This window comes from Crocodylus siamensis, chromosome 5, assembly GCF_052110815.1.
Source record: "Crocodylus siamensis isolate JL-2025a chromosome 5, ASM5211081v1, whole genome shotgun sequence".
In the NCBI taxonomy this organism is placed as follows: domain Eukaryota; kingdom Metazoa; phylum Chordata; order Crocodylia; family Crocodylidae; genus Crocodylus; species Crocodylus siamensis.
In genome coordinates, this window is record NC_143399.1 from 158,154,580 (window position 1) to 158,226,668 (window position 72,089).

Below are 72,089 nucleotides of genomic sequence, written 5' to 3' on the forward strand. Positions count from 1 at the left end.
TCACCCATTATCAAGATGAATTACCTAATTATTATGCAAATGTTAATAATGACATTGATAGCTATGCGGTTATTTCAGTGATCTACCTCTCTCATTTTTTAAATTAGGCACAGCAATCAGTTCTAAAAGTTCTGTATCATAACTTACTACCAGCACATTTGAAACCACAGTAACAGTGTATAGTTGCATGCAAAATTCAAGGTTCTACCTACAGTCAGTTGAAAGATATTATTTAATTGGTGGTAAATATGAATGCTTATGGGCTGTTGTTAGAAAGAAACAATCCATAGTTACATGCCTCATGTTTAATAATATTCTCTAGATTATTCCTAAAAGACAAAACTGATAAAGACTTACAGAGCGTCATTTCAAACTTGGCTTTATTTATTCTTGTTGTCAATTACGCATGTAGAAATAGGTTGTTTAGACAATAAAGATTTCAGAAGATGTGTCATGTGTTTGTGGTTAAATATGTTAAATGTCATATTAAAGCTGACATGGTTAATGCCCAAGGGGGAAACACTGTCAAGCTGCCTCTGACCCAGATGTTGCACATGTCATCAAAGTGATTGTTTCTGTTTGATTGCAGTTTATAGTTCATAATACTGCATATCAAATATCCTGTGAAAGCTGTTTGCAATGAAAGAGTTTTTCTCCTTCCCTTAAATATTATATTATAGTTAATGCTTGCCCCAGCTGCTCATAGCCCAGAAGAATAGGTAATTTCCCTTAGTGTTATAAGATTTCTATTTTCGTAGAGAACTAGATTTTAAAATATATCACTCAAAATGTGAAATAAAGGTAATAAAGTTGCAATTATTATGGTTCATGCTATTAGTTTTACTATTAAAATCTAAAAAAAGAAACCAATATACACTACAGAATGGTGGATTGAGAGCATCTGGAGATCTTTTAGATGTGTAGGAAGTTTTAAAAAGACTACTATTTTCTTACCTATACACTGTTCTATCTGTTGTTTCTGGTCTGGCCAAAATTATCTCCTGATTCTCATACAGATTCTCAGGCACTTTTCATTCTCCAGCTTTTCTTTCTTCTTGGCTCGGAAGATAAAAATATTTTAGAAACAGTCCTAGAGAAAATGATTCTTCTTAAAAATAATGGATTGCTTTTAAATTTCTTTTAATTTTGGCCTCCTGCTTTTCTCACAAACAGGCAGACTTCAGTAGCAGTTGACTGAGGATTACGACTGATGTAAACCACTTTCACTGGTGATTTATAATATTTTAATTATATTTAATATACTGAATTTTTAACACAGCTGGACTAGCATTGCTGCTACACTGGGAATAAGTATATACTGGCAGTTAACTGACGACTTGCAGCCAGACAGAATTTTATCAGCAATGAGGACCTTTTTTCCATTAAGTGGGATAGCATTTATAAACACCATTTCAAGCATGCATTTTCTCATATAATTTATTCACAAATAAATCCTCCAGGAGCCCCTGTAATTTGTCACACAACATCGATATTTTGTGAATGGTCATTATTGTATGTTGGAAAAGTATCTCTAGGAATAATTAAGGACAAATATAATTTGAAAGCTCAATTTGGCCTAACATGAGCTTTGAGTATGTTTGTGACACTGTAGGTAATCTTAATAAAAAGTAGAACACTGTGTCATACAATTCCTTGCTTCCTTGTGAAGACAATAAAAGATTTGCTCAAAGCTGATTTAAAAAAATATATACATACTGCATCATATAGGGTTGTAAGTTACAATTGACACTAACAGAAAGCTGCAAGAGAATTGTGAAACTAACTTTGTTTTCATGCAGGTTTTCAGTGATTGAAAAGCAGGGGCGAGGTTTTGCATGAAACAGAATTTGCTTTTTATGACAAAACTGAGGAAATTTTTGCATGAAAGCAGAAAAGCATCCAAAGGCCATAGCCCAAGGGTGTCAAACTCATTTGGCCCAATGGGCCAAATGATGAGTGGTGCAGGACCAGTCCATGGGCTGTATGAATGGCATGGTGCCAGCCCCATGGCCCAAATTAGGCCCACACCCTTTCCCTCCCCCCACCCCATGCCAGATAAAACACGTGGCACCCATTCTGGCCGGTCTGAGAGTGCGCCACAGGCAAATGCCAGACAGTGCCACATGTGGTGTCTGCTCCAACTAGTCAAGGACCTAGTGGGAAGAAGCCAAGCATCCCAGACCCTTAGCTGCAGTCACAGGAACAAGTAATGGTTTCCCAGCTTCTTCCCACAATGCTGCTGGGACTCTAGCACCACTGGTTAAGCCTCAGTGCTTGGCAGCCAAGCAGGCAAGATCCTCATTGCTGGAGCACCAGCAGCACAACAGGAATAAGCTCAGCATTGTGAGTATGTGGCAGCAACAAGTTGTGGTGGTAGGCATGTTCCCGTGGTGCTGCTGGGGCTCCAGCATTGCAGCCCTCACACAGGTGCTTGGCTGCTTCCATGGAAATATTCCCCACTGCAATCGGAGCTGGGGCAAAGTCTCTGGGCTTTGACTCAAGCTGTGCAGACCGGATTCAGACCATGGGCTCATTTGACTCCCCTGCCATAGAGTATATCAGGGATATAGATCCAGCCCACAGAGGTGGGTCATACAGCCCACAGGGCTGTTGGAGCCCTGCAGCAGTGGAAGTAATCCCTGCGGCTGCTGGAGCTGCTTTTCCAGAGCAGCTAAGGGAGCCAGGGAGTTAACAGTGCTTGCCCACCCTCCTTCCCACTCTACCCCACCCCAATTACACAGACCTTACCTACTGCTAAGCACCCGCTATGCATCACCAATGTCCAGCAGCTGCAGGGATTAATGCCAATGCCACTGCTCCTGGGTTGGTTGGCTCACAGGAAGTCCCGTGGTCTGGATCCAGCCTGTGGGAAGCCCCAGGTTTGGCCTGTGGAACCAAATGAGTGTCACGCTCTTGATCTAAATTAATGTATGACATGTCCATCTAAAAATACTCATGGGATTAGCAGCAGGGATTGTGATTATGGGAGTTCTTAAAAGAAAGAAGAAAAAAGGAAAAAGAAAGTATAGTTACAGAACAATGAATAAATAAATAACCAAGAACCAGCAAGACCAAGTAAGTGGCAAATGAATACTTCCAGGCTCTGCACAACAGTTGTCTGGTGAGATTACTGATGCCAAAACTACATAAAATGTAGACACAAGCTGTGCAGAGGCCATTATTATCAATTATCTAAATTACTGGAATGTCTTCAATCTTTCCTGTTGGCACTGTTTCACATTGTAAAAGTAATTACATTTTTGTTGGGCCAGAAAGAGAGCCAATTGTGTGTACCAGCAATTGGAATTTTCTCTTGGGATATGGAAGACCTAGATTGAAGTCCTCGACCTTCCAGTTTCATAACCTAGGTGAACACCCTAACCATTCTGCATAGACTGTTCCAGGAGTGGCCTCCCTCCCCTACCTCCTATTTTCTGCTATTGGGTATTCTATCTCTCTCTCTTTTTTCCAGGAAAATTTTTTTAAAAGTTTAAATCATTTTGAAATTTCATGTCTTGGGAAAGCAATTTCCAGCTGAGCTCTAGTCAAGAATGGCTCCTCCAGAAGGACTTCCAAAGAATTATACATAACTTAAATCCAGGCAACTACAACCCATTTTGGACCCAGTTATTTGCAAGTACTATACTTATACCTCCTACTACTCTACTCCTACTAATTAGTCAAAACATTATAAAAACATTAACGGCGGGGAATGGAGGGAGGGCAGTTTCCCAAAACATCAATGGCACACTCAGCTTTCAAATGGTTTTCCTCTGATATTTGATTCTTCTTTCAAGAGCTCCCATCATCTCCTATATGTAGTTTGATGAGATGAGACTGTGATAGTGCTGTGCTGTGCAGAATATTTATCTATGGAGATTTCAAACCAAATTCTTGCCCTTTATGCTATTTTTTACAGTTAATTATTTTATTGATGAGGACATCATGGCACCTAAAAGATCCCTAAAGATTTGAATAATGTATTAACCACATGTATATTTTCTGTCATTCAGAGACCACTCACATGTTAATGTGATTTTGTCATATTGGGTTGACTGGGCAAGTTGACTTAGTAATATTTCCTAGTTTAAGGAAACTGCACTAAGAAATAAAAGCTAAGTGAACTATGGCATCGGTCAAGTAAATAACAACTGGATTTTCCATATATATATTCCATCTTTTTTTAAAGGTGTTCCTTGGCAATTTGGTGTGATTGGTTTATATTATATATATAGTATATATTATATATATAATAGTATATATATGTATATATATACACACACACACACACATATATACAGAGAGAGAGAGAGAGAGAGAGAGAGAGAGAAATAAAAGCTAAGTGAATTATGGCATCGGTCAAGTAAATAAATATTCCATATATATATGAAAAATCCAGCCATTATTTACTTGATCGATGCCATAATTCACTTGGCTTGTGTGTGTGTGTGTGTGTGTGTGTGTGTGTGTAAAACTAATCACACCAAATTGCCAAGGAACACCTTTAAAAAAAGATCCAGAAAAAAAATGAGAACATAAAGTTCAGGTTACTTGTGTTGACCTAGACTGATAGTTTTCACAATGAGGTCCTGATCATGCCAGTCTGGTCAAGCAGATTTTTGTATCCTGTGGAGTAGCTTGCAGGATAAGGGCTTAATACAGTAAGATGACAATGGAAGTACTTTAACAACAAATATTAAACTTCACTGATAGCCCTATAGGTTCAAGCCAACAGTTCACAGGACAGGGCCAGCATGGGTATAAACTAAATTAGTTTTCCTATAAGTGGTCTTTAACTTAAAAATTATCTCCAAAGCAGTTTTTTTTCCAGACCCTATTCAGCCTTTGATCTATCTGATCATGCTTACAGCAAGAGTGAGAGTGTACGTGATATCAGAAGCTGTGAAAAAGATGAGGTGGCAATTGACACTCTTTGCAGTACTACATTGATTAGACCATACTTGGGATCCAAAGATGAAAGAAGCCTGACATGAGCAGCTGTTTTCACACCACAGAGGCATTAGATAAAACTTCACTGTGATCTAAAATCTCAAGTTAGGAAATTCTAAGTTAAGGCCGAAGTCACTGATTCCTGTTATTCCACTCATATATATAAATGCTGCCTTTGCACTTCACAGTGTTTGCTGGGGTTTCTTAAAAACACAGTTGTTTTTAGATTAACATTTTCCAGAGAAGTCATCCGATACATACCACAGCTAACTGAATAAAACCCTCATGGTAAAGCTGTTTCTTCAGAAATGCTCGTAACCTTAGACCACATGATACGGTATGCGAATGATTATTTTGAACTGTAGCTATTTGCCAGCCTTTGGCCAGCTTTAAACAGAAATGAGTAACCCTCTAAACTACGCAAACAAAGTCTTGCTCACAAAGCTGCAACTGGCACTCACTCATTCCTGCCTATATCCTGGTGTGCATCCTGGACTGCAGCTTGTTTCTTTTGGTTTCTTCCTTTCTGGAAAGCATGCCATTGCTCTCAGGTACATATATGTCAGCATCTCCCAATGATTGCTATTCACTGGTCAGAATACATAACCTAAGTTTTTGTATACTCCATATAGCCGATATAAAATGTAAGGTTTAGAATACTGATTAGTCTCATCACTGGTGAGCAATTCAGACGTCTGCTGAATCTCCTTGTCCATCTTCCCTGTGGGAATTTTTCCAAGAGATAATACGGGGTGGCTGCCCCTTCAAGCACAGTACAGCCCAAGCTCTCTAACAACCCATTTTAAATTGCATCAAAGTAGATTTAGGTTAGATATCAGGAAAAATGCTCTGACATTCAGAACAGCATGGGATTAGAACAGACTGAGATAGTTAGTCATGTTAGTATGAAATCAGGCAGAAGGCAGGTTAGATACGCATCTTATAGACTAACTAACTGTGAGATATATGTAGTGAACTTGAGCTTTTGTGAACTCAGGTTCACTTCATCAGTGGAACAGACTAAGCAGGGAATTTACAGGATGTCCTTTACTGGGGATTTTCTTAGAGGAGGCTGCATAAGCACTGCATGGGTGTGATTTAGAAATAGCATTCCTGTGTTTGTGCAGAGGGTTAAGGTCCTTTCCAACCCTATGATTCCATGAGTCATTTGCCTCCCAGCAGCAGAGATCAGGTAAAGAGTTAGCAAAAAGCTCAGCTGGGATACAGAGTCAGGTGGGAAGCACAGGAACTGCTAAGCAATGTAATTATAAAAGGGAAGAGGAAGATTCCTGTGTGACAGCAAGTGATATGTACCCCTAATTTCAACACAGTTAATCTTACCAGGGTAGTGACTGTTGTGAATAACACAAAATACAAAGGATCAGTGTGCAATACTGCACCCTTTATCAAAGTTCCTGTATCATACACTGAACCTTTGTATTTCACAAATGAGGGTATTTTGACTAACTGTTTCAGCTTTGCTCTTGGCAGCAGTTTGATATGTAGAACCAACCTCACACATATCAATTTCAATAGCACTAGCACAAGGAAGAGGATTTTATTTTCCCCCATCCTGCTTTTTTAGCTATTCTATAAGCCTTCATGGATTAGGCAGGATGACAGGGTTGAAAACAAAGGTGTCTGAAACCTGCAGCCAGGAACCCCTCTGATTTTAGGGAGTAGCATGAAGGCTGATTTCACAATCTATTGGGAACCATTGATCCACTACCCCACTCCAATATGAAGTTAGTCTGTAAAGCTATAAGTTGTTCGGCAATTTTTCTGCAACCATCTATAACCCTCCAGCCTGCTGTTATGTCCCTCTGCCCCTGTGGTTCTGTCAGTTTTTCCAAGAACCACGACCAGTTCTTAACTACAATGGATCTAGCTGCCCATTCTGCTATTGAGGGCACTCAGGTCATCACAAATTCTCTCTGGGTTGCCAACCAGGTACCTATAGCTGAGCAGCTTCTCATGCCACAGTCCACAGTCCAAGTTTGCAACACAGAACAACAACAAAAACTTTACTGCAATAAGCAATTTAAGAAACGCTTGTTCTGCAGCTTCTATAACCTTAATTTTATACCAATGTGTGACATTTCTTTCTCCTTCATTTCTCTTTAGAAAAACAGAATAAAAATTCAGAACAGTGAGTTATAGCAATAGAGAACAACAACACAATAATAAAATAGTTTCTGATGTATGGACATGTCAGACATGCCTGTCTCAAATGACTCCTTCTTTCCAAGCACACTAAACACCCAAAAGACACTTGAACTTTCAGGCCTTGAAAGAAAAAACAAGTACAAACGTACTTACTTTTTCTTGTGGCAACAATGATCATGGTTACAAAGACCTTACAAACCATGAAACCAGAGTTTCTTTCTCTCTTCTCTCTGCTTTTGTATGTCAGGGAGCTGAGAAGTTAACAAATGAGTTCTGGTACCAGTTTGAGACACATTTACGTGCCAATTTTCATTAGGAGTTTTGGGTGCTCTGCTTTGGGCCTAATTCTACTTACAGGTTTTTGATTAGTGTCTGAGAGAGAAAAAAAAAGAGAGCGAGAGAGAAAGACACATATATACAGGTCTGAAGAAGATGTAGCAGCTTAAATATTGTGGGTGCAGAATCTTCCGTGTACTTCGCAAACAATGACAGGTGGCATGCAAATAACCGAGAAAAGTAGACCAAACAGCGGATGTTTGCTTATATCATAACTCAGTCATTCAGAAACCTTACGAGGCCTTCCCCAAAATTCTAAGCATTATCATCTAAATGCTTGGTCTTGACAGTACTTCCTGCTTCACAGCATTTCCTAGCCAGTCTCATTAAAAAATATATAATATCATTGTAATATAATAAAAAGTACCATATATGATGTGTTTTATCCCTTATGAAAAAAATCCTTCTTCAGGAAACTCTGAAATAGATACATTATCCCAATACATGCCAATCTGACCATAAAACCAAATTGGACAGACCTCGCTTTATTTAGTTTTTCTTCATTCTGGAACAGTGAACTAGCCTCATCCTTGGATATTGCAATGCACCTTTCAGATTCTCAGTGTTTTCCTATTCACCACTCCAAACATACTCTCCAATGGAACCAAAGATAACTTGTATAATGGGCCACCCTAGTTCCCCTGCTGAGGGAAATCCATGAAGAAAGGCTGTTGATCAGATATTCAGGAGATATTTGCTCTTCAAATGCTTTAATGGATAGTTTTGTAGGACTGGATAATTCATTATCCATCCACTCACCTCTGGAAACAAAAAGATTAGTGTAGCCGATTTGCCATACCTGCTACTACATTCAAATCAGTAAGATCCCCTAAAAATAGAATAGCTGTGCTACAGTGAGTATTAGCATTACAACCACCTAAAGCTGAACAAAAAGAAAAGGGGGTGTTTGAAAAGAAACATGTATTTTAATAATTGATAAATAACTATGATGGGCTAGGACAGTCTCTAGATGAATTTAGGATGAAATAAAAGTCTCTAAGATAAGTTCCTACAAGTTCTTCTTTTTTGATTCACACTAATAAGCATACGCAAAATATTTGCCTAGTAGATTTTTATCTGGTATACATGAACTCAAACAAAGGTTATAACCGTATTGTTAGGCTGTCACTGACATGTTTACACAGCTAAGGTCAAACCTCCTCCTAATCTGCTTGGGCACGCAGGGTTCAAGCAGCAGCACAACCACAGAGCTCTATTATTTACGGAAGTAGCTTTTCTGTGGTGGTTCTCACTTCAAAGCTGCAACAAAGGTGGGGACATAGTAGTGTGTGGCTGGTGATCTTGTGATTCAGTGGACTAGGCAGCCCAAACACACATCATTTGGGGTACATACAGACATTTGGGGAGGTTGTGGGGGGTTAGATTGTCTTAAAAATGGCCACCTAATCTAACTTAGTTTGCCTAGGTACAGACCTAACACTTAGATTGACATAACTAGTCAACAGTGAACAGTACAGAAGTTCAGGAAGTTTAGATTGGACTAAAACTGGTTGACTCAGTCTAAGTTAACTGTACCTTTAAGGCACACTAATCTAGATCAGGTCCAGCCAGATCAATCTAACTGAATTTCTGCACAGTTCCCAGCACAGCTGCAGGGCTGGGAAAGCCCAGCTGCTGGCTCCCGCTCTGGGGCTGCACTCCCCCTGGCACCAAGCTATTTTTAGCCCCCTTCCCCTCCCCCAATGGACAATCCAATCCCCACCACCCCGGACCACACAGTGCCCCCGTCCCAAGCCTGCCTTACCCCACATCCTGAAAGCCACTCCAAGTGCTGGTTTTTTCAGTGTTGGCCAGTGCCAGGAGTTAAAGACGTAAGTCAGGATGGAGGCGGGGGAGGATTGGGCACGTTGGAAGGTGTAGGATTGCTGGGAGGAGTTGTTTATGTGAAGATGGGGGGCTAAAAATAGCCATTGTTCCTGGGGGGTGCAGGAGAGAGTATCTAATTTCCTGCCCCTCCCCCCCTGCAGACACCACTTGCCCCCCATATCCCACCAGACCCTCCCAGGCCCCAACAAATCCTTGGGGATCCCACTTGCTCCCAATCCCCCCAGCAGACTCTGCTAACTCCCCTGATCCTATTATGGACCCTACTAGCCTGCCCGATCCTTCCAATCCTCCTCATGGATCCTGCTAGCCCCCTGATCCTTCCTGCAAACTCTGCTTGCCCCCCAGTTTCCCCATATGAACCATGCTTGACCCCCACAATCATCATGATCCCCCCATGAACCCTGCTTGCCCCCTCAATCTCAACTGCAGACCCACGCTACCCCTTCCATGAACTCCACGTTTCTCCCTGATCCCTCCTGTGGGCCCCACCTATCCCCTGACCCCCCACAGACACCACTATCTCCACAGATAGTTAAGAATTCACCCCAATTCTCCACACAGACCCTGATCCCACCAATGCCCTGTGGATCCCACTTACCCCCTGATCCTCCCTGGAGCCTGCTTGATCTTCCAATCTCTCCAAACCTATCCCCGCTACTAGCTCCCCCATCCCAACTTACCTTAGATTGGGTGGCTGTTCTTAACTCCAGCTAACCTCCCCCTAACCTCCTTGAATGTCTGTATGTACCCTGTGGGATCAGAAGATGAATAGCCTGTATGATAAACACAACCCTGGTACCCAATAATCTGCAAGGGGAAGGGAGAGGGGGCAGAATTCCAGCTGATACGAACTAGAAAGTAAACACCCCTTCAGAAGAAAATGGCAGAAGGAACACAAATCATGTGCAACCTCTACTCCAGCTGCTGGCATTGGTATAGCCCACAAAGTTTGATGTTACAGGACATGTCTATATGGCCTCCCAGCCAACCCCAGGACCACTGGCAAGAAAATAAGCCTTTCCTACTCACTCTGGTCAGGCACAAAAGAAGCCAGCCATTAAGTTGTATAAACGTGTTGGGAATAGTCCTGAATGTGTGTTACAGGGCTACGCTCTGGCTCTGTGTCTCAGGTGACCTGGAGCATTGCCCTCGGGTGCCTACTCAGGGTTGCTCTAAGGTGCTCAGGCCCAAGCCTTGTGTGCACCCTAATTGTCAGCTTCTGATATGCCTGAGTGGGAATAGTTGGACAGGGTTCAGTAGCCATCTGGCTGAGCTCCAGCCATGCATTTCTAGCAGTGATATTGATCAAATACTGGAAGAACTTGGAGAGTCAAATCATTGGAGATTCACCTGGACTTTTTACATTAGAGTGGCTCTCTCCTTACTTAAATGATACATTTTAGGACTTGATGCAGTAATCACTGGATGAAATTCTAAGGCCTACATTGTACAGGAAGTCAGACTGAATGACAATCACAATCTAGTAACCCATGGCCAAAATTTCTGGTTACTCAATGCTACAAAATAAAACAGAGTCTGGAAATGGAATCAGCAGATCACCAGGCACTGGCAGAAGTGAAGTGGGGAAGCTCCATGCGCAGGGCAGCTGCTGATACTGCCCAGGGCAGCTTAGCTCCTTCCATGCCAGTCATGGTAGCATGGTCAGCTGTACTGCAGCAGTGGCTGATTTTGTGCCCTTCTCAATAGGTGTTGCCCGGGGCTGCCACTCTGGTCACCTCCTGTACCAGGGTGCACCTCCAGGTGTGGTCATAGCACCCCTCTTGTGACTATGTGGCACCTATCTACTTATCCCAGCTCCTTAATCTGGCCCTTCTCTCCATCCTGCCCCACCTTGATGTTATAAATTCATATGTTGTTTAGAGAGCTGCCTTTGGGTAATCAAAGTCTAGCCATGGGTGCCATGCTTCCCCCTCCTCCTTCTCTGGCTACTAGTCCAACTGGGCTGTTCAGGAGTCCACCCTTCTCTCCCACACTCTCACCCTCTCCCTCTGTCTTGGCTGGGACTTCACTGATGTTGTTCTCCAGCCTACATTAATTTACCTGGGGCCCTTGGCCTGTCTGGGCTTCAGCCCACTCCCTGGCCTCCTCCTGGTAGACTGCTGCCTACTTCCCCTCCAAAACCAACAAGGAAAATAGGAAGGGGTAAACAAAACAAAACAAAAAACACACAAGGAAAAATCCACAGGGTGCTAGAGATAAAGTTCTGAAGCCTCCATGCTTCTCCCCAGAGCCACTCTGGTCCACCAGGTGTTACTAACTTGAGCAGAAACAAGAAAAAGAAAAGTAGACTCCAGGTTTACCTAAATGGTCCTTAGGGGAACCCACTCCCCCAGGTCCCTCCTGAACCAACATAAATGGTTCCCAGTTTCCAGTCTCCTGGGCCTACTTGCCCCTGACGGAGGTCAATAAGAAACTTGGTCGGCACGTTCCACATGATTTAAAAGGATGACAAATAGACCTGGGGGTGCTTGCTCCCCAGGGCACCTCCTGTGTTGACATAACCAGCCCTGAGTCTTCTGGGTGCCCTCACTTAATCAGGATCCTTCCTGAGTTCACATAAAGAGTTCACCAATGCTTCCCAGACTCCAAACTCTCTCTCTCTCTCTCTCTCTCTCTCTCTCTTGGTCAGCAGGCCAGGCTTCCTGTTCACCTGGCCCAGGTAAAGCTAATCTCCCCTTGCTTCTCAGTGCTAGGCTCTGAGTCCTTAGCCCAGTGTCAGTCAGCTCACTTCAGGAGTTTTCTGCTCTCACCTGCAGCAGGCTGCTTGCCTGCTTCTGCTCAGCTAGGTATCTCTCCTGGCAGCTGGGACCTCTATCCTGGCTGCGCTGGCAGGGCTTTTCCTGCTGTAGGTGATTCCCCTCCCTTTTGGGCTACAAAAGTTCTAACAAGGTTAGGGATCCTTGTTATACCTCCCCTCAGTTACCCTTCCAGACATTGCTACAAGATGCCTTTTCTTTTTGTTCTAGTCCTTTTATGAGAAGTATAGACAATGAGTTTATTAAGAATGAGCCTTTATTTTTATTTTCCCCACACTTCCCAAAAGAAACACAGACATACAGGTCCTGAAAGGCAAGTCTTTAGGGTGACCCAGTAATGATCTGTCCTTTATTATAAGGATATAGCAATATAAAATGGAGTCAAGTACAGGTACCTATAAGTTAGCTTTAAATATTACAGCATACTAACATTGCTAACCGTAACAACTTAAGGCAAAGAGATTCTAGTCAAATAAAAAGCTGGTTTGCATATTGCTGACACAATAAGAGGTGAATCAGGAATTCTGCAGGCAAACATTAACTTGGCATGGTCTAAAACATGTCTAAATTAATGCAACTGATATTTAGTGCAGGATGTATCTGCTTCTCTCAGACTTGAGTTAGGGAATTTTAGCCTTCAAGTTTTGCCCAGCTTTCTCAACTATAAAGTTGATTTAATACAAGTGATTACTTCATATAAAAAATATTGCTTTAAGCATATTCCCTGGATCATCATAAATACCATATCCTTCTAAAAGAAATTATTCAAGGATAAATAGAGGTGCAGATTTGCATCTCTTGAATTTGAGTGCCAGAGCATGGCATACAAAGGCATTTTGCTTGGCATGTGCACCTTGTGGCAAACAGTGGGGAAGGGGCTGAGGCAGCACAGCCACAACAAGGATCAGGCCCCTTACAGCTCCCCCACAATCTGCCTCTGTACAGTACTGGAGCAGCATTTACAAGGTCAGAAGGAACACAATCTAGCAATACTATCCAAGGCCCTGATCCAGCAAAGAACATACATTGATGTATGATGTATGAACATACACTAACTCAATTTTATATGACCGCTCTCATTTTTACATGTAAGCAAGTGCATAATTGCCTCACTGGATTGGGGTCCAAGGGAGCAGAATCACTCTGTAGGTTACAACAAAACACACCAAGCCCAAGCAAGCATATCAAAAAATAGAAACTTTTTATGCAAAATCATCTGTGCCCATGTGTTTCACAACCAGCCTAACAGAAAACTACGACAACAACAGGAAATGACAACTGAGTCTCTGTCATTTGCCCATATTGTTATTCCAACATGGAGCTATTGGTAGTTCCTTCTGCTTTGTTCGAGATGCCAACTAGCAAGCTCCAATAAGGTGAAGCATTTTCAGTGCATATGTAATGCTGCTTAATTTGCTCTTCAAAATAAAGACGACATTGCAGAGGCAAATAATACATAGTGCAGAATTTAAATATCACCATGAAGTACAGCAAAAAAAAAAATGTGACCAGAATGACTCTATCTCAGATTCCAATCAATGTCAGCACTGGCAGTTTCCTGGATACACAGATACATACCTTCCTCTTTTTTTGTTCTTTGGCAACAGCAACAGTAGCAATATAGCTACTGATCCTCATTTGCATCTTTGGTCCTATCATCCTTAGCAGCACATCCCTGCAAGAGAGGGTACAAAAGTTCATGAAGGTTTAAAAATGGAGTGATCTAAAAACTCATGAAACCTATTAACAACAACAAGCATTGGGTCGGTCCTTTCTAGAGCCAAAGTAACATAGTGATGGCTTGCATTCCCATAATGCAAAGCATATAGGAGATACTATGTCATTTTTACTTCCTTGCTTTTCTTGTGGACAGGGACTGACCTGCATGCCAAAGGTCCCTGTATGTGTAGAAGCTCCTATATTACCACACTAACTGTGAAGATAAGATTTTGACCAGCATGAAAGACTGCACATTTTGCATGCTTTCACACCAGGATTTGTTATATTATATAAAAAGGGATGATTTATATATTCCTGTCCAAAATAAAAAGAGCATAGCAGTCTAAATTCTAGTGTGTATTTCTGTGAATATTATTTTCAGCTTTTTTCTGAATTCTTGATATCAGAGTTAGAAATGTTAACCCTTTATATTTTATTCTGCTGTGTGCTCAACTTCTAAAGAGTACCATTTTGACCTTGAGATACACAAGAAAATTTCAAGAAAATCCTAAGCAGGCGCAGATTGCTTCTGACTATCAGCACTACTTTGTTGAAGTCAATTTATAACAGCTGAGGAGTGGTCAATGCTTTGCTTACTTGGATTTTCTCACCCAGACTGTACACAAATTGCTATATAAATTGTATAAACATTTAGAATTCATATTTCAAGAAGTTTTTTTAAAATATATTTTAAATTTAAGAAATGTGTAATCATAGAATCAAAGAACTGGAAGGGACCAGTAAGTTCATCAAGCCCAATCCCCTGCCATACCCAGGAAGTTATCAGGGTCAAAAGAGCTCAATAAGTTGCTTATCCAGCCTCCTCTTCAACTCCTCCAAGGATGGAAACTGCACGACCTGTACTGGGAATGTACTCCAGATTTTAGTTACCCTTACGGAAAATAAGATTTTCCTTATGTCCAGCCTAAATTTTTCCTCAATTAGCTTGTGCCCATTGGTCCTCATTCTCCCAAGTGGTGCCTGCCTTTACAGTTGCTCCCCTAGATCTTGGTGTTCAACCCTGACATACTTGTAGGTGACAGTCAAGTTACCCCTCAGTCTTCTCTTACTCAGACTGAACAGACACAGTTCCCGGAGTCTCTCCTCATAGGGCCTATCTTCCAGACCCCTAATCATATGGGTGGCCCTTCCCTGTACCCTCTCAAGCTTATCCATATCCTTCCCAAAGTGCAGTTCCCAGAACTGGACACAATACTGCAGCTGTGGCCTCACCAACACCAAATAGAGGGGGAGGAGCACCTCTCTGGATCTATTGGCAACACATTGGCTGATACACACCAGAGTTCTGTTTGCCCTGCTAGCAACTTCATCGCACTGTTGGTTCATGTTCATCTTCTGGTCAATTGTCACCCCCACATCCCATTCAGATGCAGTGCCAGCCAGTGGACCACCACCCATCATATAGTTATGGTGAAGGTTTTTCCTACCCAGATGAAGGACCCAGCACTTCTCCCTATTGAACCTCATCTAATTCCATTCAGCCCATTGAACCAGTCTGTCACTGTCATCCTTGGGAGGAAAAACCTGCAACGTCCTTATAGGCTCAGCAGTGCTATGCTGGCTAGCACTACTGAAGAACGAGACTTGGGGGTCATCATTGACCACGAGATGAACATGAGCCTGGAATGTGATGCTGCGCCTAGTAGAACAACCAAATTCTGGCTTGCATCCATAGATGCTTCTCAAGTGTGGCAGGACACGACCTAGGGGTGCCGTGAACTCCCCTAGCACCCTGCTACCATGCCAAATCAGTCCCAAATGCACCCTCTTTATCTCGCCTGCCACGTCTTTGATGTTGATATAGTAAAAGGGAGGCTGCCTTTCTACCCTCTTTGGCATGGTGCCTTGATGTTTCTTGGCTCGGTCTAGTCGCCCAGTGCACTCCAACCTCTGGGGCTAGACGTGAGTCCTACAGTCACCCATATCCTCATGGGTCCCTGGACTCATCTCTGTTGCCTGCCTGCGCCCTTGCGGGCACCTTCTGGCTTCTCCTGCAGCTCCTGCCCCCACCAAGGCCTGTCTCCCGCACTCTTGCCCCCACCGGGGCCTGTCTCCCCGCGGCTCTTGTGGCCCGCACTGGGACCTTGCCTCGCGATCCCCGCCCGCACCGGGACCTTGCCTCGCGATCCCCTGCAATCAAGGCTCAGGTAGCCACAGCCATGCCTGGCCTCCAGACCCCCTTTCCGGGTCTTGCACCCCACCGGAGCTTCTCGCCTGCACCCACACTGGGCTCCTCCCAATACTGCCCACTCTGGGGCCGGGGTCGGGACACCCCCCAAATGCAGCATCCTCTCTGGTGCCAGGAACCCCCACACTACTGGGGAGCTCCTATGAGGCCTCGTCCAACCCGTTATAGCCTCACCCAGTCCTCTGGTGTAACAACAAACAATCAACATAATAACCCAAGCCAATTGGCTGTAACTCAAACATAAGCCTCCTGGCTAGAACCTAACTCTAAACAAACTTTCTCTAACACACACCATATTGCACATGTAACAAATGACTTATACCTCCTGGCCTTTCTCCTTTCCTTCCTTTCAGGGTCAAGCTCTTTTCCTCAGCCTAACCATGCCCCTTCAACCCAGCCACCAGTCAAGAGAGGGAGGGAGAGACAGAGAGAGAGCTCCCTCAGCCTCCTGTCTCTGTTTTATGGTGGTCAGCCCTGCCCCTTCTGGTCAGCTGACCCACCAGGTGCCAGCCCTTAGCTCCTCCTGGTTGCTCCTAACAACCAGCAGCTGAGCCCATACTGCTGTTTTTCAGTAGCAGGCACCTTAGTACCCTACTACATCAAGCAAATCCCGGGGCGTCATTCTCCCCTAGTACTTGGCCTTGGTGAGGCCACAGCTGGAGTACTGTGTCCAGTTCTGGGCTCCACTATTCAAAAAGGATGTGGAGAAGCTTGAGAAAGTCCAGAGAAGAGCCATGTGCATGATCAGATGTCAGGAAAACAGATCTTACGATGACAGGCTGGTAGCCATGGGCCTCTTTAGCCTGGAAAAGCGCAGGCCCAGGGGTGATCTGATGGCCACCTGTAAGTTTATCGGGATGACCACCAGGATCTGGGGGAACATTTGTTCACCAGAGCACCCCAAGGGATGATGAGGTCGAATGGTTATAAAGTACAGCAAGACTGTTTCAGGTGGGACATAAGGAAGAATTTCTTTACTGTCCAAGCCCCCAAGGTCTGGAACAGCCTGCCATCGGAGGTGGTACAAGCACCTACATTGAATACCTTCAAGAGTAAACTGGATGCTTATTTTGCTGGGATCCTATGACCCCAGCTGACTTCCTGCCCTTTGGGCAGGGGGCTTGACTTGATGATCTTCTGAGGTCCTTTCCAGCCCTAATGTCTATGAAATCTATGAAATTCTGGATTCTTACCCTATCCTTTGATGTGCCTACATTTCCCCACAGCTTGGTGTCATCTGCAAATGTGATCAATGTGCTTTCCACTCCTCCATCCAAGTCATTGAGAAAGATGTTAAAGAGAACAGGCCCATGCATTGATCCCTGGGGGACACCACTGCAGATGGCCCTCTGGGATGAGGCCATCCCATCAATTACAATGCTCTGGGGTTGGCCCCTGAGACAGTCGTCTAACCAGTTCACTGTAAACTGGTCTAGGCCAGTACCCTCCAGTTTAATTGAGAGAATCTCATAGAAAACAGAACCAAAAGCATTAATAAAATCTAAGTAAATGATGTCAACCTCATGTCCCTTGTCCAGCTGGTTAGTTACTTGCTCATAAAAGGCCACCAGGTTTGTTAGGAATGACCTACTCTCAACAAAGCCATGCTCATTGCTTTTTAATACCCTACCAGTTATGAGCTTTTAATTGATGGTCTCCTTACCAATTTTTTCAAAGATTTTTCCCAGGACTGAAATCAGACTGACTGGTCTATAGTTTGCAGGGTCATCCCTCTTTTGTAAATGTCTGTGTCACTTTGGCAGGAAGCCTACTTCTTGAGGGGTTTTCTTCAGTGCACCCACCCTTGGGACCTGACAATTTGACTTCCGATGCCCCTTGTTACTGGTGCAATCCCTCTTTTAGCCTGCCACGCTTTGATATAATATAATAAAGAAAGGGGAGGTTCCTATGTTTTCTACAGATAATTAATTAGTCAAACAACGTTCTTCAGGGCTCTGCCTCCCCTGGCACCCTGTCCAAATGCCAACCTGATAGAATTGTTTACTTTTCAGTTATTACAGTTACTAAGGTACCAGAAAGTCCCCAAATACATAGCTCAATGATAACGTAAGTATGAAAAACCTGTAATCAAAATTAGACCTGTAATCAGACTTTCTGGCTGCTTGTATTCACAGCCTTACCCGTGAGACAGGGTTTATCCCTCAGCACACTAATAAGGGCTTTACACCCACTATGCTGTTTTAGGCTCTCAAGAGAATTCTTCCTCTGCACCCAAAACCATTCATGATTAGTAGTCTTCTTTATTCCTACAGGACAACGTGTGCTGGTCGCCACTCCACACTCCCAGGACAGGTCCAACTCTTGCTTCCATCATCTTCCAGGTGAGTAGTAAGGCTCCCCTGAGTCTTCAGGGGTAGGAACCAGCATCAATTCCTTCCCTATGCCCCTGCTGTGGCCAGCTCTACTGGAAGCCAGCTCTTCTGCTGCCCGGCTTCCAGTTCCCCACTCTCCCTCCACCAGGGGCAGGAGCATCTTTATGACACGATGAAGCATGAGCCCAGCCAACCAGAGACAGCACACGCTGACAAAGCACAGTGGCAATGGTGTTGGCGTTTCTCCAGCACACACTGCTGGCATGTCTGGAGGTAAGGCTTGGGGTCATGAGCCCCCCAGTGCTTCTGGGTCATCCCTGGTCTTGGCAGCTCATGCCTTGCCACCACTGTAAAGATAAGTACCATGATAGCCCTCTTCCAGTCAGTTGGAACCATTCCAGAGTTCCATGACTCTTTAAATAGCTTCACCTGCTATGAGCTCAGCCAGTTTTTTCAGGACCCTCAGATTCAGGTCATCTGGCCCAGAAGACTTGAAAATGTCCAAATGTTCTAAGAGTACCCTCACCTGTTCGGGGCTGATTTCATGTGATCTAATGCCTTCCCCATAATCCCTGGGCCTCTGGACAGGTGAAGACCTCCTATCTGATTTCAGGAATACTGATGTGAAGCGATGTGAAGGAATGTGATGTGATCTGATATTTAGGAGCTCTGCCTTTTCATGGGAATCAACTGTGGGCTGCCCCTCCATATTCAGTAGGGGTCCCACAGTGGAGCTTGATTTTTTCTTGCTCCCTATGTACCTATAGAAGGAATTCATCTCGCCAGATGACAAAGCTAACCTATTTAACAATTTCTTTGCCTCCATTTTTCTGAGCAGGGACCAGGTCACCGCCCCCACCGGGATCCCCAATGGTCCCAGGGGAGGCACAGCCAGGCCCAGGGTCAGAGAGGACTTAGTCAGGGAACTTCTGGTGGGACTGGACATGTTCAGATCAGCAGGTCCTGATGATCTCCACCCCAGAGTGTTGTGGGAAATAGCAGAGGTCATTGCAGGACCTCTGCACAGTTTACAATTACTCGTGATGCTCTGGTGAGGTGCCAGAGGACTGGAGAAGGGCCAATGTGGTCCTCATTTTCAAAAAAGGGAGGAAGGAAGACCCAGGAAATTATAGGCCTGGTAGTCTTAACTTGGTCCTGGGAAAGCTCTTTGAGAAAATTATCCAGGTGCACACTGTGAGGGGCAAGCAGGGGAGTGTATGCTTAGGGGCAACCAACATGGGTTCATTAGAGGCAGGTCCTGTCAGACCAACCTGGTGGCCTTCTATGACCAGGTCACAAAAGCCTTGGATGCAGGTGTTGTGGTGGACATAGACTTTTTAGACTTTAGGAAGGCCTTTGACACTGTCTCTCACCCCATTCTCATTAAAAAATTAGGTGATTGTGGTGTTGATGCCTACACAGTCAGATGGGTCACCAATTGGCTGGAGGGCAGCACCCAGAGAGTGGTGGTGGATGGGTTATTTTCAGCATGGAGAGATGTGGGCAGTGGGGTCCCCCAGGACTTGGTCCTCGGGTCTGCACTGTTCAACATCTTCATCAGCGACTTGGACGAGGGCGTGAAAAGCACATTGTTCAAATTTGCAGATGACAATAAGATGTGGGGAGAAGTAGGCACACTAGAAGGGAGGGACAGGCTGCAATTGGATCTGGACAGGTTACAGGGGTGGGAGGATGAAAATAAGATGGGATTCAATACTGACAAGTGCAGGGTACTGCACCTGGGGAGGAAGAACCAGCAGCATACCTACATGCTGGGGAACTCCCTTCTCGTCAGTGCAGAGGCAGAAGAGGATCTTGGAGTCATTATAAACTTCAAGATATACATGGGCCACCAATGTGGGGATGCAGTCAGGAAGGCTAACTGTACCTTGTCATGCATCCACAGATGCATCACGAGCAGGTCCAAGGAGGTGATCCTATATGACATTGGTTAGGCTGCAGCTGGAGTACTGCATCCGGTTCTGGGTGCCGCACTTCAGGAAGGATGTGGACAACATGGAGAGGGTCCAGAGGAGGGCCACTTTCATGAACAGGGGACAGCAGGGCAGGCTGTGAGACCAGAACCTGTTCAGCCTCCACAAGAGAAAGCTGAGAGGAGATCTGGTGGCCATCTATAAACTGGCCAAGGTGGACCAGCAGGCAATGGGAGAGTCCCTGTTCCCCCGAGCACTACTGGGAGTAACAAGGAATAACGGCCATAAATTGACAGAGAGAAGATTCACCTAGATATCAGGAGGCGCTATTTCACAGTCAGGGCGACTAGGATCTGGAACCAACTTCCAAGGGAAGTGGTGCTCACTTCTACCCTGGGGGTCTTTAAAAGGAAGCTAGATAGACCCCTTGCCAGGGTCATTTGACCCCAGCATTCTTTCCTGCCCATGGCAGGGGGTTGGATTTGATGATCTGCTTGGGTACCTTCCAACCCTACCAACTATAAAACTATGAATTTTTGATGTCCTTAATTTTGCTTGCTAGCTTGATCTGCATGCCTGCCTTGGCTTTCTGTGTGTCATACCCACAGACCCTGGCCATATAAGTGTACTCCTCTTTGGTTCCTGAACCACTTTTGCATTGCTTATATGCTTCTTTTTTCTTTTTCAATAGTTCCCTAATATCCCTGTTGAGCCAAGCATGTCTCTTGGCCCCTTTCCCACTTTTTGACCATGTGGGGGTGACCTCTTTTTGGGCAGTCAGAATTGCCCCATTAAGGAAGCACCACCATTCCTGAACTTCCAAATGGTCCAGTTGCTGGTTGCAGAGGGCCTCTCTAACTAGCCTCCTGAGTTTGCCAAATCTGCCCTTCTGAAGTCTAGGACTTCTGTTCTACTGACTGAATTCCCAGACTTTTGGTGGATGGCGAACCTAATCAGATTGTGATTACTGTCGCCCAGAGTACCTCCAATCCTCAGGTCGCCTTTGGTCAGCACTAAGTCCAGAGTGGGTGGACTTCATATTTAAATTCTTCTTTCAGTGAGTTTTTTAAATCATAGAAGCATAGAAAAGTAGGTCATCTAGTCCAACCCGCCTGAGGCAGGATCATCCCTATCCAACCATCCTATACAAATCCACTGTCTGACCTATTAGCAAAACTAACACATGGTTAGCATCCTGCTGCTGCAAATATTGTTAAAAGAAGCTTGAGATATCTAAGGAAGAGGGCCACACACCCTACTACAGATAAAAGCAACCCCCCCCCCCCAGTCCATACCAATCTGACCATAGGGTAAAATTCCTTCCTGACCTCAAATACAAAAATCAGTCTGACCCTGAGTGGAGGGACAAGACCTCCTAGCCAGGAATCTCTGGGTTTAAGTCCCAGCAGAAGCATTGGTACACCCCAGTCAAAATGTCCAGCCTTCGCTGCAATGCTTCTGAGAAGGGTAAAAAACAAACAAACAAAAAACCCTGATACATGAAGCAGCAGAAGGGGGAAAAAATTCCTTCCCAATCCCATGTGGCAATAAGCAAAGTGCTGAAGCATGGGAAATGCCCAGTAGAACACAGGCATAGCTACTCCTAGATTATTCCTGGCCTTCCCTATCCAACCTCTCCTTGAGTGGGCGCACAACTTCCTTAGGTAGTCTATTCATCTACCTCATTGTTATAACAGTGAAGACATTTTTCCTGAAAGCCACGTTAAACCTACTTTGCTTCAAATTTAAGCCATTGGTTCACATCTGACTCTCTTCTTTGTGGCAGCCCTTCAGGTATTTAAAGACTGCTGCCATGTCCCTTCTTAAGTACCTTTTCCACAAGCTAAGCATGCCTAGCTTCTCCAGCTTGTCCTCCATATGACTTATAGTAGTTTAGTCTAGCCTGCATTTTTCCAATTTGTTATGAAAAGGTCATGTGGGATTTTGTCAATCTTTCTAGATCCTGAATTTCACTTTTGTCCCATCCACCATGTTCACAATCCTTCCCATTTTTATGTCATCTGCGAATTTGCTCAAGTTCTCAATTCCAAATCATTAATAAATACATTGAACATCATAGGACCCAGGGCAGACCCCTTTGGGATGCCATTCAAAACCTTCTGTCATTCTGACACAGATCCTTTTACTTCCAGTTGTATCTATCTTACAGTAGTTTTCTCTAGCCCACATTTTTCCAATTTATTTATGAGAAGGTCATGCAGAATTTTGTCAAAAGCCTTGCTGAACTACACTGTATGCACCATATTCCTTCATCCACCCAAATAATTAATTTGTGAAAGAAGATCAAGTTTAGCCAATTTAGTCTTAATAAATCTGTCCCGGGTTGGGGAACCAAACCCCAGAGTCACGGTGGGCCGGGGTGGCAATTAGACACGGTAACAGGCCGAGTTCTATTGGCTATGGAGAACTGAGGCACGGGAAGCGTAGCGGTTTCTTAAACAAGTTGGAAATTTATTTGACTTACGCTTAGGTGCGTAGGAAAACGATGTCTTCAGTTACAGTTTGCAAACTTACGAATAACAAGAACAACAAAGGGGTCTGTTGGCCCACGAGGTTCAGTCCGGAGACTTAGTCCCAGGGCTGGTCAACAGCTCATTGAGTGGATAACACGAACAGCAAACTAACTGTAACGCGGTGAACAATGAAAACGAGACGTGACGCCAGTCCAATATTGGTGGACGATCGAGTAGTCGTAGAGTAATGCCGAGGTCGGGATGCCAGAATGTTGAGGTGAAGTCGTAGTGGGATGGTCCAAAATCGTAGTCAGCAATCGGTCAAATTTGATCGGGAACCAGGAGATGAAAAACCGCAATCGCTCTAACCAGCACAGAGTGCCAATTTGGGGAAGGAGACCAGTAGGCCCAAGAGCCTGACTGCCAGACAGTCCCTGGAAACACCAGCCTCTATCTCCAGTGACGCGATCTTCTCCCCCCCCGAGGGAGGGGCCCTCAGACCTTTTATAGCAGCCCTATATCCAATCAGGCTGCTTGGCTAAGAGAAATTTCTAGAGGTATTACCTCATTCCAGTCGTACACTGGGCATGCTCTGCAATAAGATCTGCATAGCAACTGAGTCTGCTCAGAGCTGAAAGTGGGTCAGGGCTGATTGACAGCTCCTGAGGTCATAGAAAGGGTAGTCCAGGCCCTGTATGGAATTTTCCACTCTCAGTCAAACTGAGTTCATGCATTGGCAGCACCTATACTTAAAATTTTGCTCCAACAAAATCTATGATGGCTGGTTTCTGCCCAGCCTTTCCTCCTCTAGATGCTTGCAAATGCACTTCCTTGCAAATGCACTGATATGCTCCAGTAAGTTCTTGGTGAGACTAACCAGTCTGCAGTTCCCCAGCTCTTCCATTTTGCTTTTTTAGAAGAGGGGAAATATGATGGCCCTTTTCCATTCCTCTGGTACCTTGCCTATCTTCCACAATTTCATATATATTATTGCCAAGAGTTCCCAGATCTCCTCTGCCATCTTTCAGTCCCCTGGAATGAAGTTCATCAGGGATTGCTGACTTGTATTCATTAGGGCCCACCAAAGTTCCCTGACTGTTTCGGTTTCTTTTGTTATTTGTTATTGCATTGCCAGGGATCCTGGTTTTCTCTGTTTAAAAATCTCAAATTTTCTTATTAACCTCCCCCCCCCATCTGCTTCTTTCCACAATTAAAATGAAATGCCACTATATGTATAGCTATCAGTTGAACACAATGTTGTATTGATATATTTACAATTTTAAAGCAGTTTGGAAGCCTACCAATGCCTCAATCATTATAATAAAATACATTCTAAATACCCATATTTTGCTGTTTGATTAGGGGTTGTTTTTATCATAGAAAATCAGAGCTGCCTCTACTCCCTTCACTCACCAGGATGCAGGTCCAGCTGTGGCTGTCCCTCCTGGTGCTTTGTGGCACTGAGAAGCCCTGACTGCTAGTGCTGTGCCCCTGCCCATGCCATTGCCCTTCAGTCACAACCCACAACCCCTTGGCCCTGGCACTGCTTCTCACTCACAATCCACAGTCCCCCATCCCCACTGGTGCCTCTCACTCCTGATTCACAGTCCCCTGCTAACCCCAGCCCTGTTGGTGCCCTTTACGCCCAACCTGCAGCCCCCTGGCCTTGCCAGTACCCCTCACTCCTGACCCACAGCCCTCCACCCCCCAGCCCTGCTGGTGCCCCTCACTCCCAATGTGCAGCCCCCCCCAACCCCAGGCTTCAGCCCCGCAATGTATAAGGAAAGGGGTGGGTATGCAGGAAGGATGAGATGTGAGCATAGGCGACATGTAAGGGGGTGGGGAGCCACAGACAATGCATTGAGGGAGTATGTGCTCCCCAGATTTCTGCACCCACAGTGGGGTGCAGGGATGCAGCCTGGCTGGACCAGATCAAGGCAGGAAACACCTTCATGGCCCAGCAGGCAGGATGTGGTGCAGGAGGGAGCACCACACCTCCATGGTTACCAGGGTGAGGCATGGCAGTGGTGCAGAACTGTGCCTCCCAACACATTGCTTATACCCCCGCTCAGCCGCCACAGATTTAACTGGAAGGAGCTGTGGCAGCTGCTCTCTACCACCCTACCTGGCTGCTAAGTGCATGTGTGCTCATGCATGTGCATGTGATGCCCACTGCATCCTGCTCCCCCCAGCCCTAAGCAGCCCCTTGCAGGCTGTAACTCTATTAGCCTGCAAGGGGAAACTTGTGGTTTCCCAGGTTTTCCTCCTTTAAAGGAGAAAATCCATGTTTTTCTCCTTTAAAGAAGAAAATCTGTGTTTTGCCACATTTTTTCACAGCAAACAGAAAACCCGGGTTCCTGCTTATCCCTCAGCATGTCCCCTTCCTTAGCCAAATAATCATTAGTCTTGTTATAGTTAATTTTTTTGTGAAGACTAAAGCAAAGTAGTTATTGAGTAGATCCACCTTCTTTGCATCTTCTGTTAACAGTTCCCCCTAACTATTTAAAGGTGGACTCACAGCTTCCTGGTCTTTCTTTTTTGGCCCTCTGGGGTCAGGCCAACAATCAGGATCTCAATATCATGCTGTTAGACATGAGGGCATAGTGTACAATTGCACATGCACATATATCACCAATTCAAGCACATACACACCCTAATGATAATGACATGAAATCATACACATTACACACATACATACACATATACACATGGGTTAAACACTGACTCAGGTGACAGTGTGTGTGTGTGTGTGTGTGCTGGTGCCTGTGGTGTACCTTTGCTTGGGGTGTTTGGTAACTAAAGAGGAAGCAGCAGAGATCAGGGAAAAAGGCAGTGGGGATGAGGCAATAGCAATGGCAGAGATCAGGGGGAAAGGCTGGGGATGAGGCAATAGCAAAGAAACAGGGGTTTGCAGGCAGAGAGGAGCTCAGGATGGCTGGAGCCACAGGAGCATGGGACAGGTGTTGGAGGGGGTGGTGAGCCAGAAGCAGGAGAGGAGAAATGAGACACAAGTTAGAGGGGCGAGGAGCAGAGATTGGAGCAGGGCCAGAACCATAGTAAAGCAAAACCCAACTCCAGGTTCCAAATAACAGTTGTATTAAATGAACACAGTACTGTACAGCTTGGTTCCCACACACACTCACACAATGGCAGCAGGACAAAGAGACTCAGTGGAAGGGTTGGAGTCCAGGTGGGGAAGAGAAACAGAGTCCAAGTTCTTGGTTGAAGAGAGGGTGGGGGTGCTAGCTACCTATCCAGACTAGAAAGGGATCCTCAATGGCCAGTCGGGGTCTTTCTCCAGCAGGTGTTGTCCAGAGGGGGTCGCCAGCAGGGTCTCTGGGTTGATAGACAGCATGACGTGGAGCAGGTCTGGTCCAGGTGAAGATGGCATCCTCAGGAGTCAGTCTTCACTACCCCTTTTTATGGGGCAGACTACCTATGATCTCCTAAGAGGAGGGCACGTCCAGGCAATAGTAGCCCTGTTCCAGATGGCTGTAGATGTTCATACTGAGCATGTGCAGCCTTGGCACAATGGTGAGTTGCCTCATCTTTTGTTTCTTGAATGCTGAGGGTGGTTTCAATGGCTGGGTCGTTGGTCCAAGTATTGGTTTTGATGGTGGGGTGATTTAGTAGGGGGTCCAGCTATTGTTGTGTTTCACTCATCCTTTCACTCTTATGTTTCAGGCATTCAAGGAAAACCAATGTACATAGGAGGGGTAGGTATGAGTCATAGTTGCAACATATTGTATAGGGCAGGGGACATAAGGTGGAGGCTTGACATACAAAATGGAAACTAGACATTACTTTACTGACACAGGCCTAAACCATAAAGTATTAATATGAAACAATAAACATCAATGCAAAAAATGATAGGAAAGCAATATAAAACAATACAAACATAACAGAACACTATTTACAATATAAAAAGGGACTTATTATAATAAGAGCATACAAGAACTTAACTTACCTAGTACTAATTGTAATCACTTATAAGGGATAGAGAGGGCAGAGAGAAAGTCAGAAGTGGTTAGGGGAAGGAGAGAGAATGTGTTTCAAAATTTTAAAAAATAAGAACTGGGGGTTTAGCTACATATATAACCTCTTCTTGTCTTTAGCCTCCCTCACCAGGTGCAGTTCATTGTACTTTCCCAGCTAATACAATAAAGAGAGAGATAAGTTAGCCATATTAATCTGAAGTCAAGCAGAAGGTAGCATTTGTGGAAATGATCTTGGACTTATGAAAGTTTATGCATCTCTGATGTAGTTAGTCTGTAAGGTATTTCTCTATTCTGCCACCTAAAAAAATTAACTCATAAGAAACAAAAACCCTGGGCAGCTCAAATGTTTCATGCACCAATATTCTGAATTAAAATGGCAATTTAAGAATGCCCTGAATTACAAACATAATGATTCTAGATCATAAATCTCTACTAATATTAAAAGTTAGAATGGTCTCCAGACATGCAGTGCGAGATTATATTTATTTAGGGTAGTATCCTTCCTTTATATCTGTGAATAACAAACAATGACTAGCATGTCAAGTTATCCTGCTGCCATAAAAATAATCTAAAAATATATCTGAAAATCTTAGCACTGTAACCCTATTCCACTTTTCTCCATCTCACAGGGCTTAAAATGTCAGGCTTAATACTTACAGAATGAATTTGTTTATGCAATGTCTGGACGTAGCAAGGTTCAAAGCCCTAACAACACTGAATCCTGGAAATCCCAAACAAAGGATCCTATTTCTTGCCTGAACATGACACAGATGTGATGTGTTAGTCTTTTCATAAGATGTAGACAACAGAGGTTCTTATCAGACAAAAGTACAATGTAACACAGAAAACACAGTAGTCATTTAAACCAAAGCCACTGAAAATGGCAGAAGCCAATTAGCATGGAAGTAGGAGTTAGATTCTGACCCAGCGAGTGTTATTTTATTCCATATTTAAAGCAATAAATAAAATAACTTAGAAATGCGAGCTGGCCTGTCAACTGTAAAGCAGGGAGGAATGCTAGTTACACATTAGCAGATCAGAGCTGGCTGAAGCTGATCACAGCAGATCATTAGCAGACCAGAGCAGACTGAAGCTGAGCTGACTGAAGTAAGCTGAAAGATTTTTGTTGACTTTCATGGCTTTGAATCAAGTTCTAAAGGTGAACACCTTAACATTTTAGCAAGCTGCACTTTTTCTTGTCAAGTGTCTGTTCTTAAACACTGGAAGCTGCATGCAGACTTTATACTTAGATCAACCTAACTAGGGTTAGATCTAAGTGCTGATCTGTACATAACTTTGTCAGGGTTACCTTTGGAAAAAATGGCTCGGCTTATCTAATTTAGTGCACCTTTAGTGTACTAATATTAGACTGGGCACAGGTTAGCCCAACCCACCAAACGTGTAAATGTTTGGAGCGCAGCCCTGGGGCTGGGAAAGCCCAGCTGCTCCCCACAGCTCCAGAGCTGTACTTTTCCAAATGGGTTGTTTTTATCCCCTGCCTCCCTCCCCGCCACCCCCGAAAATCTACTAGCTGACCCCAATCCCGCCCACCTGCCCCTCCCTCTAACCCAATTTATTTAGATCACATTGCTCGTGTGGCGTCCAGCATCAGTGAACATCTGCACAACCAGGACCCACTTTACAATCACATGGCTTAAAGTAAGTTCCCAGCAGTTCCCAGGAATGTCTGCACATATCCAGAATGACATTCATGAGTTAAATTTCCAGCTGACCCAAAGCATTGGGTTTAATATTAGTGTAAGGTAAGTGACAAGAAAAATTCTTCTTTCTAACATCCCAGACTCAAGCTAGGGTTCTGAAGAGTTATCAAGCTAGGGAACTGAGGGAGCTGAGATTTAATTTTAGCTTTGAACAACCTCATTGACCAAAGTGGTAGGGAGTCAGGTTGTTCGTAACCAAACCATGTTTGGGTTATGATGATTAACCCAGTTTTAGTTCAGATTAAGCTGTGTAATGGGACAACTGGGATAGCTTTTCAAATCAGAGCTGGATCTTGCAGACAGCCTGGAATGATTTGAGTCTTGTTTTCATTTTACTTGGACAACCAAGTCAGCAGGGAAGGAGGAACACAAAGGCAGCAGAGAGAGAGCTCTACTTCTCATCAGTGCTGAAAAGAATGCACCTTTCAGCACTCAAAATAGAGTCAAATTAATGGAAAGTTGTAAGTAACTTTTTCCAACCAGGAAATTAGAAATAAATACTCTGCTTGTCAGGATGATGAGTATGATGCACAACATTAAAATGAACAATGTCAAATACAACATCAAATAAATGGCATTTTACATGTCTCCAAAGCTTATACAGTTACTTCCCTACTAATTAGTCCTAGATAAATAGTGTAAGTGAAACTTTATTGTGTTCTGGCTTGCATTTCCTACCTCCCACTTTACTGGTCTTTTAATTTCTATTTCTTCTTTTTTTCCCCTCCATTTCCCCAGGCTACTCCATGTTCATCCCAAGATTTCTGTTTCTTTCAAGCACTGACATTTCTTCCCTATGTTGTTTTTACTGTTCATTTCCAATTGTTTCATTATTAAAACTCATGTTGTATTTAATTACATTTTCTAAATAGGGTTGATTTTTTTTCAGTTTTTTCTATTTCTTTTTCATGTCACCCTTTTCCTTCATCTTTATTCTTCCTCTCTCCACTGATTCTTCTGTATGAGCTATCCTTTCCTTTATCACTCTCCTGCTAGAGTTAATGCAAACGTTTCTGTAGCAACCTAAGTGATCATCATTAAAAAGCAACATCTACTCAAAGTTTCAACATTTTGGTATCTGGGTTGTCATAGTTATCACCTCCTCTCACAACAGGAAAAGAATAACAGATAAAAGTTGATTTTTAATGGAAACTACTCTATTGTAACCACACCAGATTTCTTGCCAAACCAAAAATGTGCGAGGTTAACACACACAGATTTGGAGCTGATCTTTAATACATGCATGACTGCATGCTGAGCCGGTTATTGAGATGTTTACTACATGAAAATGTTGGTTTATTTTAATAGAGGTTGTTGGGAAAAATAAGCAAGAAAGAAAACAATAACAGATCCAGATCAGTCACTTCTCTCCAAATACCAGAGTTAATGACAGGACAAGAAAAGGCCTGGGAACCAGAAGAGTAAAAGTTCTATAGAAGTTTCAAAACGAGCACTTTTGCAAAATGGAGTTGTTGTTCATGAGACAGAGACACCCACTGGATTCACAAAAGATAGATATGCATGCAGACTTTTACTTTCTTTAAACTCTTTCTTTAAATGCTTTTTTTGCTACTGTAAAACAAACAAAATACCTTGTTTTTAAGAAGCTGTCTGGTCACTCTATTCACTAATGGTCAGACCCCTGAAAGAAGGAAACCCAGACACATAGGGACAGTTGCTGCATTGGGTACTGCAGCCAGATCTAAAAGCTAGAGGACTGTGGAAGTCTGTCCAAGGACAAGACTCAAGTCCTGATACCAAAAGAGGTGTACATGGAGTAATGAGGAAAGGGACAGAGGACCAACTAGACTTGAAACCACAATAAATACACTTAAAATATCCTGAGGCAAAATCTGGTTCAGTCTGAGTCTGTCTGACAATTAGCACTGAATGGCCATGTAGTCTGGCTGCCTGTTCTGTATTTCTAAACTCTGGGCAGATCAGATAAAGAAGTGAGTATTATTCATCAGGCACTAGTCTATTCTGGGGCATACAGTGGCAGGCATCATACCTCAGAAAAGCACAACACTTCTCGGAGTACATCATATCATGGCAAAGAATACATGCATCGCACTACCATTAGGAAGGTGCAGCGTGCTGGCTTGACAAGCCAGTGTGGAAAGAGATCTTCACCCCTTTGGGCAACTAGCTCCCCAGAGTATCTTTGCACCAAGCAAGCGTGTTAAAGCTTGGTTTCCAAATTTCACAGCTTCAATCCCCTCATTCCCCTAAATAAAATCATCTAAAAGTAGCTTGCAACTGAAGAAAATCATTTACACCTTATATTAACATGGAAATGTAACCAGAAAACCCTGCTCATGCACAAGCAGCTGTTTCTCCAGCCAGAAGGAGAAAAGAGAGAATACCTCTGTGGAGGGGGAAAAAAGTTACCTGAATGCACCACTAATATTGCTCAAGGGGACAATGCAAGTGATAAAACAGTCAGAGAGGTATTCAACCAGTTTCCTGATTCTTAAAAATTGAAACTCTCCCTGCACATCTAGCCTTTGAGTCAGCAATCAGGATATAATAATTCAGAACTGACATCACAGGCCACTTTACAGTTTAATGTCAGCAGATGACAGTGAAAGGAAAGACACGCATCAGGTTCTCATCAAACTGTGCTTAGTACTTATGCTGGGTTTCTAAACATAGGTCTGATCAGTCCCACATTTGGCTCTCAATCCAGCCTTTCACAGCCTGCACTGGAAATGATTTCTGTAACTTGATTTTTTCTTGTCAGATTTTGTAACTGATTTTAAATGACAAATGAATATTTTAGTCTAAACTCATAATGTGTGAATGTAGAATATGAATACATTATTTAGAATAAAGATAAGATAAAAGGGTAATACTTTACCAAAAATATTATTTTATTACCAAAAAATATGATTTCATCAAAAAAAAATTCAGAACTCATGGCCAAATCTTACTTAGCTTGTGTTCCACAACATGCCAAAAATATCAGACAAACAGGCGTCAGTATGATTAATTTCACCACTATTTCTTTTTTTTCCTTAAACTGACCACTGGGACCTCTGCACTGGAATGAATAAATATATACTCACCACATGTTAACCAATATGTTTGTCAACAAATGACATCCTTTCCGCCATTAATTGGTCTCCAGTCAGCCATCAGGGTCCATTACACAAAATGATTATTATCAGGTGAGTGGTTGCTACGTTGCCTTAATACATCACAGACTGATATAGGTAACAAAAGCTCACTAAGGAACCATAAAACTAAGAATTGTATTTATAACTGTTATTGTAATAACAGAGTCTCAGGCCACATAATTTGGATCCAGAGTTCAAATACCACCAACATCTGGTAGACAGGCTTAGGTTAAATCTATTAAAGATATATGACAAGATTCAGATACAGGTCAAACACCATCAGATTTTGCATCTGGCTCTGGATTATCATCTGGATCATCATCACTAATAATCAGGGGACTTTGTATCATCACTTTATCTAATTATCAGATCTAACTCCTGCTCAGAGGCAGGAAACTCCACTGATGTCTACAAGAGTCCCATGTGCATCTCAAGAACAGAACTTAGCCCTGTCCATTTGCATCTCATGACAAGTTTAACTAATAAGAGTAAAATGGTCAAAACCTGAGAAATCTGGAGAAATGTTTTGAAATGTGTGTGAGACATTTTATTTTCCATGGTACAAAGGCCACCTAATTTCCAGTGTACTCTTTACTAATCCCTCTTTTCTCTTGTTTTAATTTGTTTTTCTATCAGGTCTCTCAATCCACATCACTAAAAAAGGAAGTTAGCAAGTGTACTTGGCTTCCTCATAGATGTTGTTAGTTTTCTTTTCCTTCTCTAGTAACTACTTCTACTTGAAACCCTTTGGCTAGAGACAAACTTTACACATAAACCAGTTTAAGTGATCAAAAACTGGTTTAAACCTGTAACAGAACATAAGTTCAGTGCATATGAATTAGTTTCAAAACAGCTGAAACTGGTTTAAGACAAACCTTGGTGAATGTGGTTTCAGACTTAACTGATTTGGGTAAAACTCGTTTATGCAATATCTGTCCAGAACCCCTTCCTGGTTTAAGTTAAAACAGAGTGCCCCCCAGCATCCCAGATGCTTGTGCTCCTCCATTCCTTTCTTGGAAAAAGCTATTTAAAAAAAGTTTGAACTAATGAGAGAGGCTTTTGGTTTGTTAATAAACGCTGTGCTTTCAGCTCCCTTCTGGCTCCCTCACCTGTCAGGTTTGCAGACAGTATGAAGAACCAGGGAGAGGGAAATTGAAAAGCTCAGTATCATCAACAGATATATGTACTGCGCACACCACTTTTGCATCAGAGTGCTCACTGGGGGCTGGGATCTTGTAACACTCCCACCCCTTGAAGGGAGGGCTGCTCTAGCACCCCCTGGCTTCTAGCCTGTAGGCATGTGCCTGCATTTCCTCAGTCCTGAGGGAATGTCTGTGCAGTTCCAAACTGATTCAATCTAGGCAAGTTAGACTAATGTGCAAAGAGTGAGTTAATTCATGCTCAGGATTTTCAAATGTCTATCCCTAGCCTTTATAACTGAGGTCTGTAAAAGGAAGATATGCAGAGATGCATATAAAAGCCAGTACACTAACTAGGGGAGAATAAGAGGATCCTTCACCCCGATGCCAGTTTAGGAGGGGCACCGGAATCATGGCCCACCTTACAGAGCCCATGCCCCAGCAGCAAGACCAGTCCCACAGCTTACCTCCTCTGGGAGCTCCAGAACAGGCCCCAGCTACTGCTGCTGCTTTAAGAGCTACAGCCAGGGTGGACAGAGCAACAGAGAGTGGTGATGGCAGCAGCTTTGCCAGAAGGACCTAGCAGGGGTAAAGCTTCTGTGCCCACTTGCTGATCTCGGGCACAAACTCTGCATGTATGTTTTCAGAGTGCCATGCAGGAAAGGGTTACACAAGTTCCAATTAATTGGTTGTTTTTTTGATGTGCCCATAAAACATTATTTAAAATATGCATACTAGGGTTTCAAAATTGTTATGCTTTCAGATAGTCTCAAAGTACTTTACAAATATGAATGAATTCAGTCCTATGTTTATATCTAAGTGTATAAATACACTTTTATATGAGTATAAAAAGATGAGGCAGAGAGATGTGAATCAGTATTTCCTCTAAAAACCCTCTAATTCTGAATTCTTCAATTTTCTGGTTACCAGTTTTTAGACATCAAGATAAAGTATTTCTAAGAGATATCAGGCGCCATTGGTTTAACTGGAATAAAACATAGTCAACCTCTTCAAAAGATCATAACATATAGTTACAGCAGGATGGATAAAAAAAAAACAATGATTTTTTTAAACAAAAAATCAGATTTTTTTAATTTAATCTTTTTTTTATTTTTTAGTTAAGATGCTCTTTTTAAAAAATAAACTTATTAAAGAAAATTTTAATTTAAGGTATATTAAAGCTCAAAGATATCACCATGGAATAGGGATTATAACTTCTAATGATATACTATTTGAGACAATATATTGATGTAACCTTTTTAGAAGTTTTATAAATAGGTCACAAAAGGCCATGTACTATATTAGGTGCCCAATCTTATGGGGTTCCCAGAGTCTCCTCTATAGATTAGTAAAGATTAAAGAAAACCACTCTGCCCAATGGGACTCAGTGCTCAGTATGTCCATGGTGCTTAGTTTCAGTTCTCAAACTGTGGATTTGTCTCCAGAGATCATAAGCAGACAATCCTCTTTGGGTAGATGTGATATGTTTTATGAGACCAGCTAAATAGTTGGAAACATTGTTCTTTGCAAGCTTTAGGGCACAAACACCCTTCTTTAGGCATAGGGAGAGTTTGTCTCCAGAGATAACATTCTTGTTAACAGCAACATATGGAGATGAGAGATAACAGACCTGATTTCCTACCCATCAGCCCTATTGTCTCTCTGCAAGTTTGTGTACATACAGTCAAGCCCTTACCTGTCTGTAAACGTGCTTAGTTTCAAGAAGTTAAATGCATAAAGCATATCAAAAAACAAAAATGCACTTTTTGTAGAAAACAATGACTAAATGGAGGCTTCTTGACCAGTGATTTAAATTGTGATCCCAATCATGATTTAAATTGATCTGATTTAAATCAAACCCACCTTGAGTTAGACAACAATATGAAAGAGTTGCTCTAAATTATTGGCCAGTTTGTAAAATTTTCTCTTTTAATATCACATAAATCTTTCAACAACCAGGATTACAATCCACAGGCATAACTCAGTTTTCCCTAATATTCCATTAATGTTCCAAACTATGTCACTAGGGTAAGCTAAATTCTACTGTCACTTGTCACAGGTTTTGGTAATCATGTCTCCAAAAATTGTGTATTATTCTTATTCAAAATATTAATGTTTCCAATGTTAACACTAAATGGGGACTTTCCCATTAGCATATGTTTTTATTTCTCCGTACATGCACTGCCTAAGCAGTTCCATAACCAGAAGTCATTACATTGCATGTTCATTCATTTATAGCTCATTTCAAACTATTTGGTTTATGTAGCCCAATATTAATTTAATGTTCTGAACTTGTGCCCCAGAGAGCTATATTCCTCACTAGCAGAAGTGAAAAATGAAAATGGTGGTTCTCAGTAGCAATATTGCCACCTTGCTTCTGAGGCTTTAGGGACTATCTGCAGCAATCTGAAAAGTTTCAGCTTGTCACATCATTTTATTAGGGGAAAGAATAAGGAAAGAGACTCTTCTCTCTCCTATCCACAATTCCCTGTAATCTAGGGATTAGGGTACACTAAAATGCAAAGCTAGGGAGCATGAACTTTCAGTTTGGCTCTTTCAGTGACTGCTGCTAATATCTCTGTTCAGATTGTAACAAACCAGTTTTGCAAACCAGCCATGATACAGATAATAAAATGTTCACCCAGTTCTCAGGTATCAGGCTACACCAGGTCTGCAGCTTCCTACAACCATCCAGCAGTTAATGTGCAGAGATTAGAATCACAGAATCATAGAAAATGAGGGTTGGAAGGACCTCAGGAGGTCATGTAATCCAACCCCCGTACTCAGAGCAGGACCATCGCCCGCTACATCATCCCAGCCATTCTGACCAGTACCATTTCCTAGCTGGACATCTGTATAGCCCAAGTGGTGGAAGGCACAGATTCAGTCCCTCTGCATGACCCAAATGCGGTGGAGGAGAGGTGAGGGAGGACCTTACCATATTTAACTATATTGTCCAGCCACTGGACCACAATCTACTGTCAGAGCCAAGAAAAGAAATTGAGAACCTTCATACCATCTTCCCACTGCCATGTCAGAAGTGCTTGACTAAGCCCTGCATACCATGATTTACCTAGAAAATGCTTCCCTTACCAACTGCTAGTTACTCCTAGAGCTAACGATGAAGGTAAAGGTGGAAAGGGAAGAGGTTTCCAAAAAAATCAGGGGAAAGGCCAAAAATAATAAATTAAACCTTTTTTAAAATTAAAAAAAAAAAAAACCCTCATGAGTTTTGAACTTTTAGGGTTGACAATACTGCCTTGGTGTGCCTATTACTAACATCATTAACAGCCTACAGCTGAAGAAAGTGCCAGGTCTGAAATTTCAGAAAGCTGGCATTGTAGGATTATCATCTTCAAAAATGTGCACTTTGGGACAGATTTGTTGAATCCTCATGTAACAGTAGGAATTGCACAAAACTAATAACATTTTAATGTCTCTAAAGTTATTTTTGGACTTCCCACAGCTCGGAGGAATTAAGTATATTTTTCTGCTTTAAAAACATTGAAAGATACTTGCTAAGATATGTATTTAAGCTTCTCACAAGCACTTAGCACATGCTTCATGTTAAGCACATACTGAAATGCTTTGCTAAATGGGGGCCTTGCCACTTGCACAAGTGGTTTTCCTTGGAAAAAGCAACTCTCATTTTAAAGTGACACCGCCAATTTTTCTTAAACACATCATTAGGTTCTATAATGTTGTTTTGTAACATTGTTGCAAGCATCCTAATACTGCTAGGAGAGATTTTCAGTTGATGGAGGTGGGCCTTTGTTTTGGCTTTTTTGGGGGCGGTGAGCAGGGAGGAGAAATTTCCTGGTATTTATTTGTCTGTTTTTATTTTTGGCTCTAACTCAGAGAGGAGGCATCAGATTTTTTTCCACAGATTTTTAGAGAGGGAAGACATCCGCATTATGTTGCAGTTTGGAACTTTCATGCCCCATTTCCAAATTCTAGCATAGAGCATTTTTTTACTCTCAAACTGTAACCCCTCTTTCCATCAGCAATCCCTTGCAGTTGAGGATGATCATTAATTGCTTTATCTGTGGGTCCAAAGATGGATGATGAAGCTGATTCAGGATCAACAGACTCTGCTGCAACTCGGGCACGTTTCCTCATGGAATGGGTGGTTCTGGATTCTTGATTTCATCCACAACACACTATTTCTGCCACTCCCACTTTTCCATCTCCGGTTGTAAACATAAGGTTTCAAAGTACTGAGATCCTTGCAGCAGACTCTTCCTCCACTTAGGGCAGTCCTGGGCAATAGTCTCCCACAAATTGAAGTTGATGTTACATTTTTTTAAGGTGGCCCTCAGGATGTCCTTGAAGTGCTTTCTCTGCCCTCCTCTTGAGCTTGCGCTTGGACTAAGATGGGAGAATAAAACTTGCTTTGCAAGTCTTGCGTCAGATATCCAGATGATGTGACCAGCCCAGCAAAGCTGATGTTGGATAATCATTGCCTCAATGCTTGTGATGTTTGCTTGTGAGAGGTTGCTAATGTTGGTGCATGTCTTTCCACCAGATTCAAAGGATTTTCTACAGGCAGCTTTGATGGTACTTCTCCAATGACTTGCAGTGTCTCAAGTGAAGTGTCAGCACTGGCAGCAGAGCTGTACTGCTGCCCAGCGCATCCACAGGTGCCAGATAGTGGAATGACCTTCAAAGAAGGTTAGCTGCAAAATAAGCAAGAGTAACTCTGACGAATAAGCAGATGGCAATGCTTTCCCACCTGAAAACCTACATATATCCTTTGATGGTGCTGTGACATAGCAAGTACAGGTTGCCATTATAATAAGCCTGTCCAGCCCCCAGCCATGGGTCTTCAAGTCCTCAGTGGTGGAGCAGGCAGAAGATGTTAGAATCTCAGTGGTTGTGAAGGTGGACAAAAGCTGCAGCAGAATAAGATATCCATTTGTCCTCACCTCCTTGCCAAGGTCCTGGTCTGTCAAGAACCACGTGGAAGCTGATGTGCTGCTCAAAAACAGAAGAAATCATGCACAGGCATTTTGCAGGAAAACAGCTCATAACCACTATAAAGGAAAGCTTCCAAAAGCATGGTAGATTAACATTTAACTGAAAGGTGACAAACTCTCCGTCTATAACAATCTGGTAAAGCTAACACTTTATGACAAAATCTAAGGCTGTACAAAGACTCTCAGTACTTACATGGATTCTTTGTTTTATTAGATTTTGGCAACTAAATTAAACAGTATTCTTATTATCCTCACTAACTACACCCTGTAACATACAAAATAGTTGGCTTCAAAGGATGGTGATATAATGAGGGTAGAATGTAATGGACATATACTATTTTGCTGCAAGGCATCTTGGAGAATCTAATGGATTTTTATTCCCATTTTTGCCCTGTTTGGGTCTCATTCCACTTCCTTTGTGGTTACCTTGCAGTTGGCTGATGACGACAATCAATGGTAATAGCAGTCCACATAGAATACAGCTCCATGTTTACAGATTAAAAGAAAGAGAGACAGAAAGAAAATGAAAAAACAGTAACACATACCAGAAAAACAAGTTGGTGCTGCATGTAATCCCATCTCTCTCCCTTTCTTGGGAGCAATTATGTTTAAGAATGATCCCCTGCCTTGGCATATTTAAACCAGGAAAATTAAATTAACTGCTTCCATGGCTACAAACTTTATTGTAAAACACTAAATGAAGGTTCCTCACAGAAGTTCCTTCACCATAAATTAGGGTTTTGGAGTTACTGGCAACAAGCACCAAGGAACCCTGATTGTAAGTATGGCCTATATCACAAACTATACATAATCAGAATATTAGCTTCACATAATGCTAATTGCTCATATTAGGAAAATTATTCTAGGTTTATTGCTGTATTAACTGGGTAAAACTTGTTGCCATTCATTTGTTGCTGGCATTTTCCCTCTTTTGTTTTGGTTGCATAAGCCAGGCATATACTTAAGAAGTCCCTAAAAAACTGAGCCAATTATCTAAATGAGAGAGAGCATTGTTCTGAAATAGCCTTCAGGAATCCTTATTGTCAGCCTGCAAAGAACAAATCTTTGGTAAGAATTTTCTTCTTCGTTTCAGAAGAAGAAGAATATATAAAAGCATATAGCTTTATAGGAACATAAATCTACCCTAAGTAGAACTACAAAAGAATATTAGATTCAATGTCCAGCTGACCAGTTCGAAGTCCATTGAAGTCAACAGAAGAACTCCCCTTTTTTCAATCAACTTTAGATCTGCTTCATGGCAGAACTTCCATTTCATTTGAACTTCCACCCTTTCCCACAGATACGGGTTATGCTGATTATTTTATTAATTCACATTTATTTAAAATTAAGGATAAATAAACAGACTTAGCATTACCTATTTATTAACATTTCATATAGGATCATATTTAAAAATGCTACCCTGACCCAATAACAAAAAAGCAGTAAAACCAAACAAGTAGTTCCATACTCTGTCTTGATGATAATCATTCACATCAGTATTTTTCAGTGATAGGTGTCATTAGCAATCACTGTCATCGCAGTATGATATAACCCACAGTAAGTAAAAAAGGGACAAGTTGAGTAGGTTTGATGGTGCAGCTGAGTATCCCAAAATGAATGTAGATGTTTCGCTTACTTGGTCTAGAAGTATCATATAAGTTCCAAGAAACTTGGTGGAGGGGAGAGGGAAGTTGATTGATGGGAAGGGGGGAGGGAGGTTACTACACTTACACTTCTAATCTTGGGTGAAGATAAGGAATTAATAAATTCTAAGTTGAGAAAGAAACAGCTACAGCCCTGTGGGGCTAAAAAGGGACAATTGGTTCAATGTAGTCCTGATTGGCATGGGTGACTGGTGCCTCCCAAGTCTGGGTGGGCACCAGATTGCCGATGGGGGGGGCCCAGTGGCCAATCATCAACTGGGGGGCCAATCACTGAGCCAGCAGCGAAACCAGCCAACTGGGTTACACAATGCCCAGAATAATTTAGAACAGCTTTGGGGATTCTCTTATTTACAAAAGTTGGTCAATTCCCTAAAGAACCAATATCCCAGTTGAGAATCATCAAGGTACAGGGTAGAGCTCTGCACACATCCCATTACTGGGCACTGAAGAAGAGTTATGTAGCATAGGACCTGAAGGAATCCCCACCTGAAAAGATCTGAAGTCTACTGACATTTTCATGATACCAGATGGTGTCAAGGAGAAAAAAAAATCTGTCCCACTCAGTACAGAGATAAGGATCATTTTAAAAATATTGCAAGAAAAAACATAACTGAGGTTTTTAGTTTGGTTCAAGTTTTAGATGAATGTTTAGATCGGTTCTTATTTGATCCAAAATATTCACTCAGTCTCTACATCCAAAATTGAGACTACAGGGAGTCTGAACTCTTCCTTCAGGCTTGCAAGCTTTACTCACAGATGAAGTAGAAAGTCACCTAAACAAATACATCTGTTAAGCTAACATTTTCCAGTGATACCATTTTTAAAGTTGCGAAACGTGTTTGATGTGTTCATGTTACAAAGACCAGTTTCCAAAATGTTGCTTTCCAACTTTTTTAGTGTAAACTGACCTTTTTTCTGTTGGGTCTGTCATGGCCAAGATATATTTTTTTAATATTGGCTAATGGCAAAAGTAGAATGTTAAAATACTCTGGTGGTTTTATATGCACTTTGGAAAGAAAATATTGAGGGGGATGTATGCCCTTTATTCTTACAGCTCACTTTTGAGAAGTAGACCAGAAAAAGGTTAGTTCTGGTAAATGTCCCCTAGAAAAATGTGAATTGCAGTATATTATTTGGTCAATATCTAAAAAAATGGCATGCATTTTATTTGTAAGTACAGTTGGCTTTTATGTGCTCAAAGAGAACATGATCAGTAATACAAAACGATAATGCAGACTTCAGGCCAAATTCAGAGAGGAAGTGTAAGGCAGTGAAATTACACATCTGTAAACATTTATACATGGCTAGATGCGTGGGAGCCAAAACCTTGGAACCTGCTCTCCTTGAAACCAGTGGCAAAATTCCCATTTGACTTCAGTCATGAGGAAGCAGGTTTATCAGTAAATATAATGAAAGCTAAGAGAGTAAAGAGAAGGTCAAATGTGTGAACTCAAATGAGTTGGCAGGCCAGATCTGGATTAAAGAGCTTCTCATGAGCTGGAGGACCCACCACTATATCCAGCCTATGGAGCTTCTCTCTGTGGCTGCCAAAGCGTCAGTGTCAGAGGGTGCAGACAGAAGTGACAATATTTGCCTGATCTGAGCACAGAAAGCAGTTTATAGCTGTGATCAAACACAAGTGTGTGGCTGTAAACAGCTTAAAAATGGCCAGTTGGGTGAAAACCTGACCCCAACATGAGATATCAGATAAAGATATTTCAAAATGTAACGTCTTTTGTAACTTGTGTCTGCAAAGCTCCCAGCCTGCTGCTGTTTTCAAAATGGAAGGGAGGAAAGGGAGCAAAGGGAGTTCAATCAGGAGAGGTTTCAGTCATTCCCCGCCCCCCGCACCCGGACGGTGGGGTGGATGTATTGCAACCCACTCCCCCTTGCTGTGAGGGAGCTTCAATTCACCCACCCCACCCTTCAGCACCAGCTGGGAAGCACCAAAGAGTTCCCTCTGCCGTGAGCACTGGGAGACAGCCAGGCCATTAGTGTGGGAAGCTGGCTGCAGGGTCCTAGGAGGCAGCTAGATTCCCCACCCTCCAGAACCAACAGTGAACTTCTTTTTGGTCTGGAGTAATGTTGTAACCCAGAATGCATTGCAAAAATTGTTCCAAGTTCAGCTGGGAGCTGCATTTGTCTCTACCCAGAATGGCCAGCTCCTAAGGCATGAACACTGCAGATTTTAGGCACCAGAAGTGGCCAAAATCACTAAATTAGGCAGCAGCATTTAACTCCCTGTGTCCTGGCCATACTAACACTGCAGCACTGGCAGCCACAGTTACGGGACTTTAGCAATGGTAACATTAACTCCTTAGCTGCTGGCAGGTGCAGGCAAAAGACCTGTGGACCAAATAAACTGCCTCCACAGGCTGTATCTGGCCCATGGGCCATATGTTTAATACCCCTAGTCTAATAAAAATGAAGCTGAATAGGACAGCTTACAGTTTCCCCAATCCACCTTATAGTCGCTTTCCTTGTAACTTTTCTAGGCCATTACTTAGACTATTGCCTTAAAACCTATTTATTAAGCATGGCACTTACATCATTGTATTCTTCAACTCTGAATTTGGTTCTTAATGTATATGTGTGGAAGTACATCAATAGAAAAGACAGGTTGGAGTTGAAACCTTAGAGAAAAGCGGCTTAGAATGAGAGTAATTAACATAAGGTTGTCAGACTTCTAAGCAGTGAGGGGCTGGAGGCCCCTCAGGCTACACTGGGTGGGCCACACACCTGCACTGTGTGCTCCCCTGCTGCACTGTGGACTTCATCACACCAAACTGCCCTGCCTCCTGGGGTGGGCAGGTGGTGGAAGCTGGAGGAAAGGGAGGAAGCCCAGAGACTGCAGGAGCCAGAGCAATGAGGGGTGTGTGAAGATTGAGTGAAAGCCTGTGGGCTGCAAATCAAACCTTTGCTGGCTGCATGCAGCCCATAGGCTAGCAGTCATACAGCGCCAGAGGTAGATCTAAAGGGGGTGTAGTACTATGGCCATATCCCCTTTTTAGACCACTCTGTGGGAACAGCAGCCAGGGACTTAATAAGTTTTTGATTTAGGTAAGAATTCTTCCCCTTCCTTTCCCTCCATGTTCAGTGGCATGTCCCATACCCTCCCATTCCCTTCTTCCACCATCTGCCCCTGTCACTATCCCTGCTGTCTCCCCAGGGCACTCCTGAGCCACTCCTGCCCCACTGTTAGGCTGCATGAGAAGCCAGGATCAGCCAGGGACAGCAACAGCAGTAGCAGAAATGGGCAGATTCTCTCTGCCAGATCCTCAAGGGTGTTCCCCACTAGCCTAGGAGCAAGCTCAAGGAAGACAAAACTGTCTGCCACTGCTGCTGCTGTTGTCCAAGCTGAGACCAGCTCCCTGTGCAGCCTCTCTCTGCAGTCCCAGTTGGACTGGGGCAGGTGTGGCTTTGGAGCTCCCTCTGTCCCTGGAGCAGCCAAAGACAGTGGAGATAGCAGCAGAAGTGTGGGTGGGAATGAGAAGGGAGTTGTGCCACTGAGCACAGAGAGGAGGCCAACATAGGTGCCAACTCTGTGGGTGTTCTGGGGCTCAAGCACACATCAAAAAAAATTAGCGAGTGCTCAGCACCCACAGAGACATACTTGCAGAAGTTAAAAAACAACAAAATGTGGTTTACTGGAAGAAGCAGTGTATTACTTCAACCCAGCTCAGCAGCATCTGTAAAGATCAGGCACTCCAGCAGGGCTTTTTTGTGCTTTTAGCTAAATCGGATTCAACCAGCTATTAGATAAAAGCTCCAAAATAGTCCAACTAAAGCGCCTCATCTTTACAGATGCTGCAGAGCCAGGTTGAAACAAGGTGCTGCATCTTCAGAGCATGCATGGGAGTTGGCACGGAAACATGCTGAGTTAAAACTGAAGTGCTGTGCTTTGGGTTTTTCTTTTTTTTTACTTCTGTGAGCACCCACAGGCAAAAACCAAAGTCAGTGCCTATGGAGGGGAGAGGAGGGGGAATACTTTTACCTTATTTGGGGACTTTTTTTTTAAGTCACTTGCTGCTGCTCCTGCAATGTGGTCTGCCTGTTCCAGTAGCAGGGAAAGCTTGGATAGGGAATAATGCCATCCCTGTGGGGCTGATCACTGCTTCTGCACCCTTCTTTAGAAAATCCTGAATCTGCCCATTGACAATCCTGATCTAACAGAATATTTTTAGAATACAATAAGCTTTTCTTTAAGTGGTTTCTTGGCAGACACAAGAGAAGAGATTGACATGGAGGAAGGTAACTGCCTTTCATCCCAAGTTGTGACTGGGTAGCTAGGGGCATGAGGAAAGCTCTTGCTTCTTTATTTGTCTTGGAAATATGTCTTGGCTTCGTTAGTTGGGTCAGCTAGGAGTTTCAGCCTATAAGAAATCCCAAGTCCAAGTACTACAGTGTACTTTCCTTTTAATCAGAGAAAACATTTGTAATTGGCACTCTCACTGAAGTCAGTGATTGCTCTGTACCATCCTATTTATGTGCAGACCTGACAGCTTATTTTTTTCCTTAGCTCCCTGAAACTTGATGAGGGAGGTTTAAACTCACCCATCTGCCCTTTGACACTGATCTTTCTTAAAGCAAAAAGGAAAGTAATGATTGGCAATGTACCTTTATTAGGCAATGACAGTAATGTCATGAACTCAGCAACAGAAGGTGTGTCTACACGAGATGCTTTACTGTGCACTAGCGTAGTTTACTGTGCAGTAAGCATGTGCATCTACACATGCACACACTTACTGAGCAGTAAACTTAGCCACTCAAGAGTAAATTTGCTGCCTGCAACTGCAAGAAGCAAATTTACTCATGAGTACTTACAACACAGTAATACACATGCAAATACCAACTGGGAACACACTTGCTCCCAGTCAGTCCTGCCCCAGGGTCGAAGGGCTGGGAGCCTTTCCTGCCCCAGGACTGTGTTGCCTCTATGGCAGCCCCAGATGCAGGCCCTTTAAAAGCCTGCAGGTAGTTTAAGCCCTGGAGCACAACGGCAGGGAGCCTGGGGGGCTCTTGGCTTCTGCTGCTCCTGCACAGGCCGTGGGCTACCTGTACCAGCTTGTCTGCACCGCAGTGTCACTGCCTGGCACTGCAGTGCCACGTGGCTCACAGACACATGCCATCCAGCCCTGCAGGCTACTACAGGCTCCTGCCAGGCCTGTTAGCACTCAAGCTCAGCTGTAGCTGGCTCCTGGCCACCTGGGCCATCATTAGCTGCCCCCAGCCAACCCTCAGCAATCTGCCCGGGCCCTGCAGGTTCTGCAGGGCATCACCTTGCCACGTGGCTCCTAGTCCCGTGTCCTAGTCACTGCCTTCTACCTGCAGGCAACTGCTCAGGCTGAGCAGCATAGGGACAGCCACATAGAAGTCCAAAAAGCCAGCACAGGAGCCCTGATGGCATCATTGCTGATGCCATATGACACCACCCAGGGCCCCAGTTGGTCACAGCAGGAGACTGGTGACTTTGTGGCACTGTGATGAGAGACAGAGGTGCAGCAGCAGTTCATGTGGGGCAGCCACTCTAATGCCTACATCTATGAGGGGCTGTCAGGCCAGATGCAGGAACATGGATAGAACAAGTCAGCACAGCAGTGCCACAAGGCCTTGTGGGCACAGTGGGTCACCATCACCAACCACAATTGTCAGTCGGGGAGTACTTGCAAGTCCATGCCCTTTATGCAATAGCTGGACACCATCCTTGTGCTCCAGGACATAGGCTGTAGCCGTGCTGTGTACAGTAGCTAAGGCGGCCTGCCTGAGACTCCACTGCAGCCTGGCACCCATGGTGATGTGTTGCCGGGTTTCAGCAGACCATTCCACTGAGCTCCCCGCCCCCAAGCCTTCACCAGAAGCTCAGGGAGCCTCAGTCAGTGCCTGTCCCATCAGCTCTGCAGCCTCAGCTCCAGCCAGTCATGTCCCCACCAGCTGCCAGCAGTGCCAGCTCCTTCCTGGGGGTGGGCCTGGCCAGACACCTGCATACAGCGCTCCATCACTCCGCATACAGAGCTCTATCACCTGACAAGTCTGCCAGAAGCAGCACACTATCTTTGCCAGCTGGGACCTACCAGAGCTGCCAGGCATGCCAGCACCACCCATATGGTAAGCCCCACACTGAGGGGAGGGGCCCTCCCCATTCTGGCCCCTGGCCCCAGGCCCCTCCTCTCCTCCCCGTCTGGACCAGCCACACTCCCCTGGCCCTCAGCTTTCCCTCCCCCACAGCATAGAGGGAGGCAGGAGACTTTATTGAACAGCCTGTGTCCCCACAGTTAGGTGGGCATGGGCTTCACATGCCAAGGAATGCATTGATGCCAGTAACAATGTCCTCCTCATCTGTGGGGGGCAGGGATGTTTAGCACAGCCACAGGTAGCCCTCCAGGTGGTGGCAGAGGTTGCAGGGGAGCCTGGGCTTGCCCCCCGCACCATCAAAACTCAGGTGCACAGGAGGTCCATGCCAGGTGCACAGGTTTACCATGGCAAACAGCAGCAGCAGGGTGTACTGGCTTGGACAGCCCTCAGTCGATGCAAACAGCTACTCACATCACCCTGGATATGCGCAGCAGAGGCATGCTCAGGATGCAGCACTGGCATGGGGATGGGCTGGCTCCAGGACATCTTCTGGGAGACATGAACGACACATGACCTTGGCAGTGTGCCCTGGGCATGGTGGTGCTGGCAGTGGCGGGAACGTGGCAGTGGTGGGAGTGCGGCAGCAGTAAGCAGGGAGCTGCCACAGACACTGTTGGCAGTGTCAGCAGCAGGGGGAAGGGGTGGTGAGTGCCAACCAGGGGTCGGTGACCACATGCAGACACCACCAGCAGCGGTGGTGGCAGCCAGCGGTGATCACTGACTGCCTGCAGATGCCACTGGCCGTGTCAGCAGCAAGCAGGGTGGTGAGCAGCAACCACCTGCAGGCATCGCCGACACTGCTGGCAGTGCCTTTTTGTAGGGGGTGCACTTCCATGCTCAGGGGGTTCGTGTGCACGTGCATGCACCACCTATGCATTGCCAATGCCTGAAGAGGCCCCCACTGAGGAGGGTGGGGATCCAGGCACCCCTGCAACCCAGTCATCTGAGAGGCCTGCACCCCCTAAGCGTGGGTGCTGTGGGCTTGGTGGCAGCACAGGAGACCAGCAGGCCTGCAGGAGAAAAGGGGCAGTGGGGACTGGAGCCATAGCAGTGGGTGTTGCCACAGGCCTGGCCTGGCCTGGGAGCAAAGTGGGAGACGCAGGCTGCCTGATTCATAGATTGTAAGGCTGGAAGGGACCTTTGAAGATGATCAAGTCCAGCCCCCTGCACCAAGCAGGAAAGGTAACTGGGGGTCAGGTGACCCCAGCAAGTGATTGTGTAGTTTCTTCTTGAAGATTTCCAGGGTAGGTGATTGCATCACCGCTAGAGGGAGCTTATTCCACAGTCTGGACACCCTCCCTGGTTGTGAAGAAGTTCTTCCTAATGATGAGCCTAAATCGTTCTTCCAGGAGTTTGTGGCCATTACTCCTAGATTTCCCCTCGGGTGCCGTGGTAAACAGTTGCTCACCAAGCCCTTGATGTACTCTCCTAGTGTAGTGGCAAGCTTCTACCAGGTCCCCTCTCAGCCTCCTTTTCCTAAGGGTGAAGAGTCCCAAATCCCTCAGCCTTTTCTCGTATGGCTTGCTGTGTAAGACTCTGATCATATGGGTGGATCTTCTTTAGACTCTCTCAAGTTTGTCCACGTCCTTGTTAAAGTGTGGTGCCCAGAACTGGACGCAGTACTCCAGCTGTGGTCTCACCACTGAGTACAGCAGAAGAATCACTTCCTTAGTTTGCTGGAGATGCATTGATTCATGCATGCTAGAGTATTGTTTAGCCTACTGGCTACAATATCACACTGCTGGCTCATCTTCATACTGTGGTCTATTATTACCTCTGGGTCCCTTTCATTTGTGGTGCTAGTCAGTTTGGTGCCACCAAGCCTATAGGTGTGTTGGGGGTTGCTTGTCCCGAGGTGGAGCACTTTACATTTCTTGATGCTGAAATTCATCAGATTCCAATCCGCCCAACTTGCTAGCCTGTCTAGGTCCACCTGTATCTGTAGCCTATCTTCAAGCGTGACCACGCTTCCCCATAACTTGGTGTCATCCACAGACTTGGCCAGTGAGCTCTTCACCCCCACATCCAAATCATTAATAAAGATGTTGAAAAGTACTGGACTGAGCACAGACCCCTGCAGGACAATGCTGCCTACTTCTAGCCAGGATGACACAGATCCGATGCCAGCACCCAGCAGCCACTGGCCCCTGGGGAGTGAGTGGGGATGGGGGGGCTTAGCCTGTGGCCACCAGGGCCCTAGTTTGCCCAGCTGACTTACCTTGGGCACCCATTGCCCATGAGCCTTGGGCACCCATTCAAACCCAATCCCCTATCTGAGGCCAGACACTGCACAGCTCCTGGTACAGAGCATCTTATCTCAGATATATCATGAACTCTCACAAACAGCTTCTTTCTCATGGCTCTGAAGGCCATGCAGCTGCACACAAGGGAGAGGCCACAGTTGCTGTCACCCACAGCCAGGACCTTGGGAATACACCAGCTCCACAAGAGGAGGTTCCAGGATCAGACCCTCCTCCTGGACCAGCTGGTGACAGATGCATGGACATGATGGGAGAGGACATTGCCTGGCAGGACAGGCAGAGGATGTTGTCTGGCAGGACACATGGGACTGGACAGACCAGGAGGTCAGGGCACAGCTCCTGGCATTGGAGCACGAGTAAATGGAGGCCCTGTGGGAGAAGGGTGCAGTTGTGGCCTCGGCAGTGCAGGCCATGGAGGAGGACTGCCAGGTGCTGGACACCTGGTGGTCACTTTTGTGCTGTCCACTTCCCCTGACCCTAGCCCAACCTGCCCCTAGGCAGATTGCTGGTGCAAATAGCAACCTAAAGATATATTATTGCATTTATACAGAAAATCTGGAAATATTAATTTGTTTAAAACACAGTAGATTCCAGCTATAAGAAGCCAATAATGGAACTAAAATGATGCTAGACAATAAGGCAAAAATATTTGGGGATTAACATTGCTTAGGATGAATCAAAGTATGGACAGGCACAAACTTTAAATTGAAAGTTACTTTTCATCTCTCAAAAAATATTCCAATAAAACCCTGGGGCATCCCTCAGTTCTAACATTGTGATAACAGTAACATACAAATCCCCATTGTCAAGAGGCAGGACATATCCCAGAGGTAAAGTGACAACCTGTTTCTGGGATCTTTCAGGCCTTTCTGATGGTGCAAAATGGTTTCAAGCAATGAAGATACAGAAGAGAAAAAGTTTGCTGCTACTTGGGGAACTAAGAGCTACACAACTGTATTTGAGAGAAAGTGAGAACCGTGGTTAGAATAAGGATAGACTAAGAGGATAAATATGTGGAGTAAGAATTAAACGAAAAGAATACACTAACCCGTAAAGAAGGGAAATATACCAGACAAGGCAAAAACCACAAAAGGAATGAGGAGTGAGTCACTAACTGATACTCTGATAGAGCGATAAGAAGAAGAGAGATAAGTGTACAAATGGTGAGAAAACAATCCCAGGCACAGAGATGGCATGTTTTGGAGTAAATTAAGACTACAGTGGGATAATACCTATGAGCCAAAACCTTCTCAGTGTAAAATATATTAAACATTTGGCAAATTTGTGTCTGTTTTGCAGTACTGTCTTGAAGAAGGAACAAAAAGGAGACAAAAATTCCTAAAAAGTAGCTAGATATTTTGAATTATAGGTCTCCACTTTTCATTTGAAATAGCTTTTGCTTTTTCATTTTCCACAGTTGAAAAATGTTTAAAATTGAAAAAATATATTTCATTTGACCCCAGGATTTTTTTTTCCAGACTTTTTTTTTCTATTTTTTGGTTCATTGAAAATTCTGATAATTTTTGTTTCAGGTAAGACTTCCCAGGAAGAATCAGGAATAAATTGAGGGATGGACAAAGAACCACATAGGTCTATAGAACCAGAGGGCAAGAATAATCAATTTGTCAATAAAATAGTCAAGAGGCAATAGGCATATTCAATTTGAAACTAACTTTATGCAATTTAAGAATGGCTGGCAAACCATAAAAGAATTATTTCTACATCTCCAATTAGAGTAAGCTCTTTGACAGAAACCTCTTTGGTCATAATGCATGCCCATTAAAGTAACTGGAAAGATTCTCATCAACTTTGTGTGCTTTGAAACAGATCTTCTGGAAATGTTCATTGAAAGCAAAATATTCTTTATGGGTTTTTGGTTGTAGCCATGTTGGTCTAAGGACATAGGCAGGCAAGGTTCTTTGAGTACATGTGATATCTTTTACTAGACCAACTGGGTGTTGGAAAAAAGTTCTTGGCAAGCTTTTCAGTGCAGTCACCCTTCTTCAGGTATGGAGAGTCTCTGAGTCTCAACCGCAGAGACTCTCCATGCCTGAAGAAGGGTGACTGCACCTGAAAGCTTGCCAAGAATTTTTTTCCAACTACTCAGTTGGTCTAATAATAGATATCACATCTACTCAAAGACCTTTGCCTTCAAGTATTTTTATTATATACAAAAGTTTTCATGGGGTGGAGAACCCAACCAATCTAGCTTACAGTGTTTTTCTGGAGACCAAAGTACTCAAAAACACCACCCCTGACCTTCAATATACTAACAACTGTGCCATCCTTGTGCACATTAAAGAACACCTCAAGGCCACACTGGATCTTTTTGGAGAAGCCTGTCGAACTTTGGGCTTCTCTCTCAACTTCAAAAAGACTAAAGTGCTCAATCTGCTTGCCCTTGGCCATGAATTAGATTACCCTCCCCAACTTACCATTAAGGAAAAGACCTTTAGATAGTCAAGCATTTCCCCTACCTCAGCAACCACCTCTCTCAGAGTGAACATAGATGAGGAGATTCAGCACAGGACCCGGTGTGCAAGTACCTCCTTTGGGAAATTACTTTAGTGTGTCTTTATTCATGGCAAACTCCAGAAAGACACCAAGATTCAGGTCTACAATGCAGTCATGATCCATGCTGTCCTCTACAGATGTGAAATATTGATCATGTACCATTGATATCTCAAGAGCCTGGAGCAGTATCATCAACCATGCCTCCAGAAAATCCTCCACATAAAATAGGAAGATCACCACACAAACACCAGCATCATGGCTCAAGCCAGTGTTACCAGTATTGAGTTGGTGATCCTCAAGCATCAATTTAACTGGACCAGACATTGTGTGTAGATGCCTGACTTTTGGCTCCCAACATAAGTGCTCTTCTCCCAGCTTAGTAACAACATGAGATCTTGTGGTCGCTAGAGGAAATGCTACAAAGACACACTGAAGGCATACCTCAAAAAAAAAAGATGCAGACATCAAGACCTAGAAGGAGCTGACTGCTGACTGACACCAATGGCACTGCAACCTCAAGCAAGTGGCCCATTTTGAGGTAAAGCACCTTGCCCTCAAAGCAGAGAAGAGAGAATGGAGGAAGGAAAAAGATAAATCCTAGCCTATGGCCTACTCTCTCCTGCAGAAAGACTTGCAACTTTTGTAGATGCATCTGTGGCTCAAGGATTGGACTTGAAAGTCGCCTCAAGACCCATCTATAGGCCATGGTATAAATCATCCCTGAATGGCAAGCACTACGGATGAAAGAGACTTGGGGGTCACGATTGACCACAAGATGAACATGAGCCTTCAATGTGATGCTGTGGCTAGTAAAGCAAGCAAAACGCTGGCTTGCATCCATAGATGCTTCTCAAGCAAATCCTGGGACATCTTTCTCCCATTGTACTTAGCCTTGGTGAGGCCGCAGCTGGAATACTGTGTCCAGTTTTTCCCCACAATTCAAAAAGGATGTGGAGAAGCTTGAGAGAGTCCAGAGAAGAGCCATGCACATGATCAGAGGTCAGAAAAACAGACCTTACAATGACAGGTTGAGAGCTATGGGGCTCTTTAGCCTGGAAAAGCACAGGCTCAGGGGCGATCTGATGGCCAAGTTTATCAGGGCTGTTCACCGGGATCTGGGGGAATGATTGTTCACCAAAGCACCCCAAGGGATGACAAGGTTGAACATTTATAAACTCCTGCAAGACTGTTTCAGGCTGGACATAAGGAAGAATTTCTTTACTGTCTGAGTCCCAAAGGTCTGGAATAGCCTGCCATCAGAGGTTGTTCAAGCACCTACATTGAACGCCTTCAAGAGAAACTTGGATGCATGCAGGTAAAGATGCATTGGGATCTAATGTGCAATCCACATAGTCACGCCTCCTGGCATGCCACACATGCACAGCAAGAGGCACAATTGTGGGATCTTGCATTAGATCCTATCACTCCTTATTACCTGTGCAGGCTCAATATCAGGTGTCCCATGCACCAGCTCCTGCGGCTGCAAGCCCTATAGTTGATGGGGCTCAGTGGGGTTCACAGCAGGTGCAGTGTTCCCTGCACTGCCCCCCAGGGCAAGCCCCACTGCCAACGTGGGCTGTGTGGCTCACGGCAAGGGGCAGCACCAGGAATGCTGCCCCCACTGAAAGCATTGTCGACTATGAGACTTGCAGCAGAGGCAGTAGGACTCACAAAGGGGAGAGCACAGTGACATGGGCTGTGGGGCTCACAGCAGGGGAAGCAAAGGAGAGCATTCTTTCTGCTGGTGCCCCTGTGAGCCCCACAGTCAAAAACACTGCCCACACTGCAAGCCCTGCAGCCAAGGAGGTTTTCAGGAGGGAACAATCTTCATCCTACTGCAAGCCCCACACTGACAATTCTGCCACCACTCCGAGCCTGGTTAGCCGTGGAGCTTGCAGAGAGTGGTGCTCCCTTATGGCTGAGCAACCCTCAGTTGTAGGGCTCCCAGCCACAAGGAAGCACTTAGCCACACATTCAGTTAATGGCATGATCAGAACAAGCTACGTAGTTATTACACATTTTTTGCGGAACAGCTTTGTAGCTTATTGCTTGCTTTATCACTCCACTAATTGATTGAGCATGTAGCTGAGTCACAATTTAAGGTATGATTACCTGGTTAATCATGCCTTAAGTGTAACGTGTAGAGGGGGCCTCAGGTACATGCATATTTGCCTACCCAATATGTTATCTACTGCATATGCTCAGTCTATGTACATACACACCCAAAGTGCTGGCCAGAAGACTGCCATTTAAGCACCCAAAGGGAAATGGAATTCTACCCATTGTATTTATACCACAGGGTCCCAACTGTTGGACGCCTCCAGGTACTACAGTCATACTATTAGGTGGTTTTATATACACATTCCTTTCACCAAGCAGATTTTTTTTTATCTTCATTTTATTTGTCACCCCTTTGCACAGCACTGATTATGTCTGATTTGATAATTGATCAAACAAGCAAATTCAACAGATCCAAGAACATTTTAGAGTTTGATTGTTCAGTGGCAGAAACAAAAATGAAGTTAGCAGCAGAAGCCAATACATCTGCAAGTCTTCCTCAAGTCTCCTTATTACAGTGTTTTTACATACATAGTTAAAGCAATAGACACCCAATTCATCAAGCAAACATGACTAGTCTGCTGCCCCAAATTGTCAGAGGCCAATTCCAGACTGTTACAGGCCAATTCCAACCTTGTATTTTGCTGTTTTGGCCCTGGATCCCAGTTCAACAAGCATTCTTGGAAAGATATAAATAGGTTTCTGAACTATACATAGAACTGAGAGTTTTTCCAGAATAAGCTTTACACATTGGCCCCCAGGTATTTGACATCACTTCTCCCTCTCCAGATTTCAGTATTGACTATACAGATCACAAAAGGAATACTTTGGAAAATGGTGACGCTTGGAACATTTCCCCATTTTTCTGAAATTTTTTTACAAATACTGGAGTTTTGATTGCTGCCAAGAACCCGAGTGTTGGCAAGCCTTTTTTTTTAATAAAAGCAAAAGTTCTACAAAATCTTATCCCCTTTGAAGTGAAGTAGCTCTACTGAAGTAATTGGAGCTATGCAAACCTTTACTGAGGATCAGGGCATATGTATAGCAACACAGAATAACAAAAATACCATACTCACCACACTCCCTACACGCATCGTGTACTTTCTTCTGGGGAGTGTCTTTTCCAAACAGAACTGCATGTGGAATGTAGGTGCTTTGTTCCAGAGAAACTGGGGTGTTCATTCAGAGACAATGTGCTATTATTCAGTGTTGATAAATTCATAAATCAAGTTTTTGGAATGCTGCTAGCACTGGAAGGCATAGAGGCAATGTAGGTGGTCTCTTGTATTAATTAGTTATATCATCAACAAAGACTCTCTAGCAAAGGAAAATACTGAAGAAGAAAGGCTAAAAACTAAACAGATTTGGCAACTCTGAAGTGATAGTCTACAGAACTGCCAACAAGTAAAGTAATCTGTGCTGTGATACAAAGCTCCTTGTATCAAGAAGGAGCAGAAAAGAATAGATGTGTAAGACTGAGATAGCAATGTCCTATCTGGAGCTTGTTGGAACACTCCAGGCATTGAAAATTCTTATGAAATGCTCTGAAGTTTCTGGGGAGAATTTTTCATGCATTTGTTCATCACAGGTCCATGCTATTTTACACACACCAATTTTGAGCCAGCTGCTAGAGCTACAGGGCATACACAGCTGATGATCTGGCCACCCTTTTCATAATTGGCATCGCCTAGCTTACTCAAAACATTACTTTCATATCAGTGCTCACATTCTCCTTATTTCCCCAGGCACAGGCTGTGCTTTTTAACTTATCCCCCTCCATGTCCTTTGCTTTTATCTATGTGATTTTTCCATAACTCCTTTTACTCTTGGAACTTGAACCATTTTTGGAACATAGTTCCTTTGCCAAGCAATACTTTCATTCAAATCACTTTTAACACATGTGTTTCCTGGCATACCTACTAAAGCCATGGGCAGAAGAACATTCAATCCGTCTGCATCACTCTACAAATCAGATCATCATCAAATCCTCCCTTTATATATTATAAAGTGAGTAAGTCCACTTTATAAATTGAACAAATGAATGTACAAAACAAGTGGTCTAGGTAGACTGTATTTATATATTTTACATTTTGTTATAAACTAGTCAGGGGGGATCAGCACGCACTGGGGGAGTCACTGTTCCCCCGAGCACCGCCAGGAGTGACCAGGAGTAACGGTCACAAGCTGGCAGAGAGTAGGTTTAGGTTAGATATCAGAAGGCGCTACTTCACAGTCAGGGCGGCTAGGGTCTGGAACCAACTTCCAAGAGAAGTGGTGCAGGCTCCTACCTTGGGGGTGTTTAAGAGGCGGTTGGATGAACACCTTGCTGGGGTCATTTGACCCCAGTATTCTTTCCTGCCATGGCAGGGGGTTGGACTAGATGATCTGCTCAGGTCCCTTGTGACCCTAGAAACTATGAATCTATGAAACTATGAATACAAACAGTACTGGGAGAGTAATCATCAGTATGTGCATGTGTGTGTACAGCATTATCTGGTTAATTAAAAATGTAAGATCTAATAGGATAGAAACTATGCTTTCCTTTAGGGCTTCACCAGCACTATTGTTGCCATGAATCCACCATAATTTATAGTTATTCACTGAATATATAAAGGTGGCTGGTGTCTTTGGATGGCCAATTTGAGATGCTTTCGAAAGACCAAACTTTTGAAAAAAAACAAGGTTCTTTAAAGTGCCTTACAAAGGAATGTAAAAATTGATTCACTTTGGAAAATAAGGGCTATATAATTATACATTTAGCAAGTGTGAAATTAAAACAAATAAGCAAATCTAAGGAGAAGAATAAACTATATGCAGAATACTGCACTGGACTAGTTGGAGTGTAATAACCAAAAAACAAAGCAAAACGAAAAAACCCCACATGCATAAATACCAACAACATACTTGTAAGCAAATGTAAGATGAGAAGCTTTCTTCCGTATGCTAAGTGGAGGGGTGAAACCCCGTCTTATATTTGAGTAAATACAGTACATTTGTAGCTTGTTTATTATAAGACCTATTATTTATCAGTACCAACTGGGCTTTTCTTTTCTTTTTTATTTTGCTGCATTATGTTTATTGATGTATTCAGATATCAGCAACAAAATCCAAACTTCTAATCTCTCTGTCTACCGGTGCGGTTCTGATTTCCATACCAGAGTTCTGTCAGATAGTAAAATCAATGCAAAAAGCAAACAACAAAGAAGAAAGAACACACCCTTGTCTAACTGCACTGGTAACATCAAACTAGTAGGTTAAGCCCTGGCTGGAGATCATAGTACATTTGACATCTTGATAAAGGCTCTGGAAGATCTGGATAATTTTACAAGGAAAACTGTAGATTTACAGTATCTGCCAAAGATATACTCTATCTGTGCTGTCAAAAGTTTTTTAAAAGTCAATGAAATTTAAGATGAGTGGTGGCTGCCTTTTATTGCTTTATCTAACAGTATTCCATAGTGTGAAGATATAATCAACTTAAGACCAGATGGGACAAAACCAGCTTGTTCTCAAAATTTGCTTTTGAGAAAACTACACATTCTGATCAGAATAACTGTAGAGAAGAGTTTCTCAGGGATTGTCAGTGGTGTAATTCCACAGTTATTTGGATCTTTCCTAGGCAATTTTATGATGCTCTTTTTTTTTCCATTCTTCTGAGGTGGATTTTGTCTTTCCTATTCAATTATGGGAGCATCATCTAATTTTCTTGCCATTTGCAAGTTTGCAGTTATTTTATTCTGGCCCTGAAGTTCTTTGGTTCGCTGACAGATGCTTTTAGATTTCCCAAGGTGATTCCCCTGTAATTCTTTCTACATTTAGGGACCTCTTTATCTAACAGGAGCTATTCACATACAGTCAAAGGGAGAATAGATTCTTTAGAGCAGTGATTCTCACCCAGGGTGCCTGGCTGCTCCACTATCCCCCATTGCCTGCCCCCTCTGCAAGGAGATAAGCCCTTTAATACATATATTAGTTTTTTAAATGGGGTGCTGCTCAATTCACAAAAGTTATGGAGGAGTGCCTCAAGACTGAAAATGTTGTGAACCACTGCTTTAGAGTTACATTAGATCAGGAGTGGGCAAAATATGGCCTGTGGGCCAGATCCAGCCCACCAACAGATTCAATCCAACCCACAAGTGGATGGCTCCTAACTCATCGGATCTAGCTCACAGGCAGCCAGTGACTCTGGCCACCAGATGAAGCTGGGTGGGTGAGCGGGATTGCTTCTGTCCAACAGCATTGGGCATCAGCTGTGGATCTGGGCAGGGCTTCTGCTGCAGAGGGTAGGCTGCAGTATCAGCTGTGGAAGCCATTGGCAGGTTCAGGAGCCCAGATGAAGAACCTGCCAGCAGCGCCCATAGCTGACCTGCCGCCCTCTCAGTGCAGTGAAATTTCCCACCTGGAACCCGAACCCAGAACCTACCAGTGATGTCAGCTGTGGTCCCAGGTAGGAACTGCTGTTGTGCCAGGTATCTGTTTCTCTCTGTCTCTTCTCTTCCCTTCCCCTCCCTCCGAAGCTGAAGTTTGCCAGGAGCCCCAGTGCTCAGCTGTGGGCCCAGGCAGGAGCTGCTGTCATGCCAGGCAGGCATCAGCATCAGCTGTGCCAATCCTAGGAACACTTGAAACAGTGGTTTGTCAAAACTCATTAAAGTTACTAGAAAGATTCTCAGTAATTTTAGCAAAAGTAGGTCATGTTCCACTTTCCAGAGCTCTTCAGCTTCTGCTCCCAAGATTGGCATTTCCTGCCACCTTTTCTACAACTGTTACTACTCTGAGCAGTGTACTTGGTTGGTGCTAGGGTGACCATCATAGAGGACATTCCAGTTTTCTGCTACTCTGTCCTCTATTGATATGAAACCCGATGCCTTTATGTCCTCTATTTTCCTCTTCAAGAAAAATAGAGGACATAAAGGTGTCAGCTTTGGTATTAATAGAGGACAGAAGACAACCAGACTGTCCTCTATGATGGCCACCCTAGTTGATGCCCATCAGGAAAGCATAACCAGAAAGATTAAAACATTTATATACTCAAACCTGATACCATAAAATAGCAAGCTAACAGTAGTGTAATGAATTCAGGATACCAACAGGGCTGACTGTCAAACAAGGTAATTATGAATAATAGTAACTGGTATTCTATAAAGCAAACAACAAAGAAGATCAAGGTACTTAACAAGTTTCACAAATTGAGGAACAAAATATATGATCAGAGGATTATTCCATCCAATGCTGAAATGCAGCCACTTGTGTGACAGCAGCTAAGAAAACTAACACTAAAGGACAAATAGTGAAACATACCGTATCGTTAAAAACACAAGGGGAATTTATGTACATTTTATCCCAGCTGGAATTTGCTCTAGCCACTCAGGCTAACACTTCTAACCTTGTGAAAAACCTTCTAACTACCACTCTCTACTTCTAACCTTGTGAAACTGCCATACATCTTAAAACCATCAGCTCATAGCCCAACAAGGTTGTTAATCTCTGATTTATATGTAACACACCCATGCATGCTGGTTTGTATATTGTGTGCTTTTTGTGTGTGTATTCTGATATGGGCAAGATGGCCCCTGTTGCTCTGGCTTGTGTTCTGCACATGACAAGTGGGGCCTATATCTGGGAAAAAGATATAAAACCCTCCAGCCCCATTGGCCAAAGGAAGCAGAGTATGCTTCAGGCAGATTGGTGGGGAGAAAAACTAAAATATGGCCCACCCTGATTGGACAAGGCTTGGATGATGTCACACCAGGTATATAAGAACCACTCAGTAAGGTTCTCTTCCTCTTTTTCTCCTGGGGCTGTTGAGAAATGCACAGCTACAATGGGAGTCAGAAAACCTGCTTCCTATGGAAGGGTCTCTTTCTCCTTTTTGCTGGACCAGATAGAGAGAAAGAAAACTGTTTTTGCATTTGAGACTCCTATTCTCTCTTTCTTTTCTCTTTTTCTTAAGTGGAATTAACACCTTGGGAGTATTAATCCCCGAGCAAGCTGCCCAGGAATGGGTCCTAGCAGTTAATGGCTGCACAGGCTTTACATGGGCCACAAGGGTGTTACTCACTGGAGCAAACTGACCAGGAATAGCATTTTAGGAATGCTAGGTATTCCATTTTTATTCAGAGGATTGCAGTATCTCATTCTACAGACACATTCCCACATAGAATCATAGAAACATAGAAAATTAAGGTTGGAAGGAACTCAAGAGTTCATCTAACCCAACCACCTGCTCAAACTAGATCATCCCAGCCAAGGCTTTGTCTAGCTGGGTCTTAAAAATCTCCAGGGATGGAGATTCCACTGCCTCTCTGGGCAACCTGTTCCAGGGCTTTACTACCCTCCTTGTGAGAGAGTTCTTCCTAATATCTAACCTAAAGTTCCCTTGCTGCAACTTGAGACCACTGCTCCCTGTTCTGTCGTCTTCCACCATGGAGAACAGACTAGCTCCATCCTCTTCAGAACTACCCTTCAGTAGTTGAAGGCTGCTATTAAATCCCCTCTTAGTCTTCTCAGGTGTGTCCACACATGCAGGCACATGCACTTACAGCAGCTCAAATAGAAGTGGTGCAAATTTGAGCCAGGGCTTTTGCCTCACCACACTTGCCCAAGCTTGCACTTCGGTGTGGTGCAAGTTGTGCCACTTGAGGCAAAACAACCCTGCCTGGCTTCTCCTGGATCTGCAGCCAGGGGGAGCAAGAGCCTGCTGCCTGACCTGCATGGGTAGGCAGCATACTTCAGCACTGGAGTGAGAGCCAGCCATAGAAACACTCTGGCTAGCTGCCAGAGCAGCTCTGTGGAGGACCCAACCGCCCTTTTTTCTCCTGGGGTACTTTTGGGTACAATCTTACCTAAAAGGAACTTCTTTTAGTGCTTTTCCTTTTGAAAAGGAATACTGAGAGAGGAATGCATCCAGCATTATACTGCATAGCAATGAGTTTTTGTAGGGATCTTTTCAGTTAAAAAGCTTAACAAAGAAAAAACACAACAAAACAAAACCCCACAACAGCAGCAACATGTTGAAATATTCAGTGCAATTTCAAACTCTTCTAAGTTTTTCCTAGCATTGCTAGAAAAAAAGTCCCAACTTTTGAGAACGATAGAAAATGCAATATAACATATTCCCAAAAAAGGGTCAGAATTCTTTTTTGAACCCTCTGAGATGTTTTCCGGTTTTTTCTCCTTCCCTCAAATTCACCCTGGAGACATCCAAAGTTTCAAAGATTAAGGGTTTGATTCAAAGCCTGTTGAAGTTAATGGAAAGAAACCTATAACTTTCAATAACCATGGTTTTCAGGAATGGAGAGTCATTTAGCTTCAACTTCGGATGCCCTATTTGAAATATCCTTAAGCAGTCCAACTTAAGACAGCTGTTAGTACTTTCTGAATGAGATCTTTCTAAAGGTCCTAGGTTGGGTATCCAAAAACTGAGGCCTCCAACACAGTAATCAAGTTTTAAAGTCTTGACCAAACTAGCTTTCAATCAAGCACTGTGTTGAAATAAACACCCAGACATTTGTTCTTGATCTGTAACTTATCCAAGTTCTCTGAATCTATTTGGTCTGCAAAACTGTGTTAGATATTTTGCAAGAGCAACCTTTCAAATGAGATTTCTGGCACTTCCTTATTTTTAACAAACTGGGAAGAAATATGAGAATAGCATTTCTGGCAGTAGTTCAGCACTTCTGCTTCTGACCAAAATCAGAAAATGCAGAGGTAAACATGAATTTAAAATAATGAGGGGGAGAAAGCGATTAATCAACTCTACATAAGCTCCAGAAAGAATTTGGTTGCATCTTTTTAACTGCCCATTCATACTTTTCTGTGCGTTTAAACTGCATAATTATTCACTACATGTATAATATGTACCTTAAAAAGTGACTTCTTAACATACACTATATTAAAAGAACCCCCCCCCGAATAGTTACAACCCAAACCAAAAGCAAATCAACACTTTATGACAATACATTATTCCATATACAGCTTCTATTTTTGTTTTTTGCTAGACCCAAGAGAAGAGATTTCTGGTCTTACTTTATCTGCCTAGGTATTTACATGGCCTCTAGCCATGTGCTAGCTAAAGCTTGGAAAAAAGTCAAATACATATAAACCAAACACAGGCTGGGAATTCCAGCCACTAAACCAGCTGTCCTAACTCAAAATGAAGAGCAGCTAAAAGTAGGTTTCCCCCCATCTTTCAAGAAGAGAAGAAAAAGGGGAAATGTTTCTCCTTTTCTTAAGAAAGAAAAGAGAGCGGTGCCTCAGTCCCATCTAAGAGACAAGTGAAAGAGAAGGTGAGGTAATAGCTACACATTCATTTCCAGCAATGAAAAGTCGATTGATGACTGCTGCTGAAGAAAGGAAGCTGCTTTAGCAAAGAGCTTGTGGCAAAAAAGGCAGGTGTGGGGAACATGAGCATAGCAATAGTGGCAGTAACGCTTATTGAGAAAGTGCTAGGGCATCTATCATTTAGGACTGGAAATACTATGCAAGGTAATAATATTTACTGCAGAGTGAGCCTAGGTGAGTGACATCCTGTTGTGAGCACAAACATTACCCTGACTTGGATGTGAGCAGCCACAGTACAAAACATGCCTATACTATTATATCCTATTCACACTTTCCTATGTTTGCTGCTTATATAACTATATATATCCCATGCTTCTTTGCAGAGCAGTGAGCTGAGTCACTTACTAATTCTTCCTCTCTGAATTGTAGGTGAACTTTCCCTCCTTGTGCTCAGAAGTACAGGAAGACACCGGAGACCATTAGTCACCACAAGTGATTTAATCTGAATCCCCAAGGTAAAGTACACAGGCTACCAACTCAGATGGAGGTAGGACCTGGGCTATAGCAGTTCCAGTTCCAGCTCCAGCTGTACCAGCTGGCTAGGGCTTAAAGAACCACTCAACTTGGGCAAAAGGGTTTTGTATGTAGGCTCCTCCTAAGAAAAACTCTCCTTGTTAACTCCAGGTTAGCTCCTTCCATTTTCTCTGTGCTCATTAATTACACTAGAAAAGCACAAGCAGCATGCAAGCAAACTTAAGGCTCAAAGCAGCAAGCAGTGACCTTCTGACTTGCTACTCCACTAAATATTTTGAAACAGTAGCTCCAATAAAATTAAACCTGCTACAGATTTGCAAAAACATGTTCTTTAAAATTTACTAATTTGTGTGATGAACAGAAGTAAGTTTTGGAAAGCTTCTCCAAGCATCTCTAATTAATTTGTCATTTGGGCCCTTATGTTTTAATAAGAAAAGCAGACATCACAAAAGTGCTGTTTTGTTTATTTAGAGCAGAATGAAAAGCAAATTACAATGAAGGTGTGCAACATCCACTGGCAACAGGTAATTTGCCAAGAATGATAAATATAGCAATGAAATTGGATTTCATGATAGCATTGTACAGGGGCTTTTAAAAAATAGCCTCTCTTTTAGTGTAGTTAATGCATTTCCAGTTCCAGCTCTGATATTCATTTAAACATGGAAGTAGTTTAAAAAGGAGGGGGGTGGGTAAAGAAAAACAAATCTTACCATGTTAGGAACGTGAAATGGGATGCTCAGTTTGACTTTAACTTAAAACAGAAGAGAGGAAAAATTCTTATCTTTAGCAAACCCATTTGCCCAACTCCATGGGCAGTACCACACAGAACAGCAGTGATACATATAAATATTGTTAAGGGCTAGATGATAATACCATTATTCATGCTAAATGGTACTTTACCCCACAAAAAACGCTATTGAAATTACTGGAGGTATCAGATTCTAATACACTGTTAGAAGTGGGTGTATCTACATGTTCATTAATGAGCTGTAATTATGGTGCAATATTTTGCCCTGCTTTGTTTTTATTTTTTTCCAAAATTCAACAATGAAAGTAGAACCAGAGCATTTGTGCGAATTCCATTTTGAAAATAGAGCACAGGAAATCACATTTCTATCCTGCATTTGCGAGATTTCTAGAAGGAGCTGGGTATAAAAAGGAAGCTACAAAATTTGCAAGATGACCCACTTCTTCTTTAGAGAGTGTCAGTCCATCCTGATTTACGTAGAGTAAGTTTTCCTGAATGTTAGATTATAAATATATTAGCAGTTCCTCATATTTGTTCAAGTCACCAAAAACAACTCTCAATGATTTATAGTAACCTTTTAATTTGTTATTCCTATCTCAAAATGGATCATATGTCAGAAATGTTGCCATTCAGTGGATGTGTTTACACATGCATTTACGCCGGCTTAAATGTATTGTATAGTAAATTACTGTGCAGTAAGTGGGAATAGGCCAATGTCTACACATGCAGGCATTATGGTGCATTAATGCTGTGTGTGGACTGACTTGGGACTAAAGTTAGTCCCAAGTCAATCCGCACATACAGTGTTACTGTGCAGTATGACATCTACATATGCATTACTATGCAGTAACTAATCAGGCATAAGTCCGCATGTACTGCACAGTACAGGTGTGCTACACATGTAGACGCGCACCCGTACTGCACCGTAATTTTGCTTACTGCACAGTAAATGCGCACATGTAGATGCAACCAGTGATTCACCTCTGAATACATCTTAAATGCCTTCTGTACTATACATCATCACCACCATTTCTCGAGCTGCCTCTAACTACAATATAATAGAACAAAATGCTACAAATATTCCTTAAGGGTACATACAGGCATTACATTTAGATGGATCTAACCAGGGTCAGGTTGATCTAAATGCCCAGTCATACATGCAAGCAGAGGCCTTAAATCACTACAAAAATGGCAGGCCTGATCTAAGTTAGTTCACCTCAAGATTGTGATAATCCGATCTAAGAAAGGGTTAACCCAACGTTAACACAATATCCTTAATGACGGTACAGGTTTGCAGGACAGCTCCTGGGCTTGGAAAACCCAACTGTCTGCTCCAGCTCCGAGGCTGCGCTGTACCATGCCCCCCACCCAACTTGACTGGGCTATTTTTAGCCCCCCATTCCCTCTCCCCACTGAAACCACCTGCCCAACCCCAGACCTGCTCACTCCCCCTGTGGACCTGCTAGTCTCCTTCCCCCTGAAATCCCATCTACCCCTCTCCTCACCCCAAGTTACTTATACCTGTTTCCCCACATGGCTCCCAGCACTAGCAAACAGTAGCACATGCTGCTCCTGATCTATATTCACATGGGTTAAAGGAAGCCACATGAACACAGTCCAAGCATGGCAAAAGACTATATGTACCCTAAGAAAGTAGCTGAACTTCAGATTTACAATGGATTTTATGAGACATTTGACTAACTTTTAAGTGCCAGCTCCTGCAAACCTTTCTCAAGCAAAATTCCTGTGGACAGACAGGTGCCAAGAAAGCATTTAAGTATGGACGTGACCCGTGTTAAGTCCAAGGGTTTGATGTTAAACATGTGCTTCATCAGTGCTTTGCTGGTGTAGGCCCAGATGGAGGACTGTAGGATTCAGGCTATAGGATTAGTTTACTCAAGGAGAAAATATTAATATTGATGCATCTTATTGAGGCAAGTTGAATTTTCTCTAGGGCTTCCAGAAAAATATTTCTGCACTAATTAAGCCTTATGATCCTGAGGGGTCATCATCATCTTCCTGATTTCCCCTGTTTTTGAATCCCTCCTGACTTCCCAAATCAAACTGGGGATTATCAGAGAGTAAGCATTAAGTATTTTCTTGGGACTGTCCCTTAGGTATTTAACTGGGATTTAGTCAGAATTTAAATATCTATACCTAAAGCTACAACCCAGAAAACTATTGCTCAGCTGCCACTTAATATAGAGGTTCCTATTCCATGGAAACTAGCTTCTGACTTTAAAGTTCCCTAAGCACCTCTAAATTCTACTTCTGGGTATGTATAGAAGTGATTCAGTCTTGACATGGTTGAACAGTTCAGTGCCAAATCTCACACCAAAGCCTATTTGGGAACCAGGATCTATGCTGAGGGGGTTGATCAGTGAGCACCCAAAACACACTGATAGGATCAGGCTGCTCTTTAAATACAGCAGCAGCCACTACTTCCTTTTAAAACAGTCAATCAAAGGACAAGGAGGTTGTGTAGCCAATACCACCCATGTTGATTTAATGTTGTAACGTTTCCAGAGTTTATCCAGAAAGTGAGAGTCCCAGATTCTAGTCTCTCCTTTTGCATGGCAGGATGGATGGGGTTAAATCCACTTCTCTCACTTCCCAAGAGTGTCCAGAATACAGGATAGGTTATCCTGGATCAGAACAGTCTCCATTTCTACTGTTGAGCCTAAGTTACTATGTAAGAAGCACAAGATTCACTGGGCCAGCCAGAAGAAGTGTTCAGAGGGAAGAAAGGCTCTGTATACTAATGGTTAAGGCATATTGAGGTGGGAGTAGAATTGATCTTAACCAGTCGTTGAATAAAATTCTAAAACACTTCCTGAAGCAGGAACAGAAACCAAGTCTTGAAGTGAGTGCACCACCCACAAGGTAATCAAGTCATACTCTTCCTTGCACTTTCTTTCACAGCCAAAGAATCACAAATACTTTTCTGTCCCAAAACTGGCTTCAACAGGAACTTCTTGGGCCTGTGTTCTAACCACTAGCCTTTTATACAAAAAGTAGAGACCCCCACCTGTCAAGCACTTCCATATTAAATATGACTGACAATAAATTTAAAAACATTCCATCCTGGGCAAGTACAGAGTTCTTTATACTATATAACCCACATATCCTCTTGACAAATACTCTTATCAACTGCCTCCTCTGGAGTTCTAGCTTCCAATCATCTAGTTCTGAGATTCCAATCATCTTGACTCCAAATATTTATGCTAATATTTAAGGATATGCCCAGAATTTTTAATATAGTCTCAGTGGGTGTATCTACATGTTCATTAATGAGCTGTAATTATGGAGCATTAAGTTTAGTACCTGTAATGATTACAGTGCATTACTAACTTAATGCACCGTAATCGGCACTACTGTGCATTACTGCAGATGAATGGGTTTTTTGTGACATTACCGCACATTAGACTAAATCTACTGCATGCTAGTACATTAGCATAGGCTTTGCCTGCCATGCTAATGCTCAGTAGAATTAGTCTTCTGCACATTAAGCATCTTGTGTAGATGTGACCAGTTAATAAATAATCTACTCTTACACCCCAGATCATCATTCAATCCATATCTCTATCCATTTAGATTATTTCCTGTTATAAACTTTGAACAGTTTTGAGTCTAGCTGAAAGCATGCTCTTCTATGGAAAGTGACTTAATGGGTTTTCAGATGTACTGTTTCTGAATTATTTCAGTACAGATTTACTTCATTTTTCAGTTAAATAAAGTCTGTCTACCAGCTCTATAAACCTAACAATATTTTACATTTAAAATGGGATCTTTATCATGCATCAAATAGCAGCAAATAACGCTATGGACAAATACCTCTTTAAGAGGGGAATAGGGGCTATTGTTTGGGAGCATGCATTAATGGTTATGCTTTCATAGTTTTGTCTTCATGCTCTTGCAATGATACAAGGCAGATAAATCACCAAAACTAAAAACCTGAATGAAACTAGATTAAAGTTGCACTGATTTTGGTACACTTGGATTGCTACAGAAACATGCAGTTAAATCAAAACAGTTTATAATCCATTCAATTTGCTATTGATACAATTGTTATGTCTGTTTATACTGTAAAATACTTTAAGCAAAATATAGCTCCTCAGGCTAAGTACAGACAATGAAAAAGCCTGAGGCTGAATCTATTCAACCTTCACAGGCTAGGCTAAACTGCATAGACTGAACCAAAAAGCAAGTGAACAGACATTCACTTCTGATTCTGGAAATTCAACCACGAGCCTGAAGTGGCCCAAGTCAGAAGCTATGGGGCACTGGAGCATGCCTCCTGCTTGGGCCAAGGCTGGACTACCTACCTACAAGTGGGGGGAAAGGGGTTGTGGGGAGGTGCAAAGCATCCTGGGATGCTGAGGGACTATGAGTTAATTTGATCTGGAGGATATCTAGAACAGAAGTTCAACAAACTAATTTAACCTAAATTGATTAAGTCTGATACTACATCCATTCAGGTTTATCTGAAACTAATTTTGGCCATTTTTAAAGTGTTTTATGAGCACTGAACTTCTGTTGTGTTACACAGTTTAACTGGTTTCTGATCATTTATACCAGTTTATGCATAATTTACAGCCTTAGCCTCAGTTACATCTGTGTAATCCCAGCCTTTTCAAAATATGTCTTCATTTACACATGTGCAGAAATTTTAACGTGCAGCATTAAATCCCTGCATAGTTGGGATTTATATTTTTATGTGCAAGAAGAAACAAGACCCTGTTTACACTGTCAGAGCTGTGCAGGCTCTGCAGGCCTAACAGGAGTAAAGGAGAAATATTTTATTTTTGTTGGGTAGATTTAGTTTTGGATATACACATGCAGCAAATCTGTTGTGTAAGAAAGTTCAGTTTTTACAGAGATACTTATCAGGGTGGAAGAATGTTGTACAAGGTCCAAACAGTGCTTCCACTTTCCTTAGGAAACTATTCCACTATTTGGATCAGATCCAAATTCTCATTGCACTCAGTAGGAGTCTTTCCATTGACTTCAATGAGAGTTGGAACAGTCCCTTTTTGCTTTAGTTTGTCCAGTGGTGTTATTCATTGTTCCAACAATGAGTTTAACCACTTTAAAAAATAACTCTGCTCTACTTATATGCACTGTATTATTTTCTTGGCAAAGTATTGCTAACAAAGCCTATTAATTGAAACCGCATTTTGCATCAGAGCAGAAGTGCAGTCATAACCAAGAGAGTTCCTGCTTAAAACTAGGATGGTTTTCAAAGGTCCAAATTCTGATCTCAGTCAACCAGCAAAAAACCATCAAGGAAATGTCTAATGAAAGCAGTGGTGTACGCAGGGGAACAAGGGAGCCCAGGACTAGAATGGCATGTATTTGGTAACTCCTTTCCATTGTTTCCACATGCAGTATACATAAGTTGTTGCATGTCAACTAAAACTAAAGAGCAAGAACATTGACTCCCCTAAGTGAAAGATGCATACAAACAACAGGGGAAACTGCCTTACTGTACCAAGGAAGACCAGGAATATGGCTATTCACAAAGGGCTATCAACAAAAACTGACTGACTACCGTGTGTATTGGAATCGCATTAGAATTCAAGTGATACAGATGCATCAGTTCTTTATTTTCACTGTATAGAAACAATATCTCAGCTGAGAAATATAATTTAAAGTGTGACTTTATTCCATAATTTGCAGATTTTTGAAGTGGCATGTTCTCCATTGTATAACCTAGATTCCATTACCTATACTCCTCTTAAGCAGTACTTTTCTATGGGCTCTGTTGTAAGCCTGGCCCCACAGGGGACAGAGGTCCTAAGTAAGCCCATTGGCTAGGGACAGTCATTCAAAAAGCCTAAACCTGAATTGATTCAATTGTTGCAGGTTAGTCTAACCTGCAGAGATTGAACTGATTTGCAAGTGGACAGATATCCACTTTTTTCCCAGAAATGCAGTGGCTCAGGCCCTCCTTTCCCTTCCACAAGCTGAGCTGAGGGTCGGGGGAGGTGTGGCCAGGCCCTGGCAGGCCTGAGTATGACTGAGAAGGGATGTAAACCCCCATCTTGCCCTGCAGGGTTCAGAGGGTGGGGAAAGAGAGAGTTTGGCCAGGGGTATGGCCAGACCCCCATGGCAAGGAAGGAAGAGGAGAGGGAGAGCCCTTCCCACTGCAGTATCCCCCTGACAGCTGGGGGGAGTCTGGGCACACAGCTACACTCTTTCCCCTCCTCTGGGGGAAGAGGAGGCAGCTGGGGGGGGAGAGAAAGGGAGCTGCTCTGCCCTAGCTGCAGTCCGTCTGTGAGAAGTGGGGGGAATTAATATCCTCCCTGCCCCCTTAGCCTTATTGGGGCCATGCTGGGATGGCTGTGGTCCCTGCCAGTGAGACAAGGAAGGGAGGGGGGGAATAAACCCTCTCCTGGGCACCCTGACAGAGGCAGTTGACCCTCCCTGTCCCCTTACTGCTCCAGTGGCTGGGGCAGGGGGAATAGCCCCACTAAGGCAAAGGGGAAGGGGGAAAAGGGGAAGAGGGTTAATTCTTTCTTCCATCCCTTCTGCCCCCAGGGACTACAGCTGGGGTCTGACAGCCCTGGCCAGCCCCTGCTTCCACCACTCCTCTGTAGACAGGCATACCCCAGCGGTGGTGTTGTGGAGATGGGAAGGAGGGAAGAATTAATCCCCTCCCTGCCCACTTTGCCTTAATGTGGCCAAGCTGGGACATGCATCTGGCCACACCCCTGCCCTTGCTCGAGCGAAAGAGCAGAGTGGTGGGGCTAGCCCTGCTCTCTGGAGCAGAGAACACAGCCCAGCCCAGGGCTGCAGAGCATGCTGGGATTCTGGAGGACTCTGATTTAACTTAAACCAGGAAGGGGTTGGGAAAGAAGTTCCATAAACAAGTTTGACCTAAATAAGTTAAGTCTGATACTACATTCAGCCAGGTTTATCTTAAACCAATTCCAACCATTTTGAAACTGGTTATGTGCAGTGAACTTAGGTTTTGTTACAGGTTTATACCAGTTTCTGATCACTTAAATTGATTTATGTGTAATTTCTTTCCCTAGCCTTTATCCCCACCTTGAAGCTACCTGCATTTCCTAGGACTGAAGATACCTTCTTTGCTTCTCACACTGATGGAAAAATGTGGAGTATGCAGAGCATTGGCCTGGCAGCCAGCACAGTTAGGCCAGCAAAGGCTGAATTAACAAAGGGGAAGGGCAGGGTTCAGCCTGACCCCAATGGCCACATTGAGGCCACCTTGCTCACATTGGGGCTACTCATGTGAATACCTGCCCTGAGATGTGAGTGGGGAGGAAGGTCTTGGTATGTCCCAAAGTACAGTGAAGGAAGGTAGTAAAACTGGGCCCTGGTACTTCCTTTTGCTTTCAGATTAGATTTGTATAGACAACAGCCCAGTCTGAGAGAGCAGCTAAATCTTACAACTGAGTGTTGTGTCCTCAACTTCAAATACTTGAAACTAAACAACCTAACTGAAGATCTGCCTCACTAATTTGCAGCATTTCTGGCTCTGTTCATCACTGAGCGTGTGGGTACTTTCTACTTAACAATATTTTCCCCATCATGTTGTTTGTTTGTGGTTGTCAAAGTGGTTATACCTGATAGGCCCATCCATCATATTTCAGTATATAGCCCTGACTCAGGAGGTTAGCCAGTATGCCTTTAGTGAGCTGTGTTTTTGACACCTACTGATTGAAATAAGACAGTACATGCTCTTTTGGCAGTATTAGTACTTTACTCAGATATAAATCAGGATTCTGAATATGCCAAACAGTCTAAAAATGTCTAAAGAACAAGGAGGGAACAGAGGTTCAGTTACTTAACCTAATATATACCTGGCACTTTCAGCTTGAATTTCTACTATCCAAGCCAAAATCTTGCAGTTTTTATAAGTTTTGTGATCCACTACTACCTCATGCTAGAGAACCCTTAGTCCTTTCATAGCACAGTAGTCTTACAGCAGAGAGAAGTAATCAGTTTTTACTGTTTTCAGTCATCCTCTCTTTATCTTTTCTGCCCACAAGGTTCTTACCAGGGAGAGGTTAACCAGTTCAGATTTTAAGACCTCACATTAACCAGGAACTCAAACTCAGAGTAGATTTAAGTCAAGTACTTTTCCAGTTCCAAAGCAGCCCAGTCACCTTCAGTCCCTTTGCCAATTTGTCATTTACCCACTTCTCTGAATTTCTTGGTTTTAGTTGAAATTGAAAGAGGAAGCACTGAAAAACTAAGACTTTTCTCACAGTATCTAGACTAAACAGAAACAGTGGGTACTGCCTGGCTCTAAATTCAGTATTTAATGTACTGAATGGGTGTGTCTATATGAGACATTTACTGCACAGGAGACTAATTAGCTGCACATTAAAAGTCTCAGCATCTTCATGTGCATCCTTATTAGGCTGGAATAAACTCATTTACTTCACAATAGGATAGTACTTGTAAATAAACTAGTACTAGTAAAAAAAAAAAAACTCCACAGCAGCAAATGTGTAGACACTGCCTCAAATGGCTAGGGCATGAGGGTGCTTCAGTGCTGGGGCTGCCTGCTGACTAGCCCTGCACTGAAGCACCCTTATTGATAATGTGTAGAGGGTGCATGCAGGTGCACGTGCATCCCCTGAGATTGGCTGTGCACCCCCAGAAGTGCCAGCTGCAAAACCAGAAGTGCCAGCAGAAGCACACTTCCGGTTTCGCTGCTGGCTTGGTGATCAGCCAACGTGGGACCCTCTGCATCAGCCATCCAGTGCCCCCACCCAGACTTGGGAAGCACCAGTTGCCCATGAGCACCATCATGACACAGCCAGCCCCTCCACAGCATGTTGAGCTGAGGGGAGAAGTCCAGGGCTGGCAAGCTGATCCCCAGGGTTCCCCACCAGGGCTGCTCCGACCCAGCTCAGTGTGCTGTGATCATGGGCACACATGCAAATGGAGTTTATTCTTCCCGTGCGCACATTCAAATGGCACACCCAGGAGCCAAAAACTGTAGAGCAATAAACTTAAAAGTTTATTGCTTTTCTTTTATTGCATGTGTAGATGAGTCCCATGAATACTAAATCTTTGTTCTAACTTTACATACTTAGAGGCCAATGCAAGTTGCTCCTTTGAATCATCAACTCTGTGAGCATTATATAAGTAAAGATCATGCAATCCTGAAAAGTAGGGCTTATAGGAACCTTGAGAGATCATTTGCTCAAACCTCATGTCCCAAGACAGGACCATAAATATCTACATCATTCCTGTTAGACACTTGTCTAACTTGTTCTCAACACCTTGAATGATGAAGTTCCACAATCTAAGCATGGCACTTCTGGTTTCTCTGAGCCCCCATGGGCCAAGGCAAAGCAGCCTGCGCTGCCAAGCCCCCAAAGCCCAAGGGCATAACAGGCTGCGTGGGGCCTGCCTCCTGTCCCACGGGGAATGCCGGATAACAGAGCTTTTACTGTACTGTTTAATATTGTTTTTCCCCCTAAGTGCCTAAATTAAATCTCCTTTGTTTCAACTTAATCTCATTACTTCTTGTCCCACCACCCAGGGACTACAAGAACAAATTCTTACTTCCCTCTTTACAGTAAACTTCTATATATTTGAAGACTTACTTAGTCTTCTCTTTTGTAGACTATACAAACACATTTCTTCCACTCTTCCCTTTTAGTCCATATTTTCTAGCCCTCCAAATATTTTTGTTGCTCTTCTCTGGACTCTCCAATTGATCCATCCTTTCCTGGAGTACAGTGCCCAAAACTGGACACAGTGGCCTGACCTATGTTGAACAGAGCAGAAGGATTAATCATGTGGCAGAAGGATTAATCATGTCTACATAAGACATTTTTGCAATTTTTGCCATTTTTTTGTTCTACAAATTAAAATTAATGTTCAAACCATCAATCACTTTTTGAAAACACCAGCAAGATTGCTTACAAATAACTCCTGCTCAAATATAATTGAACATCCATACAGTAATATCACTCCAGCAATAACCTCAGAACAAAGGCAAGTCTCCACTCATGCTATATGATATCAAGAAGTATAGGCTCTGTTGACAACACCTCCTTAAATCCAGTGGCTGCTAGTCTGAACAATCCAGCTGGCATGAAATGCCACAACAATATCTGGAAAGAAAACATGTCTGAAACTGCTACAGTCCGAGAGTACAGAGCTTTATAAATCAACACAAAATAATGAAATTGTACTGTAAAATAGAAATTTTG

At 43.3% G+C, this 72,089-nt stretch overlaps 1 long non-coding RNA gene across 1 annotated transcript; it reads left to right on the plus strand.

Moving 5' to 3' along the window:
• The first annotated feature begins 28,359 nt into the window (after nucleotides 1-28,359).
• LOC149864814 (uncharacterized) lies at nucleotides 28,360-38,082 on the plus strand. The gene is made up of 2 exons (XR_016442638.1): nucleotides 28,360-28,507; nucleotides 37,249-38,082. It is a non-coding gene; the product is annotated as an uncharacterized LOC149864814 (long non-coding RNA).
• Nucleotides 38,083-72,089: the final 34,007 nt, after the last annotated feature.